This window comes from Fringilla coelebs (genome assembly GCF_963513975.1).
Source record: "Fringilla coelebs genome assembly, chromosome: 8".
Lineage (NCBI taxonomy): Eukaryota > Metazoa > Chordata > Aves > Passeriformes > Fringillidae > Fringilla > Fringilla coelebs.
Genome location: NC_140066.1, coordinates 11,889,454 through 11,960,146, shown reverse-complemented (window position 1 = coordinate 11,960,146; position 70,693 = coordinate 11,889,454). Strand labels below are relative to the sequence as shown.

The 70,693-nt window shown below is 41.6% G+C and overlaps 4 protein-coding genes across 5 annotated transcripts; 2 read left to right on the top strand and 2 right to left on the bottom strand.

The window, feature by feature from the left end:
* Window positions 1-11,292: 11,292 nt before the first annotated feature.
* Window positions 11,293-19,058, top strand: LOC311156261 (pulmonary surfactant-associated protein A-like). 2 transcript variants are annotated; one of them, XM_084210101.1, is made up of 4 exons: window positions 11,293-14,269; window positions 16,666-16,804; window positions 17,812-17,889; window positions 18,587-19,058. In XM_084210101.1, exons 2-4 carry the CDS (start codon window positions 16,681-16,683, stop codon window positions 18,961-18,963), a joined length of 579 nt encoding a protein of 192 aa, XP_084066227.1. In that variant the 5' UTR covers window positions 11,293-14,269; window positions 16,666-16,680; the 3' UTR covers window positions 18,964-19,058. The 2 variants fall into 2 exon arrangements, with proteins under 2 accessions (XP_084066227.1, XP_084066228.1); XM_084210102.1 differs by lacking the exon at window positions 11,293-14,269 and having other exon boundaries at window positions 16,611-16,804.
* A 6,558-nt stretch (window positions 19,059-25,616) lies between these two features.
* On the top strand, window positions 25,617-27,671 carry LOC311156523 (pulmonary surfactant-associated protein A-like). Its single transcript, XM_084210524.1, has 3 exons — window positions 25,617-25,804; window positions 26,431-26,508; window positions 27,195-27,671. The coding sequence occupies exons 1-3, from the start codon at window positions 25,657-25,659 to the stop codon at window positions 27,569-27,571; spliced, it is 603 nt and encodes a 200-aa protein (XP_084066650.1). The 5' UTR covers window positions 25,617-25,656; the 3' UTR covers window positions 27,572-27,671.
* A 12,111-nt stretch (window positions 27,672-39,782) lies between these two features.
* On the bottom strand, window positions 39,783-44,741 carry LOC311156634 (uncharacterized protein). The gene is made up of 6 exons (XM_084210708.1): window positions 44,530-44,741; window positions 44,135-44,214; window positions 43,596-43,710; window positions 42,837-42,943; window positions 42,503-42,617; window positions 39,783-41,657 (listed from the first exon to the last, which is right to left on the bottom strand). Exons 1-6 carry the CDS (start codon window positions 44,591-44,593, stop codon window positions 41,470-41,472), a joined length of 669 nt encoding a protein of 222 aa, XP_084066834.1. The 5' UTR covers window positions 44,594-44,741; the 3' UTR covers window positions 39,783-41,469.
* Window positions 44,742-46,467: 1,726 nt separating this feature from the next.
* Window positions 46,468-63,746, bottom strand: MAT1A (methionine adenosyltransferase 1A). The gene is made up of 9 exons (XM_084210527.1): window positions 63,442-63,746; window positions 56,742-56,819; window positions 56,125-56,247; window positions 53,984-54,096; window positions 52,291-52,434; window positions 51,376-51,594; window positions 48,162-48,344; window positions 47,514-47,647; window positions 46,468-47,230 (listed from the first exon to the last, which is right to left on the bottom strand). Exons 1-9 carry the CDS (start codon window positions 63,533-63,535, stop codon window positions 47,128-47,130), a joined length of 1,191 nt encoding a protein of 396 aa, XP_084066653.1. The 5' UTR covers window positions 63,536-63,746; the 3' UTR covers window positions 46,468-47,127.
* Between the last annotated feature and the right edge of the window lie 6,947 nt (window positions 63,747-70,693).

Genomic DNA, 70,693 nt, shown 5'->3' with positions numbered 1-70,693 from the left:
TCATTTGGCATGGAGATAAAGGCTGCACATATAGACATAGAGTGAACAAAACACTGACATTAACTTGTAGCACGGTGAGATTAATGACTGTTGTGATATTAGGTATTTTCATTAGACCTCGAGGCTTTCAGACTGTTATAAGTTTGGTTGTCTCTTTTCAATATGCACAGATACCATCAGGGGCTATATGACATGATTCAGACACTCTTCCTTTTGCCTGAAGACAGGAGTGTATTTCCCAGGTAACCCCTCAGAACTATGCAAGTGGAGAAATTTATTAAATGACTCTGATTTGTCACGGATCTGTGGACTTAGCAATGATTATTTTTCTTCCTTTCAATGCCTTGGCTTTCACTGCTAAGAGTAAGAAGTTCAGTTAGCTGAGAAAAACCTGAAAAGACATTTTATTCCTGCCCAGCAGTTCAGTGCAGTGCTCCTGCAGCCAGTGTCTTACCAGCTAGAGATGGTCCCAAAGGTGCAAAGGGTGAACAGGTACAGAGCCATGACCATTTAGCAACGCTGTAATTTTGGCACTCCTTATCATCCCTTTGCTCTTGTTCCATGCCTTCTTCAATCTTTCATTTTGTCTCTTTACTTCTCTCATTTTCTTCTGCCCCACTAGCCTTTTGTAGGCTCTGCACAATTTCAGGGAGCTGAACATGCTTTCTGCATTTATAATGCTACTCTAGGTACTTGGCTTTTAATAAATAAAAAAATAATATTGTACATTTTCACAGCAGCCCATAAAATAGAGATGTAATGAGATTTTAATCTGATTGTACCATTTGTACTCTGAATCACTTCCTATTATCTCCTACAAAATTATTACTGCTCCTTCTTTCCAGGGGCCAGCTCTCCAAACCAGAAATCATGCTTGCTAGAGTTGCCTCCTAATCTGATGGTCATAATTTGATTGCTTCATGCTCTCTGCCCCAACAGCAGAATTCCCCCAAGGTGGGACTTGTCAGGTAATTTTTTCATGTGCTGCTGCAAACAGCAAATGGCTCCAAAACCCTTTCTGTCATGTGGCAGAACCAAGTCACGCTCTCTGCCAAGTGGCCAAATCAGTTTCTGCCCAAACTCTTAATAAGTACATGTGAAATTGTATATTTTCTTACCATATCAATCTGTGCTCTCATGGGTAAACCACCCACCTTGGAATGAGGTACTTGCTTTCCATCCACAAGGGAAATTCTCAACATTATCACCTCATATGAACTATGACATGAAATTTCAGTGGCATGCACTGAGATTCTGTACGGACATCTTCTGTCCACTACTCCTCTGTGTGCCCTCTGCAGTTCCATGGTAGAAATAAGCAAAGTCAGCATGTTGTGGTTTAGCTCATTTTCTGGATCACATACTGTGATGTGGGATTGGATTACAGCTGGACAAGACAGACTTTCTGGTTTAAGAGAATGTACACCTCTGGAACAACACGAGGGCATTTATTTCACGGATTTTCAGTGCCATATGTAGTGCCAAAAGTAAAGGCTTTTTCATCAAAGTAATGTATTTCCTAGGAAATGCAGATTTCTATGGGAATAATTCAATTTTCCTGACATGTTTTTATTTTCCTGAGGGTGGGCAGGTGGAAGAGCAAGGGGGAAGGAGTCAGTGTTTGGTGCTCTCTTAAAGCACAAAGGAAACATAGTGGGAGAAAAATTTAGGAAACATTTGACCAATTTTTATTTTAAATTAAATTCTAGGAGAAGAATCAAGAGGCCTATAGAGTTTCCCTGGAAAAGTGAGACATTCAGGAACAAAAGGACCCCAAGGAGAGACAGGAACAAAAGCAGAATGTGGAAGTAAGAAATAAATTTCTCATGTTTCTATAGTCGGGTTTTCAAACTTTTAGTATATTCTCCAAAAAAATATTTGTGTTAGTGTCTGGTATTCCTATGGCACCATTTCAGGAAAGGTGTGACTTCCAGAAGTGTGAGGAGCAAATAAAAAAGCCATCTGTTACATAGGAGATGAGTTGCCCAACAGAACTGGAGGGAGAAATTGTCTGGAATGAGTCACCAGCTTGTTGTTTTCTGTGGGTGAAATACCAAGCCCTCTAGCTCATCTTATAAACAGCATTTTTTCTTCCCTCATTCTTTGCCTGTTCATCCATTTTTTGCTCCAACTTTAATTAATTCTAAAACGTTCACATGTGTGTTTTGCGTGTGAGAAGTGGGCTTTTCCCTCTGAACAGAAGAGCCCATCCAAGGGTTCACTTTGCTCAGGGATGAGGCACTCCCAGTTGGACAAACTCCCCGAACAAATCTGCAGTGTGGCCTGTGATTTCTGCTCTGGAAACCAAATATCTCTTTCGCGTGGCATCAGATTACAGGAGAGCTGAGCATCTTGGAGACAGGTGTTGTGCAGTCATTTTAGTATAAATTCTTTAATAACAGCCTTGAGTCCCACTTATAGTAACTGATGACTTGCAGAGACAAGTAACTGCTTTGGAAACAGAGGCACAGGTTTTGGAGGCTGAATTAAATAGACACAAAAAAGGTAAGGTAAAGGTAAGTATAATTTTGGTAAAATGATGGATGTGCTTGTGCTGTGCCCCTAAAAGGGGCCTGGAATACCCAGAAACAGGGTGTATTTATAATTGTTCTCTCTTGGACATGCAGTTTTGAATCTCCTAGTAAAATACAGATTTCATATTTTCAATCATTATGTGTTAAAATGTGTGGTTCAAGGGTAATAAGTTATGGCAGGCTCAGCAGGCTGGTGGTTCTTTCTGCCCGAGTTCCACAGAAATACAGCATGAGAGAAGCATTTGTTAATAATCTTGAAACAAATGAAAAATTTGTCTCTATTTCATCTTTGAGCTGAGCTGCAAACTCTAACTGCAACTGCTCTCTAAATGCATCTCCTGATACATTCTTTTATGATGTAAATAATGGACAATGCATACACTCCTATATTTCTTCAGTATTTAGTGATGCCTTTGCTCCTGGGGCACTTTTATTCTAGTTCTAAAATTGACTGATAATGATCACTTAGAGCCTAGAGTTGTATTTATCCTCTGAGTACAGGAGTCCACTGCAGCAGCTGCTGACATGGAAATAATTTCTTATTTGAAGTTTCAGCTATTTTCATGCAGCTCTTCCCGTGTGATTGGAAAATGAATTGTGCTGTAACTACAAAGAGGAATAAAACAGTAAACCAGTCAGGCAAGCTGCTTTGTGTGCAGTAGAAAATCACGAGAAGAGAACAAGATGAGGTGTTCTGGCAATCTATAGGCATCAGCTAAGGTACAGGAGATATAAATCAAGATTTAGATGCAGTGGAACGCAGAAATTTTTTTTTTTGTCTTAAATTAAATACAGAAGTTTGCTACTGAAATGTTCTCCAAGTGGAATTTAGCTCATGCAGAAAAGAAAGCAAAAGGTCCTGTTTGTGTGATAGGTCCTTAATGTGAGAGAAGTGATCTTATAAGCTTTTATGATTTTCTTGATGGGAGCTTCTTTCACCTCAGATGAACTACAAAAACACAATTATGCACTGTATTAATTAGGAAGGGGTGCCTGTCATGACAACAAAGCCCAGCACTACAAGTTTGACAATTAAGAAGAATGTTTCCATTGAAGGCTGCAAGTGTTTAACCATGGAGGAGCAGATTTTCAATTTGTCTTCCACTTAGTTTAAGACTAAGCTAAGTGCCTGTATGGAGAGAAGGATTGTGGCTACACTGGCAAGTTATGGACCCATGGGAGCACAGAAATGTGTCTGTACAGAGGAGCAATTGATGCCCAGCTCATCTGTTTTATAGCTGTTATTTTCATTGCCTAATTCCCTGTCTACCTTTATAAGTAATGACATTTATTTTCTCTGCACTAGGTTATACAGGTACAGCAAAAAAGCAATTACTGAAATTGGTAAAGGATATGACTTTTCCAGAGTGTGATTTATCTGCTGATCTGCTTCATGCCCTCCTTGTCATTACTGGCAAAGTATCTTTGCAGTTCTTAAGTGAACTGCATTCCTTTTCTGCATTAATTGGTGTCCTGCAGCTATGAAAAACAGAACGTTTCAAATTTTGCCTGGGAATTTTTAATCAATAGTTATTACCCTAAAACACAGGAAATGGTGTAATATTTAAAAGATGTATTTGGGTTTAGGGATCAGAAATAATTCAGTCTCCAATGCATTCATTTGGAATGGTTATATAAGTCTATTTTGAGACACAAAAACCACTGTGAACTGTTTTGAGACCACTTCATCTGGAGCTGGACTAAGAGCAGTGCCGTGTTTTGCCCCCAGTGCATCAGCCAGTTGGTTGCATTGACTAAACTACTGATTTGAAAAAAAAAAACAACCTGGAGTAGTATTTTGAAGATATGAATGCTTGCTTTCTTTCAACTGTTTTGTTGGTTTTTTTTTTTTTCCCAGAAATACTGTTCTTGATGCCATTATCAGTTACCTTCTCAAGGGTTCAGCTTTGAAGTGTAATTTAGACTGATTTTTACATTATTTTTCCCAGCAAATCTCCAACAGAGTTGAGAAATTTATGAAGCTTCTTGTAACCTTAAGTTAATGTTTATTTTCAGAGAGCACTGTGCCTCATTCAAATGGCATCTATACAAACCACAAACTGGTTTGCAGGTAAGTGCAGAAGTACTCTTAAGCTAAAGTTCTCAAAAGCAGGATGGGGAAACATTCCTACTGTATGCTCAGTTTCCTATGGCCCAGAGTAATCAGATAATTAACTTTTGAACCAGGCTGTGTACAGACAAAGCATATTCAGCCCCAGCAAGGATTGGGTCTATAGAACATCTCAGCTGCACTTCTTGGAATAACCTCCCAGTCCTTAAGCTTTTAGGTTCCTTCTGGTGTCCCTTCTCATTTCCAGCGTTTCCTGTCCTGTAGGCTTACCCTGGTGCAAACCATCCAAGGGAAATGCTCCCCCAGCTCCAACACCTCCTGTGCAGAAGGGAAGCTGCCAGCTTCCTTTTCTCTAGAGAAAACCAAATTGCTCTTTGTGACACTGGTGCAAACCCCCATCCCTGCTGGCAAAGCAGCTGTGCAAATGCAGCTCTGTTAGTCTGGGCTTACCTGGGCAGCTCTCCTGTCCTGAAGCAGCGCCCAGAGGAGCAGAACAGTGATGCTGGAATCTGACAGCCTGCAAGGCCATCTTGTAGGAGCAGGCTGATCTCAGACTGGACAAAAGTCCACAGGACAGGAGCCACACCTAGAAATAGAAAATGAGCTCTTACTAAGTCATATTACCCGAAACTTTAACATTCAGCAAGGTGTTATCAGGGGTGCCCTAAGTTCTGACCTTTTTCATCATTTATATTAGGTAGGTGCTAAAAAGAAAGAGTTTGCAGTTGGGGTCTATTGTCTTCCAGAAGGCTTAACTCAGCATTCCTGATGACCACTTAATTTTGCATTAATTATAAATGAATCTGTATTTGCTGTTACATCCCTGATTAGAACCAACTCATACAGTGCTAATACGACCTCCACGGAGCTTACGAGTAATTCAGGATGAAAACAGCATTTGTTAATCAGCTGCTGGGTTTATCTTCCTGAAACACAATTTCAGGTTAAGTACATGCTCAGGAGGAGCTATCCTGTCACATGTGAAAAGACACAATCACTGAAAGGCTCTTTTCATTCTCTTTAGTTTTCAAGTGGCAATTTTTAGTGGAAGCTACAAGGTGCAAACAGGAAGCCATTCAATCAGTAGCAACTCAAACTTACTGCTTGATTTTTTACTTATAACACATAAATATGGGGGAGCAGGTGGCCAATGTACAGTCAGAGCAGAGGAGAGGTGTGTTCTTTGCTGTGGCTGGTCTCCTGTTGTGAAGGCATCAAACTTTTCAGTTTAAACATGCAGAGGAGGAGCTTTATGCAGGGCCTGTGACTTTAGCACTACGGAATGGCTCTGCTCTATTGCACCTGGAGAGCTAAGGAGTGAAAAATGATTCCTGGGTTGCAGCTTGGCCAAAAATACTCAGAGGAATAAATAATGCAAGATTGCCTGGAAACCTAGGCACAGCCTTGTGTATCTTTTAAGCTCTGCTAAACCCCTCAGCAGCAGCAGCATGACTGGATACTCTGTGCTCTCTCTAGCACAAATGACTTTTTCCTGAGGCACCTGCAGTTAAAATCTCTTTTTATGGCCTGTGACCCCAGTGAAGATTCAGACATCAGTTGAGCTGTTTAGACCAGTGCTTCAGGGTAGACAGTTGTAAGAGCTCTTTCCTGGCTTTCTGTGAGCTCTGCTTTGTTTATGACTTCAGCTAGTGGCACAGTTTGTCCCTCCGAGCTGAGCTTCTGTCTTCATCCTGCAAGCAACTTGTGGCATATTTGCAGGGGGAGGAGTCCTCAAATCCAAGTAAAAGTGCCAAAACTAATTTATAAATAAATATAATTAATACTTTCATATACTATAAAAGGTATATTTTATAATAGAATAGGTAGCGGAAATGATTATTAATAATTGTGTAGAGTTTCTCCTGTCTTACTAACAAAAATAGTGTTTAATCTTCAAGACTACATATAAAGCTACTGAAAGGCTGTAAGGGGTGACCCCCATGGAATAACAAAATGATATTTTATTAGTTAAGTAGTTGACATTCATGGTTATTACATTTCTCAGTTATTAAACATTCTCTTTGATTTGTCATTCAAGTTAAGTCTTCTGTTTTTTAATAACCTACTAAATGATTTCAGTTTGAATCATTTTGGCCTCAAGCAACATTCAAGATCTTCCCATCTCTTGAGAGAGAATCTGAGGGTGTAGAACTCTGTTCATTCCTGTTTGTTTTATTTCTATTTCTTTGAGTCTTCATCTGTTCCTTGTTTTTATCTATTAGCTGAACTTCAAGGGACTTTAAATAGAGCTTTTCTCGTCTACCCTTGCAGGAGCCTTCCAAGAATATTTCTGCACTGAAGCCTCTGCAATAACTGCACCTTTGGTAGTTTTGAGTCAGCTGAGATGCATCAATCAAAGGTAAGGAGATGAATCTGCTTCCTTGGGCAGTGACAGCCTTTCCTTTGCCTGTCAGCCCTGCAGCTGGGAGCAGCACTGCTGGCACAGAACCACCACGTGCCACTGCAGGAGCTGGGGGGATGCAGGGCTGGGCTTCACCAACCCATCAGGTGCTCAGGATATCTGCTTTTCAGGGGATCTGAAATGATGGGGTGCTTTACTAGCTGTCTGCTATAAAATGCTCCTCTGCTTTTGCACAAATTAGGATCAAACATGGGCAGAAGAAGCAAATTTGGTGTGTTAAGCTCTGTGTGCTTCCAACAGCACGATCAGCTAAAACACAGAGAATTTTGTGTTCACTCTCCTGAAAAAAATCTCTGGAAAATGGAATTCTGTAATAGCTGTTATCTTAATTTTCAGCTCATAACAGCAATAAAAACCACAATAGGTGGTGTTTGCTGAGAATTCATTAATGGTTATGTCCCTTCAGTAAAATACAAAGCAGCTTCATTTCACTGTGATCATCAGACCTTAACAGCAGCTTGGTGAGTTTATTATCTTCCTTTGCTACTCTGTATTTTCTGCCACTTGTTTTCAACCACAAGTTTCTCCCAAGGACTTTGAATTTCTATTGCAAATAAAACGTTGACAGTGGTTTTGGATACATATGTTCTAACACTTACCAGTGAGACATTACACAGTCATTTCCCAGCAATAACAACATCATAAGTGCTTGGCAGAATTTTTTTCCTATCAGCAGGCTAGATTATTTTAAATTGATAACAAGAGCCAGGTGGCTATTCATAAGGGCAAGATATGAATTGCAAGCACATATTTCCAAGGCAGTGTTGGCCAGTGGCTGTTCAAGCATAAATTGCTTCCTATTACCCCTTTTGGTGGGAGGTAAATGGTGCAGTTCATCTCTGTGGGAACACAAAGTGGCAGGACACCTCCAGCAGTACTCTTTGCACTGTTCCCAGTGAAAGAAGGCAATGTTTACACCTCACTGACAGTGCAGTGAGTAATTTCCCTGGGCTGTTGACCAGGGATTAGGAGCCATGTCCCATGCTGTTGTGTAGTATTCCTGTAAGGGGGCTGCTTGCTGCAGAGGATGCAAGGAGGAATTAGAGTTGGTAATACAGGACAATACAGTTGTCCTACAGGATAAAAAGGTGAATTGATGATCTGAGGGGAAAAAAACCAAGATTCCTCAGTGATCCTAGGAATAACATCTCTCTAAACTTCATTGCCTGTTTCTGAGCTAGAATAACTAAACAGACTTGAAAACATTACTGGGTAGTGAAGTTAGAGTGAAACATTTCTGGTTTCTGTTTGTTCATGAAGGGACAAGACAGAAGCTGATTAGAGTATGGTCCAAATTTTTACTAAACCTGGATAAAGAATATGGAAGGGGGAAGGGAAGAGCACTTGGCCTGCCCAAAGGAAGGAAGGAGGCTGTGTATAAAAATCTGTTATTGTCAAAGCAAGAGCTGCTTGATGCCATTGTTTTAATGTGCTCTGTTTGATTTTCTCCTTTTTTTATTCAAGACATAGAAACAATAGTTCAGTCAAAATTACTTTAATCTAGCAACTTGCCTACTGTTTTCATAAAACCCAAGAGACCACTTGGTTATCTGTAGTTTAAATCAATTATTTGAAGTATATGAGAGAGAAGGAATTTAATATAATCTGAAAGCAAAGGCCAGGTACTTTTGTTAACACAGGTTTAACTTGAAAGTTCTTTGGCAGGAGAGAACTATGACTACTTTTTTTTTTAATGGAAATCTGGTCACCTCTTTTCTTGATAGCAAAGTTTTAATTGTTTTTCCTAGAGATAGATTGAAAGGGATTTGGGTTAGGGTTAAGGATCAGTTCAGTCTGGCGAAGCCAGCTCTTTAAAATCCAAAGCTCCAAGCTCTGTTCCCCATCTCTGCTTGGAAAGTTGTGATCTATATTCAGCATTCCTTCTTTTTCCCCATCTACCTGTGTACACTTAGATATAAAAATCTCCCTGGGATCCACTCCCCAAAATAACAGTGTGCTGTTGAGCTGACAGCATTTCTCTGATGCTATGTTTTTCTCATAAATATAAACAGGTTTCATCAGCAATTACATTCTTCCTGTGATATGTTTATCCTCAAGTAAAGGTCCAGGGCACACCCAGCAGAATTTTCTTTCAGTATTAGCAGTGTGGTTAAGTGCCACACTCTCTACATTTCTCCCCATTCCTGCATCAGTGCACTGTAAATTAGCATACAAACTATTTTATCAGTGCTTCTTATTTTCCAAAGGTGGGGACTGTTGAACTTCCCATATTTTTGTTTGGTTTAGTGTCAATAAAATTGAATTGCAGGAGGGCAGGAGGTAACACTTCACCTACTGGGTTGCTTCGTGACATAAGAGGTGACATATGCTCAGTGCCCTGTACTTCTGCTGAAGTCTTGAGCTGATGCCAATGAGCCCTCTTAAAGCTAACTATAGACACTTAATTCTGTATGATTTAAAGCTCAGCAAATGAATTACAGTGGAAATGCTAGAATGCAAATATTAAAAATGCCTATTGTTTTGAGAGAGGTAAACATGGAGAACTGACCACACCTGCTTACCACACAGATGTTGTACCAAGAATTGCTCAGAGTCAGTATCAGGAACTTGCAGCACAGTGACACACTTTAAATGATTGCCTCACAAATTGCTAGTATAAACTAGCAAGGCTGTACATCACTATTTTATGTGAAAGAGCATGGCATAGCTTTACACAGACCAGGGTATGCTAAGTGACCATAATTAGTTAGCAATCAGCTCACTTCAAAACAGTAAAATGGGGAGTTTACCTTGTGTTCTGAAAATGAAAGGCTTGAAAGCTGGATAAAATTAGTTCTGGTTCTGAACCCCCCTGGCAGTTGGTTTTTTGAGGGTAGAGAAAGAAGCAGTCTTTTTGGCTACATGACATTTTGAAAATCAGATTCCATTTTCCCCCACGTTCTCCTTTGCTGAGAGTTGAGCAGGGTTTGGGTTTAATCCACTGGCAGCACATTATATTTATTATTCTTATGGTTCTTCCTAATGACAGAAAGAGGAATGCAGTACCTGGGGTCCTCTGAAACCATGAAAATTGGTTTTATGGGTGTTTCCCAGCTAAAGGCCTTCAGCCATTACCACACAGGTTTATCTGCAAATTTCAGAATTCCCATCCCAGCTGTTCTACAGGGATGCTAGGTTGCAGAAAAAATATTTACTTTCTTCCTTGTTTGAATATGTTTGTTTTCCCTCATCCTCTGCTGCATAACTAAGGAAAGAAAATCTAATGACTTAATAGTCTCTCACATTGGATTATGTTTTAGATTTCTTATCAGATTCCATTGTGTAAGTGCGATCTGACTCACAGGAGAACAACTGTTATCAAATATATCTTTCTTCAAAAGTTTTAACAAAAGATAATAATTGATAAGGTTTTCCTAGATCATAAGCCATGTTTTGCTCATGCCACACTTTCATAGAGGGATAGAGATAAGCTAATGGAGTTTTACTGATCTCCCTGTTTAATGTTTTCAATTCTTTAATTTTCTTATAATATAAACTGTGGTAGGTGGAAGAAACAGTACAAATCTCCAGAGCCTTATCATGTTCATGTATAAGAGCTTCATGTATGTGCAGTGATGCAGCAGCAAACTAGCCCTTGCAACTGCTGCAGAGTTGCCTAGAAATCAGATCTGCTGAGATTTTGTTCTGGTTACATTTCCAAGAACTTGAGCACCTAGGACTTTAAAATACTGCTTCTCAAAATCTGGATCCATTAAGTTCCATCTTATTCTGGAATTGAAGAAATTTCCTGTGTACCCCAGAGGTCTGCTGCCATCCAGAAACAGAACTACCAGTGTCTTTGGATGTGCTCAATTGTCAGGTATCTGTGCTATTTCCAAACTGCAAGAGGAACTGGAAAAAATATTTCATCTGTTTGGTACTGCCTAAGCCACATTTTATGCACTCAACACCAGTTTTTTACATCTACCTGAGGTTTATAAAACTAACCCCATCTAGGATCAAACATTTTAGAGTAGAATGCATCAGAACCAGCAGGAAGTTATAAAATCCCAATATTTATTTCTGGGAATAACAGGAGCAGAACCTATGGTTTCTTTTTCTTTTCCTTGAAAATGATGTCCATTTGAGAATTTTGTGCATGTATACAGATTTTTTCCAAGATTCATCTCTGACCAAGGGAGGAGCAGCTGTCTTGTGCAAAAGAGACCAGAATGAGCATTCTAGCACATAGCTAGAAAATGATATTAAGGTAAGATAAGTACATCAGATACAGAGAGGGGAGGAAAGTTTAGAATTCTGATTACTGGGTTAGACTATTGTCATGGTTTGACCCGGAAGAGAGTTTTTTTTTGGAAAGTTATGGTCAAACCAATCAGTGGCCAGATGTGAAATTGGCATTTGGTTTGGCCACTGAGGATTTGGGTACGCCTCCGAGAACACACTCAGTGGGTTAAAAAGCAGAGGATTTAGAGAAGACCTTCCTCTTTGGAGTCCGGCCGGTGAGTTGCTCTGACCTCTCCCCTGCCCAGCTGCGTCTGGGCGGGGGAGGGGAGGCCATGCGGCCTGGGAAGGAAGGCCGGAGCCCCGGCAAGGTGCAGGGGTGGAGGAGTCCTGGGATGGTTTGGGCAGCCCCCCCTGGGAGAGAGAATGACAGAGACTGTGCAGGCTGGAAATTTGTTATCTGGTGCCGGGAGCACAGCCAGGAGGAGAAAGTGGGGGGGGGCAAGGTGCCCAGCCGTCAGCAGACCAGGCTGAGCTTGTAACCTTTTTGAACCTTTGGAAGCTTTAAAAACACTGATCCTCCCCAGCTGAGGAGTGAGAGGAGAAAGAGGATGGGAAAGAAGAAGAAGTTTGACTAGGTGAAGAAATGCTTGTAGATGAGAGTGCCCTAGGTGGAGGAGATGAGTGGAGTGGCTTTGGCTGGACTTTTCTCTTACACAGCCACGGGCGAAACCAAGTTCTTCTGATAATACAGAGACTGCTCCTTGGGGGAGGCGGTTGGCTAGAAGCCAGGAGTGACAAGGCCGCGAGCAGAAGCGGAGAGAACAGAGACTGAGGGGGAGGGTGTGGTGGAGCCCTCTGCCTCCAGGGAAGGATCTCTGTTCCTGAGAGCCCCAGGCCCCAGGGGAAATAATATGGGGGGGACAGGTGTCCCAAATGGTGAGAGGCGGCCACTTCTTGGAACTAGGCAAAGCATTCTTAAAAGGACCTAAGGAGCAGTTTGGATCCATGGACAGTGGTGAGAGCGCTGGACATGGAAGGAAGAATGGTCACCGCTACAGATTTTCTTCGGGCGGCTGCAGTGTGTGACGTGGAAGCACTGGGGACTTTGCAGTGTTTTCCTGGGGAGGCCCATGGTGTGAGAGGAAGACTCCTCTCTCTCCTGATGAACTGGGGAGAGTGTGTGTGAAGGAGGGTATTGGAATTGAGAATTGATGTGTTAGAGGGGATTTGTTTGTTGGAGAGGTGGGGGGAGGAGAAGTGTTTTTGAAGATGTTCTATTGTGGATTGTTGTGTGTAGTTTTTTCCTTTTCCCTTTTGTGTCTATGTAGATTAATAAAATGTTTTTTTTTTCCTCCATTCCCAAGTTGGAGCCTGTTTTGTTCTGTTCCTGGGTCACATCTCACAGTAACCATTTTGGAAAATCCACCTTTCATGGGGGCGCTGGCACTGTGCCAGGGTCAACCCATGACATTATTGGTTCCCTGACCGGGAATCGAGATTTAAGCAAGGGAGAAGATGGAAACTGTGAGATGGATCAAAAGGAATAAGAGCAAAGCATGTAAATAGATTGATTATAAAATTTAGGGATGGAGGTTTGGTGTATGTCAATTGAATATAGTTTTGTTATATGTTGGAGTGAAATGTGTATTCTCGGAGGCGAGAGGTGGATTGTCATGGTTTGACCCGGAAGAGAGTTTTTTTTTTGGAAAGTTATGGTCAAACCAATCAGTGGCCAGATGTGAAATTGGCATTTGGTTTGGCCACTGAGGATTTGGGTATGCCTCCGAGAACACACTCAGTGGGTTAAAAAGCAGAGGATTTAGAGAAGACCTTCCTCTTTGGAGTCCGGCCGGTGAGTTGCTCTGACCTCTCCCCTGCCCAGCTGCGTCTGGGCGGGGGAGGGGAGGCCATGCGGCCTGGGAAGGAAGGCCGGAGCCCCGGCAAGGTGCAGGGGTGGAGGAGTCCTGGGATGGTTTGGGCAGCCCCCCCTGGGAGAGAGAATGACAGAGACTGTGCAGGCTGGAAATTTGTTATCTGGTGCCGGGAGCACAGCCAGGAGGAGAAAGTGGGGGGGGGCAAGGTGCCCAGCCGTCAGCAGACCAGGCTGAGCTTGTAACCTTTTTGAACCTTTGGAAGCTTTAAAAACACTGATCCTCCCCAGCTGAGGAGTGAGAGGAGAAAGAGGATGGGAAAGAAGAAGAAGTTTGACTAGGTGAAGAAATGCTTGTAGATGAGAGTGCCCTAGGTGGAGGAGATGAGTGGAGTGGCTTTGGCTGGACTTTTCTCTTACACAGCCACGGGCGAAACCAAGTTCTTCTGATAATACAGAGACTGCTCCTTGGGGGAGGCGGTTGGCTAGAAGCCAGGAGTGACAAGGCCGCGAGCAGAAGCGGAGAGAACAGAGACTGAGGGGGAGGGTGTGGTGGAGCCCTCTGCCTCCAGGGAAGGATCTCTGTTCCTGAGAGCCCCAGGCCCCAGGGGAAATAATATGGGGGGGACAGGTGTCCCAAATGGTGAGAGGCGGCCACTTCTTGGAACTAGGCAAAGCATTCTTAAAAGGACCTAAGGAGCAGTTTGGATCCATGGACAGTGGTGAGAGCGCTGGACATGGAAGGAAGAATGGTCACCGCTACAGATTTTCTTCGGGCGGCTGCAGTGTGTGACGTGGAAGCACTGGGGACTTTGCAGTGTTTTCCTGGGGAGGCCCATGGTGTGAGAGGAAGACTCCTCTCTCCTGATGAACTGGGGAGAGTGTGTGTGAAGGAGGGTATTGGAATTGAGAATTGATGTGTTAGAGGGGATTTGTTTGTTGGAGAGGTGGGGGGAGGAGAAGTGTTTTTGAAGATGTTCTATTGTGGATTGTTGTGTGTAGTTTTTTCCTTTTCCCTTTTGTGTCTATGTAGATTAATAAAATGTTTTTTTTTTCCTCCATTCCCAAGTTGGAGCCTGTTTTGTTCTGTTCCTGGGTCACATCTCACAGTAACCATTTTGGAAAATCCACCTTTCATGGGGGCGCTGGCACTGTGCCAGGGTCAACCCATGACAACTATCTGGAAGGTACCAAGCTTCCCTAAGATTAATCACAAGACTGTCTTTCACAAGAGCCACTGGTGGTCACCTGCCATTTTTTGCTTTTAAAAACCAACAATTTTAAAATATGACCTAGAATTGCTGAAAGTTACTTTACATTTTTATATCTTTTGTGTCTACAAATCTGGGGTTATCTGTTAGTTCTGGATTGTATTTTCTACAACTTTGGCTTTATTTTTTTTAAAAAAAGATATTTCTCAACCCTTAAAACTGACCTCAGTATTTGCATAACAAGTATGTGAGCAAAACTGAAAAAGCTCATTCGTAGCCTCAGCATCCAGCCTCCACTTCAGCCATATCATTTAACAAACATCACACTATATAAAGGAAATTTGTGTGAACTGCTTTTTCATTTCATTTTGAAGCAGAAGGGTAAGTTTAATTTCCTTTTAATAAATCACAAAGAATTTCAGCTAGAAGGCAAACCTGTTCCTTTTGATTTCTGTGGTCATATTTACATTCTAAAATTAAATTTCCCTTTATTAGTAATTTTTTTACTTTGCTTATACTAGCAATTTTGGTAGATAAGGAGGTGCCTGAAGGACACTAGATAGTAATGACTGATGAAGGTCATTAAAACTGGATTAAAACTGAAGGGCTGTGTTTTTTCAGTTTTGCTATATAACTGATCAGGAGTCTGACTGCATCATAATCCAATTATGAGCTGGATGCAGCAGCCCATTCAAATGTAATTCCCTGAAGGATCATCACCAGGCAAAGGGTACATGTTGTAATTGCATTTCCTTATCTCGAGGATGTGAGTGTTCCCAGCCACCTAAGGTAGGTTTCTGTTGGGGTCTTTAATGATCTGCTCTCTCTGAGCCACTGGCCAGTGTTTCCAGGGGGGCTGCTGGCCTTCAGTAAAGGGTAAGCAACTCCAGGTGCTTCAAATTCAACAAACCAAACTGAGCAGCACCTTTAGTACTGCACATGTGCTCCCAGGTGGATTTGATTTTACATTCTTTAAAGTGAAAATTCTTCACCATACTGCTATTAGTTTAACAGATCCTATATGCTGCAAATTTATGACATAATTGAATATTTGTATATTCAAGGGTATGTCACATCAGACTGAGGTTGATGAGACATTCCCCTAGAAAAACAAGTTGTGTTGATGCAGATTAAAAATAACCTCAAAAGTCTTCTATAACAGAGTCAATATGGAAGATATGAACAATAGCTTTTCTTTTAAAAGTTCACCTCACTTAAAAAATGACACTAGACTGATATTTTCATTCTGCTTGGCATATGTACTTTGAAATGGAATAGCAAATACCTTGTCATACCTGATGACCCTAGGTGTTAATCATCTTACAGCATTCAAGCCAACCAAGCTTTTATTTTAAATTTTAAGTGGAGCTAGATTTAGAACCTAGTATGTGTAAGTGCTGATTTTTTTTTTAAAAAGATAGAAATTTTTAAGAGTGAGTAGGTACAGGATTCTATTTGATTTGTGCCAATAGAAAAGTAAAGTAATGGACATTAAGTTATTGTTTTTTATGAGTCAACCCATGAGCATCACCCCATTGAAACAGATACCCATTCTGGCAACTTGAACCTTTCTTTGTATCTCCTGTTAGTTTGACTGAATGGTGTCAATAACTGGGTATTTCTATGCCATACTATCTTACAGTTCTTCAGGTTTCTCAGCTGCACAGCACACCCACTCACTCTGCTGTAAACAACCCACAATGTACAGTTTTAAAATGCTTTTTAGTCAGGATAGCTCAGCACTAAGATTATAAACCTAGTTATTTTTTTTATCTGTAGGGATAAAATAAAATGAATAAGCCTATTGTCAACCAGCAAAAAGGCATTTTCTACAAGATTAACTGACATTTTCAAGCTTGTGGAATTTTGTTCAAAACAGCACAGGAATGTCAATCGTGCTATAAAGTTTTGCCCATGTGTAAAACAGTATCAGTTTATGCCAAATAGATGTGCTTAGATAGTGTTGAGCTTTAACAAGCTCCCAAACATGACCAGTCCCACTGTGACAGATCTGCCTTTCAGGTTAATATCCTATGCATCATCGAGTGATTACAGTCCCTGCAGACAGCAATGGCTTCAGTGTGATCAGTTACCTCTGAGCTGATCATTTCTCAAGGATTCATCCAACAAATAGTGACAGTGAAAGGGATAATTTATCTTCACTACTCCAAGTTTATCAGTCTAGAAAGAGTTTTGTGTATAAACTACACAATGGTTGCAAAATAAATCTGAACTATAAACTTTATTTAAACAAGGAAAAAATGTAAATTTAAAGAAGGGATGATGGGGGGAGGAGTGTGCAGCTGTGTAAAGCAAAGTCTACAATTTCTTACAGAATCATTGCCTGACAAATGTGTGTGGGTTTTTTACAGCTGGCCTGAGAAATCATGTTGTCTTACTCATCCTACATCCTCATAGCACTGGCTGCTTTGTCAGTGACTTGCCATGCATTGAGTAAGTGCCCAGGAATTTCTGGGCTACCTGGTATCCCTGGAAGGGATGGTCTGAAAGGTAAGCAAACTTCCTCCTTGGCAAGAGACCCACCCCACAAAGGCTGCATGACCAGGACAGATAACACAGAAGGACGTGTGCTCTCAAGGAAGCAGATGTGTTAAGCACAGGAAGGAAAAGAGAATGGAGGAAATGGGCAGTTTAATTTTTTTCTAAAAAAAAAGGTCTCCTCTCTCTTCTGGGGGAAGAAACACTCTAAATATAAATATTTTATATATATGTGGAAATGCTTTCTCCAGGTCTGCTGACAAGGCTAAAGCATGATCAGAATTACTCCCAGCCTCCCTGTATTAGGTCAAGTATGGGGTTTTTTAAATGGATTGTGAAGTGCAGTAAGAGCTGCAATGTTGCTGGGGATGTAGCAACATTTTGTGCTTCTATATTGCTGTTTGTTTTAGCTGTGAATTGTGGATTATGATCATGGGAGTACATTAGTACATTAGTGACTTTATTCTACATGTAGGACCCCTGTTACCTGTGGAAAGTGGTATGAAAAAAAGAATCTACCTTTGCAGTGGATTCCCATCTTTAGCAAGCAGTGCTGGATGTATTTTACACTATTCAGAAACCTTCCACTTGCACTGCTTATGGCTCCCATTAAAGCAAGATAAACACCCAGCACTTTAAAAAGAAAATCACACGGTGCCATAGAAACTGTTTCCCCCTCAAAGTACCCCTCACGCCTGTTCATTACCAATTACTGGAATGAAACCTCTCTTTGGCAAAGCCAGTTTCACAGGTAAACTAACAAAAGGCTTCAACCTTGTTTCTTTTCTGCAGAGGGGAATTATCAGCATTTCAGAGGATTGGATATTTTTGTTAGTTTGCTCTAATACAGATTAACAACAATGTGAGAAAATACTGGGAAAAGATTTACTTTACTCTTGCTGATGTTAAAAAATACATTTGCAAGTTAGTTCTGGAAAATAATTGGGTTTTTTCCCAGGGGATTGTTCCTACCAGCACAGCCCAGTATAGCTGCATAACTTTTGTTTTTACTTGTATAGGTCTGCCTGATTCTCTGGCCAGCAAGCACCACGATGCTTTAGCACATTTGGAGCACCGACTTTTCCAACTTGAGGCTGGTAATTCTTCCCCTTGTTACTTTTTCAGCTCACAATCAATTTTAACTGCAATAGGCAAAGTTAGTTACAGAATCACAACTTGCAGGAAGGAAACTGCCTTTGGAAAGGGTGCTACACTCCAAAACTCCCTTTTCTCATTTGAAGCAAGGGCAGTCAGGGTTCTTGTTTCCCTGGAGAGAAGCAGATTCCTCTTGGCAATCATAATGCACGTTTATTCAAATTGGGTTTATTTTTTAAAATATTCCAACTACCTGATGTTCACTTTCCACATGGATTCATGGAAACTCAGTCTTGTACCACTTTATCTATCAGCAGCCAGATTGTTAAAGGGGGTAAATTGTTTTGCACTGAAAAGGGATTCACAAAACAATTATCACTTTTCTGTTTCCCTTGCTCAAATCTGAAGCACGCAGATCACCTTTAGAAAGTATATAAAATATAACAGGGCTGATATTTAGCAGATGTTGGTGGGACATCCTTGTCTTGGCAACAAGGACGGGTGGTCACAAGCAGCAAAATATATTTAGTGAACAGTTAGTGAATAGATAACATTAAAGATTTTTATTTCTCTTCATACTTAACTCAATTTTTCCCTCTGTTCCTCTTAGTACTTTAAGTTTTCATCTCTTGATTTCTTTTTGCTTTTACATCAGTATGCCATAGAAACTTTACAAAGCTAACTCTTTTCATGTTTCAGCGCTCGCTTTGAATGGGAAAATAAGAAAAGTAGGAGAGAAAATACTTGCTAGCAACGGGAAGAAAGCTGACTTTGCATCTGCACTGCAATCCTGTGAAGAGGTTGGAGGAACTCTTGCAGCCCCCAAGAATGAGGAGGAGAATAAAGCTGTTATGGACATTGTGAAAGAGCATAACCAATACGCTTACTTGGGCGTTAGGAAGGGGCAGCCTTCAGGTCAGGTTCAGTACATAAATGGCACGCCTGTGACTTACAGCAACTGGCACCAGCAGGAGCCCAATGGCAAAGGGGAAGAGAAATGTGTGGAGATGTACACTGATGGCACCTGGAATGACAAAAAATGCAATATGTACCGTCTCACAATCTGTGAGTTTTAAAGAATGGCCTTTCAGCCACCTCAGAGTCTGGAGATAATGAAGTATCTGTGTTCCAGGTTGATTAAATTCCTGCCATTTCTCTGTATCCTAAAATATAAGATGAATCATATTGTGATATTTTTTAGCCTTAGGACAATGCCAAATGTGCTAAGTGATTAACATGATTAAAATGTGCCTGAACTGATGTGCCTAATGTATTTCTCCCTTTTGGAGGGTTGGGAATATCTCAGAATTCATTTTTCATGGCATACTGTCTCCATACCTTTGTGAAGAGTAGAGGAAAATTCCAAGGTTGGACTTGGGAGATTGGAAATGCTGAAGTTAAAATTGCCTGTGGCTTCATAGTTGGAAGCATTTTGAAGTACTTAATAGTTTCTGCCTCAAAAGAGATGCACAGAGGTTGACTTCACTGGAGCAATTATGGTTTCAGGTTGTGGACATCACTTTCAATCACAGAGCCTGTGTCACATTGAACCACTCACTGATTCATTAGCATCCACCTTTTGTTTTATAAAAATATCATTAATACTAGTTACAATTAATTTTTCTAGTTTCAGAAGCTACTCTCTATAAAACACAAAGATAAATATGGCACTCAGTTCAAGTAGATAGAGTGTATAAAATGCCAAAGATTGCATTTTGTTGCTAAAAGATCCCTCTGAAAACCACGAGACTGCAGCGTTAGAGGGCCACCTGTCTTTCCCCAAAACACTGAGCAAAGCAGATAATATTTTGGGAAGGCAGCTGAGAGTGGAAGTTCAATCAGTTCGAACACAAACATCTCTGCTGATGTTCTATACCAAGCAACAGCACAGGCAGACTTCAACTCAAATCTGGTAGGACCAAGAAGCAACTTTTCACAGAATATTCTCACTGAATATTCTCCATTTGGGCAGCTGAGCAGAGTCACCAGGAGCAGCAGATTCTCACATCCCTACCTTGCAGTGAGGAAGCCCTGGGCTCATCCATCCTCCTTTCCACACTACCTGAAGGGGGGGAAAAAATAAAGCACCAGCTTTAAAATTCATGCATTAAACACAATCTCCTCCCCCACATTTGGCTCTGTGCAGGGAGCCCCTGGGAGCTGGACTTGACTCTGGGCAGTCCCAGATGTTCCCAAGCCTCCCATGAGGAAGAGGGGTCCCATTCACTGCCAGCCCTGCCAAAATTTTGGCAAGGAACGATTCATCCCCAAGTTGTGTGCAGCACTCCAACTGGTAAGAGAGTAGACTGGGATTCTGAACTGGAAAAGGAACACCCAGGACCAAGCTGGATAGATTTCAGAGTGTGAACCTGCTTTCAAACCTGCTTTCCAAAGGAGCTTGTTTTAGACCTATGCCCATGGCACCATTTCAGCCAAAAGTTTCAAACGGGAAGGGAAGAGAGCCATGACAACTCTAACTCTGTGGTTCCTTTGAGAAGAAAAGTAAGGCTAAATTGATACCTTTTCATTTTCCTGGGTTTAGGTCTGACCAGCTACACTAAATCTGCTAGAAAGGGTTGAAGGTTTACTTAAAACTACCTGTTAAATATTAGTATTTTAATAAGCAAACCTCATCAGCAATTTTTGAGTCTAACTGTGCAGTTTCTTTGTTAGAGCAAAGTGTTTAGCTGTCACAAAAAGTCACCAAAGCCTTCCCCCAAAAAATCCCTACCAACATCATCTTTTACTCTCTGATCTGAAAAAGCACATTCATTTACATATATCTCCATCTAGTTTTGGGGTAACCTATTCCTTCAGCTAATGAAAAATTTATTTCTACCACATTTGGGGTTGCAAAATAACTGTAGAGATCTCTTGTAAAGACCCTTAATGGGTAAAAATGCTTTAACACCACATAACATCTATATCTAAACAGATTTAGACTTTAGACAGTGGGGTGTTTTTCCAGTTAAGAAAAATAAGACTTTTATTTTCCAGTCACAAGCTAGTATTTATTACATCAATAAGCAAAGTATCTAGGCTAGGTCTAAAAGCCCAATTTTTTCTGCTTTAGCCATTATTATTGAAAAAAGGAGAAAAACAAATTAAACACATACATACTGCTGAAAAAGAAAAGCTCCTCAGATCCAGCCAGAGAACTGCTAGGCAGTGCTTTCCTCTTTATGGTTCACACTTGATCTGTAATGTTGCTTGATAATTCTTTACAGTTCCACAGAGGAAAAGTATCCAGAAATTGTTATTTTTTTGTTTTGATATGGCTTTTTTTTTTGGTGTGTTGGTGTATAACTCTATCAATTTATACCCTCAAATGCTATTTGAAATACCAGCATTTCAGCCTGTTTTTTTGTGAAAGATCTGAATTCTCCATTTATGTTTGGGGTTTTTGGGGTTTTTTTGGACAGAGAGGTTGGGCACATGAAGAAACAAATACATTGTTCCTGTGTTCTGCTACAGTAATATAAAAAATTTTGATAAAATCTTTCCTTAAAAGTGCAATAACAATTCCGGATGTATAATGACCAGACCAGGAAAAATCCAGGTTAATCTTTTTTTCTTCATAATAATTTGCTACAGAAATGCAACATAAAGGTAAGATCTTTAAATCAGAAAATTAGTTACTCCCCACATGCTATAGAAGCTGTTTTTTAAGAATTAAGATCCTAGTACAAGTAAAAAGATGGCAAAAAATCCACCCCTTTTGAGGCAAGTGGATCCTGTCTCACGTAAGAGAATCTGAATAGTTAACAAGGAATGTTTAACAGTAAGACTTATCCAAAAAATTGGGGATGTTTATTTCAGAGAGAATTTTCTCTGGTTAGAATGATATCCTCTTTTATAATGGTGTAATATAATTAGTTATTTCAGCGTGGAAGTGCTATTATCAATTTTGAGCATCCAAAAACCTCACACCAGCCTCCATCAATCCCTACCACGTGTGAAGAAACTGACCATAGATTCCAGAAAACACAAATTTTTCTGATTTTTGTAGAAACTTGATTAAAATGACCCCATGGCCCACGTTTCTTGAGAAAACTGAGTTCCAGTTCCACCTTTTGTGAAGCTAACTGGCAGGATGTGGCACAGGCTGGCAGGGCTGCCTTATCTTGTATAAATTGTGAGCTGCAGCTCAGAGTATCAGGTTGCAAGTGATCTTTCATTATCGGAAGTTGAAGCACACTTTTATGAAATCCTGTTAGCCAACAGCTACACAAACACAGCTGATTCCAAAACACAATAGATACAGGATTCTTGGAAATTAGCACCTTAAAAAAGTGATAAGAGGACTGGGATGGTTTTTTGAAGTCCCTGTTAGGAAACCAGGGTTTGGCAGGATTTGCCTCAAGGGCTGTAACCCGGGTGATGCCAAGTGAAACCTGGAATGGGAATGAAGCTTTCACCCATCTCTGCCCTTGTGGCTCAGGAGCTGAACAGCACTGCAGAGCAAAGGTACCTTAACCCTTGAGGAGGCTGTGGCAATGGGAGCTGTTTAACTGTTAAAGAAATGAGATATTTTCTTGCTTTCCATTGGCTATACAACATCTGTGGTTTTCCTCAGCTGAGCTGCACCAAGTGACACATCAGAGACATCCAGAGCCCTCCTCTTGGATCCTTCACCTGTGCCCATGGGGCAAGATGGCAGTAGCATTCATGTGCACTGATCACAGGCAAAATGAAGACTTTCTGCTCTAAAATGCTGCTCATCATTTAATTTTTAAGAATGCCTGTTGAAGTCTGCTATCCCACGTGTCTACATCCTGCTGAATTGCTTTTAGTGCTCAGCAGAAATAGCCTTTGCCTCCTCTGAGAAATGGGATCTCGTGTCTCCCCATGCTCTGTGCTCTTCCTGCCATTCCCAGGCATAACAGAGTTGCTAGGGACAATTATCTGGAGGAGAAAAAGATGCAGAAAACACAGGACAAGGTGGAAACAACAGCAGAACAGAACAAAATCAACTTAAACAGAAAATATTGCTGGGGTTGGGGGCATTTAAATACAAACAGAGAATAAGAAAACAATTTCTAGGTTACTTGTGAATAGCACTATGGAAGAAAAAACCCAGCTTTGAGGAGACTAAGTATACCAAGGCAAGGCTAACAAGCAGGCTTATGGAGGGAGCACACAGCCACTCACTCTGTCTGTATTTCTCAGAGCAGTAAAGAAAGCAGCACTGACCAATCTTTGTCCTTAGCAGGTTTTGCCTTTGCCTACATACACTGCACAACACAACCTACTCAGAATATCCATCCTTTGCTTCACTGCCACTGAAACTAGGAAACCTCTTACTGATTGATGTGGAAACTAAAGAAAAGTTACCTCAATACTCAAAAATAGTTTGTTCTTTATCAGATCTGTGTCCTTGAATCTTGCTAGACCTCTGTGATATGTGGTTCAAGGAAAGATCAGAAAATAGTAGACAAGCCATGGTAGTTACATAAAATAGTCTATTAGGCAATCATAAACAAGCATATTAGAAATGAAGGTGTATTTAAATATCTATTTAACTTGCACCATCTTATTAATATGCTGATGAAAATCAAGACAAGAAAGGTATTAGTTTATCCAATCTACATCAGTTTTTCCCCAGGAGTCTCTCACAGGAAACCTTTTGTCCCCCTCCTGGTTTCCCAGGCCCTGAGTAAGCATGTAAAACCCACAACTGCAAGCCAAACCTCCTCCTCTTCTCACACTTGCCTAACTTGTGGTTTCTTCCAGGCGCAGTTAAATGTTCAAATTGTTCTCACCATGGATGCAAAGAGCCAGGATCTGCCAGTGACCTTTTCCAGGGCTCATCTAGAACCCAGGTACCGGCTTGTCTCACGTTCTCTGTTTGATTTTGGTGGGGCTTTTTCCCCAAAAAATAAAAAGTAAAAAATCTCTGCCAGAAGAATGTTGAAAGCATTACATCAAACACTCAAATCTAAGAAACTTGAAATTTGACAAGAACCTTGAAACAAAGGTAACTTGTGCAGATTTGAAACAGCCCTCTTCTGTCAGTGTGCATACAGCTGGGTACTGCCTATTTGTTTTTCACAGGACTGGTGCACTCAATGGCACTCAATGAACAATGCAGCAGGATTTAATCCAGCATCCGTGGGCACACCACCAAGGACAGAGGTGCTGAGGCACACGTCAGAGGTTGAGGTGAGCGTGCAAGTGCAGGGCAGGGGTGCACAGTGCCTGTGGATGTGATCTAGCCTTGCCCAGACCCAGGAGCATTGGTTAGAATAATGCAGATACTGCTGACATTCCCCATCCCATCTCAAAGCACTTCATTCCCCAGCTGGCTTGGCTGTTGGCCTTGCTGCAACACCAGGATGCTGGCCTGACACCACAAGCATGATGTGGCCACATCTGACCTGGCTGAACTGGAATATAGACACAAACACCTTTTCTCAAAGCCTTCACGACACAGAGCCAACTCTCTGCTGAGAACAGCTGTAAAATACTTGGCAAGGCCATCTCCATTTCAGTGATGCTTCTCATCTTGGGCAGCTGTACTTACAGGACTGGCAAAAAGCAGCTTTGTTCCTTCACTGAGAGGTCCTTGCTCCACTGGAGAAAACTGCTCTTTTTGACACATAAGGCTCCCCTGGAGTAATCTGTAAGTTATTTCAGCATGTGTCTCTCTAGCTGTCTCCTCTACACATGCTGCAGATGCACCACTGTGATTTGCCTTTGCTGCTACAGCTGTGAGATTCTGTTTAGTTATGAGACTTTGGTCTTAATCACTGGTAAGTCCTCAGTCTAACAAAAATGATGGTGGTGTTCCTGGTGCATATTATATTTCAGATGAACTAGTTATGGCTTATCTTCTGTGACATTTCCACATCCACTCTGTGGAAATGTTAGGTATTTCAAATATGAATTGAGAAATTTGTTCTGTTCCAGGGTTGGTGTTTTAAAACCTGTGAAAGTGTTTCTACAAGTTACAAAAGTACCTTCAAATACTTTCCTCATGTTCAAAGTATGTTTACCTCTTGAAGAAAACATTCCCCCTATCATTCAAGTTAAAGTTCATTAGATTTCCATTTATAAGCCTGTTCATATAATATATTCTTTGTGCTCTCTGTAGATAAGAAGATGAATCTCAAGTTACATGCCCTATAAATTGGACCATCTAACGAGTCTTTCATAATTCACACTGGAGCTGCTAGGTAAGTTGCACATCTTCAGATAGGTTGCTGTTTCAACTATGTTGAACCTATTAAACTGTATCACAAAAATTTCAATGTGTTTATCAACATTATTAACAATTTCACCTCTTTTTATAGACCACGTCACCTTAGGTGAAGAGATTAAAGAGGTTAAAAAATGGGTGCTGCAATAGAAGAATAAGTATTAGCAGTTGTTTTGTCTTAAACCAATTGACAAAGACAGCATGTCCCACTTTGTCTTAAACATTCTCTTGCTAAAGCAGCCGTGTGTCTATTGCTCTCCTGTAAAATGAAACTACAACTTTTAGTATGGGGGAAAATGGCATGTAATGGTATCTGATGTCCAGGAAAGAGCTTTGAGGGGATGTTTGGGGTTTTTGCTCTCTAGACTTAGCAGACTGTCTTTTGGGAAAATATCTTAATTGTCTGGAATAAGATAACTTTGCAACTACATGAATGACATTCATGTCACTGCAGCAAAGTGTAATATATGTAAGACTTTACGCTCAGAAAAATTCTAAAACATTCTCTTTTGTTATTTAAATGCAGGACTACCCCGGAGACTAAAGCAGTCTGGTTTACCTTTAGCTTTAAATGATGCTGTCTCCACAGCTGCACAAAATCTTAGCAGTAGCTTTTTTCCTGCTCCCATTCTGTGTTCAAGGCAAACTTGCAGGATTTCTTCCATCATTCCCTTTTTTTGGAGATAGGAGCAAGAGTGGAGATGAACAACAAATACCAGGTATGTGAAGTTATCTCCAGTTTTACCTGTTGTGTTCTATTTTTATGTTTTGAAAACTCAGTGCTATCTACCATAATCTGATATGTGATCTACTTGAAATAAAATAATCAGGACTTAATATTAATTTCTTTATATGAAGATGCTTAAATCTCTATTTAATGATGCAGTAGTTCAACCCACAGAGAAAAGTTTAGAATTTTCCATAGCACAAGAAACTTGTTGCTGAGTCCTAGGCTGCAGCTGTAAGCAAGTGCTTGAACAGCCTTAAGGATTCTATCAAGGATTCAGTCCCTAGACACAGTTTAAAATCAGCTAAACCTACTGTACAAGTGCCAGAGTTTTGCCTGGACTGGCTCAATCACTTAGAGAGAAAACTATCTCAGTTTGCCAGTTCCAGTTTTCCATAAACATCCCTGCTCTGCAGGTGACTTCCAGGAACTTATCCCCTTTCCTTACCAAGATTAATGTGTGAAGGTATCACCTGTTTAAAACACAGCAGTAAACCAAAACTTGTCAAACAAACATTTCAAAAGTTCGTATTAATTTCATATGATGAGCCCTGCTTTATTTGAAAGGCAAGACTGACACTGTAAAGCAAAGTGCATGACAGCTGGTTTTGTTCACAGATCTCACAGCTCTGGCTGGGAATGAACATGGAGACCCCATCCATCAATTGGAATATCGCATTTCCAGACTGGAAGGAGGTATTTTATCTGCCTTTACTTTCTGCTGCTGGGTTAGTGGGGATAGACCAGGTGGGCAAAAATTGCTTCTTAGGAAGAAGGCAGGGTTTTCTGCAGTTTTATAGCATTCCTTCTTATATCTTCTTCACTGGTATATCAATGAGTGAAAACTTTCAAACGGGGGTGAGGGAGTGGGAATTAGATTTTCATCACTAGTGGGAGACACCTGGGTAACAGCTCTGAAGTATGAGTGCAAGCAAGGCAGGAATGAGGCAGATTAAAACCCCTGCCTATGCAGAGCTGCTCCATGCACACCTTGTGCATGGAGAACAGTAAAAACATACCAAGACAATCATGACCAGATCAAACCTAAGGTCCCTCTCACTCAAGAACATTGGTATACTGCAAACCCCCTCAGAGACTTATAGAGAGTCTCAAAGAAAATAATATGCTTTTTTTTAAAAAAGGATTCCTCATTTGCTTCCCTCCTCCAAATTCTTATGTGATTCTCCTGTTTCATCATCTGTGTGTTTCTTCCCTTTTCCCCCTTCTCCATTTTCAAATTTCTTTGATTTCCAGTTCCCCTTTCCTTCACCTTTTCCTGGGTTTAATCTAAAGTTATGGAGCAAAGTAGTAGGAGTTAAAACTGACAGCAAAGTGGGCACACAACAATGCACACCTTTAACAGCTTTTCCCTCCTCTTGCAGTCCTTCGCTTGAACAAGATGATAACGGAGTCAGGAGGAAAAATCTTTGCTACCAATGGAAAAAAAGCTGATTTTGATGCTACAGTGGAAAAATGTAAAGAGGCTGGAGGCTCCATTGCCACTCCAAAGAGCCCTGGAGAGAATGATGCCATTCTGTACTTTGTGAAGTATTTTAACACCTACGCCTACCTGGGGATCAAGCAATCCCTTATTCCAGGAAGATTCCAGCTCCTGAACAGTGCTCAGCTGAGCTATACTAACTGGTATTCAAATGAACCTTCTGGCAAAGGGGAGGAGGAGTGTGTGGAGATGTACACTGATGGCACCTGGAATGACAAGAAGTGTAACAAGAATCACCTTATTGTCTGCCAGTTTTAGTGCTTCCCTTGCTGCTCTCTGCAATGTGCTTCCCTATCACTCGTGTCTTCCTGTGTAGCTAGTGAACTTAGATAAAGCAGCATGAAAAATAAAATACACTCTTTCCCAGTCTGATTTGTCTTTTAGACAAATGCCAGCCTTAAAGAGGAAACTGTATAATGAAAGCAGAGGCCATTTTGTCTGTTTGTTAATCATTGCCCTCCAAGTGTCTTAACACTGCTGCCTATGGGTTCCTACTGCTGTTAGCCTGCTGATTTATTACAAGACCAAAAATTAGAGTTCTTGGCTGCATATCTAAAGTGACTTGCAGCCACAAGATCTTCCAGTACCCCTTTGCCCATGAACCTCTAGTTTGTGTGTATTTTGATGCCCTTCTGGAAGTTTCCCTCACTAAAACTCCCCATACAGACTCTGTTCAGCCCACATGGCTTTGGCCACCCTCACCCCCAACAGGCACCCTGAAGAAGACACCAGCAGTGCTGCTGGGGTGGCACAGAGCCACCCTCCTTCCATTTCCCATGGGAACACTTCAGTCAGCAGGGCTTTAGCCTTCCTGCACCTCACAAGAGGTGAGCAGACCCAATTCCTAATGCCTTTCCTGACTCAAGGAGCACAAGAAGAACAAGGTCCCCTGTCATGTGTGTGGAAGAAGACACATGGGAGATGGCAGGAAAAATACTGGGCCTATGTGATTTAGGGAAAATCAGCAGAGCTATGCCATGGCCAATTTTTTAGGCTATATTGTCCTGACACTCAGATACAACTAATTTTGGGCACCACAGAGATGCTTGTCAGGCCCTCGCTGGGATTCCCACAGGGCCAAGGCTGGAGGATGCCAAGTGACTCAGCCCTCCTTGCAGAAGCTGCTCAGTCTCATCCAGCTCACCATCTCACATCCAGCTTAAGCTAAAGGATTAAGAGAAATCTTTCTCAGCTTTCTTGCTTGAGTCTGTTCACCTACTGAAGGTGAGGATTTACAGTTTAAATTTACAGTTGTGCAGCATAGCTGCACACTCAGAGATGTCTGATCCGGATTTTTTCCTTTCTCCAGGGCAGTTGACTTCACCATGAGGCCATGAAGGCTGTTCATCAGCTCCAGGACGTGGTGCAAAGGCTGGCTGAGCATCTGGGGGCACCTCCATAAAGCCAAGTTCCTGCCTGTGAGCCACAGCCATTCCCACTGTGTTAGTCCCAGCTTGGTCACAGAATCCTGAGCAGGGACACGTCCAGCTCCAGAGCCAGACCAGCTCCCCTCACCCTCTGCATGGCAGGGAGACAGAGCAGCCCAGGTGTGGAAGGTAGCAGGGAGGGAAGGTGTGCTCACAGCTTGTGTGAACCTGGGGGCCAGCAAAGAGGCTGCTTGGGACCTTGCAGCTGTGCAAATCTCTGGAATTCCAGAGCAGCAGCTTGCCATGCACAGCATTCCTGCGCTGCCTTGAGTTCAATTGCAGGATTATTTTGGGCATGTGGTCTCACCACCTGCTCTGTAACAAGGAATGGCTCCTCCTGGCCTTCTCTCAGCCCTCTGCTTCATTCTTGCTGTTATTCTCTGCAAACTAAGCTGCTTGTCTTTTAGGTATGAGGAAAATCAATGCAACAGGGCTGGTGTCAAACCAAGACACCTTTCTGCTTGAGCAGCCTGGTGCCTGCAGGTGGTCCACTCCACAGGTGGACTCAATTATTCACTCCAGCAGTATTTAAATCCTTCATCACAATTCATACTAAAGAGGACCCTGTTTCCAAGATCTATAAAGTTATCTCAACATATGCAAAGATGAAACTTTTGTGAGCAAAGTCCTTTTTATCCATGCATCTGTTTGGCATGTAAGGAGATCTAGAAGCTGTTAACAAATGTCTTATTTCTGGATAGCACAGCCAAAAAATAAACTACTGAATCCCATATCAGATAGACTCCTCTGTTAACCCAGTGGAAACGGGTATGTGGAGGGGAAATGAGGACTCAGGACTCCATGTGGCACTGTTTCACTTTCAAACTCTGTTCTTACTCACAAACACTTTACAGCTCACCAGTATCTGCCTGCACCCATCAGTTCACCTGCCCAGTCTTCAGCCTTGCATGACTCCTGTTGTGAAATTAACTCTGCCATGAGCACGAGGAAACAGGACCACAAGCATCACCTCATACAGTAATTTTCCACTCATCATATTCTGGTAAAGTTTAAGAAATGTACAGTGATTAACATCAGCCTGAGAATGAAGCTGGACACACAGCCCACCAGCAGCAAACATTTAAAGCCATGGTAAGTTTTTTATTCTATCCTGTAATCTCTCAGGGGGGGTCACAGAGTTACCTCAAAATTAAAGCTATTTGCGGGTGTGTGTCAAAGAAAGCAGCTGCCTTCAGTAGGTACTGGGATGAGGACACAGAACCTCAAAGCAAATGTTTGTCACCCTGCCTGAAGCTGCCACCTCCAACAACCCTGCTGACAGCAGGCAGGTCTGGAAACAGCAGTCTTGGCCTGAAAGGCAGATTGGCTCAGCATTTGGGTGCCAAATTTATTTCCTGCATCTGAATGAGATGGCTGTACAGCATCCTCTGATTTGTAGAAAGACAGGATTTCCCAAGGCTAGCAAGCATTTATTTCAAAAGCTGTTTTCTGAAATATTTGTGAGCTTATTTTAAAAGCTTAATCCACCCTGTTCTAACTCTAAATATTAGTTGTGCTTTTAAAAACTGCCACTATTGGACTTGTATTTGCTAGTACTTGTGGATATTCTGGACCACCCAGCAAGCTGACAAGCCAAACTCTGTGATGTTCGATTTTCAGTCAATGGCATGCACTTTCCCATTTCTGATTGTAGGACTACTAGTACCACCACTAGGATTAAGTAAAGTTAAAATTGTATTAATCTGAAGAGTTAGTAAAAGAACAGCATAAGCAGGTTTCTCAGAAAGCAACTTAGCAAGGAATTTGATTTTAGCAAGATGAAATATTAGTGTCAAATATTGAGAGACGTGGAAGTCGCTTGTCAAGTGCTGCAGGGAAAAGTGTTACTGATTCTGCCTTGTACAGTGGAAAGCACTATTAAATTATTCCACCCATCCCCCTGCCAAGAACTGTTTAAAAAATTGTTTTGAATCTATAAAAATATCCATCATGTGAAAAACTATTACCAACTGATATTTTCTCTGAAAATACCCTAGTTAATATTTTTTTTCTGCTTTGTAAGACACTGAAAAGCCTATTGCTGGTTGTGTGGCTTTGAGGTCTGAAGGGACACCCTTGCAATCTGAAGCTCTGCACATCCCTTTGGATGCATCCACTCCAGCAGAGATTGCTCCACAGATTTCAGTGTTCAATTTTTAAGGCAGGCTGCAGTTTGGCGTTCACATCTTCTCCCACCAAGAGGCAAGAGCCAGATGCAGCAGTGTGTTCAGGCAGCAGGGCCACTTCTCTGGGACTGTGCAGTGCCACCTCCACAGCAGCCTGGAGAGGAGCCAGAGCTGGCTTAGCAAAGCCCCTGAAGAGCTTTATGCACTTTATAGAACAGATGCTGCAGCAGTAGTAGCTTTGTGTGTGACTGAGCAGCTCTCGGGTGTAGATAAAAAGCCCCTCCCCACATAAACGCCTGTTTGTAGAAGACACGGAAATTCAATACAGTCCATGTGGTTTTATCTGATGTCATTTATAGCAGAATCTAGTGGAATTCCTGACCTAACAAAAATGTCAAATTGTATGAAGATATAACTAATAATCAATCTTTAATATTTCAGATACATTGTTTCGTATTTTATACAAATTTTATACTGTTTTGTGCTATTGATTGTGGTTTGCCTGAGCACAGCTGTGGTTTTTGAAATATTGAAGTAAAGCTAAGCTGTTGCACATACCTAGGTGGAAGAGAGTTGGGTGTATGAATGTTTGGGATCTGCAATAAACTGAGAGGCATCAGCCTTCCTGCTCTGAAGGCTGCGCCTGCTGTTCACGATAATCAGAATGAGTTACTTAATCAGATTACTCACTCGCGAGTAAATAAGACGATTTACAAGGAAAGCCCAAGTGGTTTTCTGGTGAAAAACGGCCCCTCATTTTCTCTGGCAGTGGCTGTGTCCCACAGCAGGCTGCGCAGGGTAAGGAGCCAACTCTGCCTCTGCCGCTCCTGCGGAGCCGCGGCAGCGCAGAGCAGCTCCCTGGGCGGGTTTGTGCCGCTTTAAGAGCGCAGAGGGAGGAGGAGGTGGAGGCACCGCTGTGCAAACAGGGTCCTGAGCTCCTGCAGCGCTCCCCGGGGCTGGCACAGCCCGGCCCTGCCCTGCCCTGCCCGGCCCAGGTGCAGCGGCCGCCCCGCAGCGCAGGATGCGCCCGAGCGGAGCCGCAGGGGCAGCGGGGCCGGGGCGCTGAGCAGGTAAGGGTGCGCTGAACAGAGCCCGGGCAGCTCGGGAAAGACAAAAATATCCCACAGACTCGACTGCTTTGATGCCTTTCTGTAAAAGTAAGGGGGATAACGAAATTGGTTCTAATTCGGGGAAAAGGTTGCCAGCAGGGAAGAGTTGGAGTATAGACTTCCTCGTCAATAATTAATTCTAAGTGCAAAATAGTTTGCTAAAGGTTAGAGTTATGTCTAAGTGGACTGCATAAGGCAATCCTTTATTCTCCTTTTACAGTTAGCTCACCTCCAGCTTGTGTAAGCTTATTCAAAAGTGTTTAAAATCTAAATATTTCAGGACAGGAAATGTGACTCAGATCTAGGTATCTCCTCACTGCTACGCGTTCAGGAATCGGAAACCTAATAGACATGTGCCGCAATGTGTTATCTATGAAAGCACAAAAGCATCTTTTTAGACAAAATACAAAAATCTGGACTTACAAGTCCAGAAAAGTGTGATTATAGAACAACCAAGAAACTCCTCTTGCATTTTTAGACTTTCATTGTAGTTTCCTGATTACAATTACTTTTGGAAGTGAGGTGAAACTAAAGGCTTGATCCACTTAATCACAACACTTTGCTATGCTAGTTTTGTCTATTAAATAGTCTGACTTCATAATTTTTGTTTTAAAAAATCTTTCCCCAGGTTTCATACATTTAATTTCTGCTCTCAATTTTCACATTAAGAAATTTTAAGCTTGATTTATATCCTGCAGTGTCTTTACTCACTGAAAGATAAATACATACAGATTTGACTGAAAAATAATCAGACTAATCTGCTTCATGCCTTATAAAGGACAAAATATTTTAATTAATACTTTAGTTATTTGTATGGAGAGAGATTTATAACAAACATATTCAGTGAAATTTCTGTTAATATTTTAATGATTCTGAGCGTTTTTATACATTCTTTGTTTGAAAGGGTTGGCCCTCTAGAGACCAAAGCAGCATTATCAGATCTTTCTGAGGTTTTACATAATTGAAATGCAGCCTTTTCTCTAAGGTACCAGACTCATTACTTTGATTTCTGGTTCTTACAGGAGTTCTAAGTGACAATTTCAACTTGCAGTGTAGCTATATGTCGATCATCACCCTCTTTTTGAGTCCATCACTGTGCCAGACACCCAGGTCTGAGAATTTTTCCCGCTCCTACCATTTGGTGCCTGTTTGTAGCCCAGAGCCAGGGAGGTGGCAGAGGAAAGCATCCACCTTCCCGCAGTGTCCCAGGGCTCCGAGGCACGGCCAGGAGGCTGCAGCAGCAGTGACCCCTCAGAAAGCCAGCCATGGTGATAACCCTGGAGGGCTAGCAGGAAGCTGGCAGCTCTCCCAGAGCACCCAGGAGCACTTGTTTTCCCCACTTGAAGGGCAAATATTTATATCACTGCCTGAGTGGGAAATGAAGCAGAACAAGTTCGTTGTTGTTGGTTTGTCCCTTTCAGCTTGTTCTGCCTTTGGAATGAGTGTGTGCCTGGGAGAAGAGAGGTCCCACCCCTGCAGGGTGGGAAGTGTTTCACAGCTCTGGTTGTGCTAAAGCCACTGGGAGCCCTTCTCTGTGTGTGACTGAGCAGCTCTCAGGTGCAGATAATAAACCCCTCCCCACATAAACAACCACCTTCTACACCTGTTTGTAGAAGATACTGGAAATTCAACATAATCCATGTGGTTTTATCTGATATCATTTATAGCAGAATCTAGTGGAATTCCTTACCTAATAAAATATTTTAAATGGTATAAAGATATCATTAATAATTAACCTTTAATATTTCAGATATATTGTTTTGTACTACTGATTGTGGTTTTTTATCCAATCTGACTGTATTCATTTCCACCAAAGGAAGACCTGAGCCCTGTCACTTGATTTCACAAAGACAAGTCTTTGACTGACATTAAGTGCTCTAGCTACTAATCAGAATATCTTCCTGGAAACAAAAGAAAATATAAATATTCACTGATATAAAACAGACCTTGCAGACTTCAATATCTTCTGCTATTTGGTGCCTGCATTTACAAATTTACTGGGCTCCCAAAGTTTTAAAACTTGTTTTAAAACTGTTCCCAGAGTTTAGCTAGCAGTACTAGCTCTGTGACTTTCCAGCCACAGAACAAAAATTACATAATAGCCACTAATTCTGTAGTTTGGAGGCCAATAAATTATATAAATAGTTGTTAATTCAGATCCCAGTTCCTCTTTTGCCCTATGCAATGCATTTTCAAAGAAACCTCAAGTGAGAGCAAGTTTCAGACTGGGAGGCCACCACCTCCCACAAGCATCTTGCTCAAGGGAACTTCTCAAGTTACAATAACTGAAGTTACTGTATGATTCAGAGGGGTGTCTTGAACCTTCACACCATTTCTGTAGACTGCAAGCAAGCCTTTTTTTTTTTCTCCTTACAGTGTTACTGCCTTCTGCATTTGTCTTCATTGGACATTGAGGAAGTGCAATTCCCCCTCCCAGATAAAATAGTGGGATAAATATATCTGGGGGTTTTGTAAGGTTTTCCCTACTGTTACTTCTCCAAAATCAAGAGACCCATGTGTAATTTGGAGGGGGCAGGGGGAAAAAGATTAGCAGAAGAAAAATAACTGTCTTTTTAACCTAGCAAAGGTTGCATGCAATAAAAAGCAGGAAAAGCACTCTCCAGTAGCCCCAGACGGTGGGAAGGACTGGGATGCATTCCTGGCAGGGCAGAGGCCCCAAGGCTTCTGTCTCAGCTGCATCCTACAGCAACACAGCAGCAAGGCAGAGTAAATCACTGCCTCCCTGTGTGTGGGTTTGCCCTTTTTCCTAATAACCAAAAGGTAAGGCTTCAAATCAAACAGTCAAACAGTATTTCCTGGCTTTTCTCTATTGCTGCAGGCTGTAAGCCTGCACACAGTGCATCAGCTAAAAACACTAAAGAGAAAGTGTTTTGTTTCCTGCTTGTACTGTCCTCTGCAAGAGTTCTGTCCTGTGATCTTCAAGTATTGCAGTGGAAAAGTGAATCTTTGCTAAGACAGGGGGGCAATGAGGCAATCCACAACCTAGGATACATTTTTACAGGGTCTACTTTAGCTTGTGTTAAATATATGATGTTAGTGAAGAGTACCAACTTCATTTCCAGAATTATATAATAAATTTATACTTGTTGTTTTCTCTGGAGAGTTAAATGATTGAATTGTGGTTTCACTAGGGAAACAGTCTGTCCATTGTGCTAAGATTAAGTCACTTTTAGCATTCAGAATGGTCTTTCATCAACCATAGTATAGGAAAAAAAAAAAAACACCTCAATTTGTATACTTTGGGCAAGTCTTAAATGAAACACTGGAAATGGAAGGTACAATCACAAATCCCACCTCTAATAGGTCTCTTTTTTCTCCCCTCCCAAACTCCTTTATTGTATGCTTCTCTAAAGAAGTCTTTTATTGCATGTCATTCAATGTGTTCAGTTCAAATCCTGGCAGATGCCCATTTCTTAAATTCAGGGATAGATCTAGAACAATCTTCAGTATAAGTTATTTTGTGGTTTAGAGACCAGATTTGACATGCTTACACATTCACATGACAAGGATTTTAGTTGAGATGAACTCTCAAAGCTCCAGTGACAAGATGTATTTATTCTAAAGACTTTGTATTTCCAGAGCTATCTTTTGGTTGACCACTGTTTTGATTAATTTATGCCCTCCCATAATCAAACACTGTGTCCCTGTGAGAAACTCCTCATTAATAGAGCAGTCCCAGACCTTTTATAGCTGTGCTGGAGGGAACAGGCTGGCTGAGACCAGCCTGCAGCATTCAGAAGGGCACTGAGTCATGGCCTGCAGCCTCTGCTGATTGCACAGCACCACAGGGAACAGCTTCACCTGGCAGTGCACCCGTGCTCCCTTTGGGGTCAGTTCTGCTTTAATGAATGTACCTTATTTTTGATTATCTTACTGACAATTTGTACATAGTGACACTGACTTATGACACAGCCCTATTGTCACATCAGCAGAGTTGTTGTACTCAGCCCCCCAAAGACCAAAGCACTGCATGTTGTGCCCTGAGGCTGTGCAGCACTCCCTCAAGCTAAGAAAAACCTTAGGACATGGGAGCACAAGTACAGGAAGAGCTTGGAATAGTTAATGCAGAACACACAGTCACTTTGGAGACTTTATGTAACACTTGGTATCGCTTCCCAGCCAGCAGCAGCTTTCCTGGCTAAAGCAAATTCAGCTCCAGAAGGTGAGCAAGGCCCTTGGCAATTGAACTGCTGCTCTCACAGCCTTGAGCTACACCTCCTTGAATCCTCAGAGCTGCCTCAGCACTGTCACAGACCTTCCCATCACTTCCCAATTGCCTCTGCAACATCATCCTCACCAAGGGCCAAGGCAGATGGAAATCCAGCAGTGCCCCCCAGACCCAAGCAGGGCTCCTTGGTCCAACCCCTGTTTCACTGCCAGGACTGCAGCTCCTTATCCAAGCACAGAAATATGTCATGTCATCTCCACCAAGGGCTGAAGGAGAGGGATGTGTGCTCAAACCCACCTCAAACCACAGCATTTGCTTTCTCAGCACAGGAAAAGAACAGAGCCTTCCTTCACCCCCCGCATCCCCTGCCTCTTGGGATCTCTGTTTCTTACACAGAGGGGATATAGTCCAGCTGAGCATCACTGCACGTTTGTTTGATGCAGAATTAACTGGAGTGACCTTCCCTCACAGCCAGGAGTTAAGGAAAGGGGCAATGCTCTGCTCTCCCCCCACCAGACCTGGCTGCTGGCAGAGCAGTGGATGCTCTCACTGGATTTTTTTTCCCCAGATGCAGACACTGGTGAGGAATAAAGCAGAGAACGGGGACAGGGATTTCCCATGCAAACCATGACTGAAATTTCAAAACAGAGAATTGCAACAAACAGAGGGGAAAAATAAGGGGAATGAAAGGACAGCAAGATTTGAAACAAAATCTTGAGAAGAAAGCAAAGGTAGCAGCAGCAAGAGCTTAAAAGAAGATACCTGGTAGAGAAAAAAGCAGGAAAAAAGAACCACAAGCAAGTCAGAAACTGGGATATTTAAGGGAGTTAACTAACAAAGACATTCAAATCAGCAGACAGGAGGCTCATATAGCTTTCAGGTGTGTGGGTTCTGGCAAAGGACTTGCAGCCCTTATGACTTTCAGGTGTGTGGGTCCCATGGAAGGAATCACACTGAAGACTGCATTTCTTAAGACACCCTTACTACCACTCAACAACCTGTGACATTCCCTGTGCAGCAGCTGTAGGCAGCAGTGAAGCAGCACAAGGAAGATCCCTGAGCAAAATAAAAAATCCCTCTCCAGGTTACAAACAGCCTCACACCTATCTTCAGCCAGCAGCTGAAGGGAGTAATAGCAGCCAAGGCTGCCCCAGGAAAGGTGAGAATATCAAAGAGCCTGATGGGCTCTGCAGCACAGCCCACAGCAGCAGAGCCAGAGGTCAGAGCAGATCAACACACACAAAATGAAGCAGCTGCTCTGTAGAAAACAGACACAGAGCACAGCCCAGTTGGGGGAATGGGTGGTGGGCAGCACTCCAGCTCCAGCCACCCTCCTGCCACAGCTATGTGGCTTCTCTGGTAAGAAGAGAGCAGTGAGAGAGTGCTCCAGGCTCTGAGCTGCATCCTCTGAACTTTTTCTGTGCTTGTAAGAGTTGAGATTAATGCAGCTAGAACATGACACAGCAGCCAAGGAGATCTCCATCAGGACTCTGCTGATGGATAGCTCGGTTTCACTAAGGGTATCATGACCTGAATCCACCAAGATTTGTTACTAGACATACACTGGTAACACACCCTCTCCTTACAAACCACAGGAAAAAAAAAATTGATGGCAATTTTAACAGTCATATACACAATTGCTGGAAATTATTCAAATTTTCTACTCTCCTTAGACATAAATACTCTCTCAACCCAGTTTCCATCTTCACCTTTACATAAAGGTCAGGATTTAGTAACAAAACCCAGTAAAGCACATGCTTGGACAAACCTGAGACCTCCTCTGGTGAGTTGCAGTCCCAATTCCCACAGCAAAGGCAGCACTGCAGCTCCTCAGGAAACCTCCTCACTACTGGCACAAGGGTCTGGGGAGAAAAAAAAACCTCTTCGGTCCCTGGCACCTCAATTATTCACCCACTGTGCAGCTCTCAGGTGTGTGGGGCCAGGAAGGGGACTGGCCATCCTGATGGCTCTCAGGTGTGTGGGGCCAGGATGGGACTGGCCATGCTGATGGCTCTCAGGTGTGTGGGGCCAGGATGGGACTGGCCATGCTGATGGCTCTCAGGTGTGTGGGGCCAGGATGGGACTGGCCATGCTGATGGCTCTCAGGTGTGTGGGTCCTGTGGCTGGAATTGCCCTGAACGCTGCATTCCCTAGGGCACACCTGTTAGCACTTAACAGAATCAGCACCAATTAACTCCTTCCTAAGCACCCTGCTCTTTCTAAAGCCTTATACCTGGAAAAAGATAAAATATGCATTCTGAGGGCAGTTCGATTTCCTGTTCTCCTTTCCATCATATACTTTTGTTTTCAGCTTTAGCTTTGCTGCATGTCAGTGTAGTAATAATTTTGTGTAATGATGCTCTGAGTGGGAGAGGAGAGCCTTAAAAATCCAAATTTTAAAGATAAAGGCTTAGCCAAGGGTTGGGAACAGTGCTTTAGGGTGGACAGGCTGTCTACACCAGCCTCAACAGCTGCAGCTGAGCCAAGGGGGAAGGCAGGCTGGTGCTCTATAGAGGCTCCTGAGGGCACACAGAGGGAGAGAAAGAGCAGGGGCTCTTCTGGGGTCTGCAGCCCAGGAAATGGGTTTGTTTTTTTGGCTGAGAAAGGAATGGGCCAAAGAGGCTGGCACCCCAATGCTGGCTGACACAACCACATCCATTCAGTCATAATTCCTATTTGCAAGTATATAACGCAGCACACTTTTTGCTTTACAGCTCCAGACTGCTGACATGGAGGAAATCACGGTGGAAACAATCCTGGCCCCGTGGGAAATCCTGCTGGTGATTTTGGCTGCAGTGCTGGTGATGAGTTCCCTGATGCTGCTGCCCCCGGCTGCGGTGGTGGTCTGGAGGATGAGGCGCGCGCCGCAGATCTCGCTGCAGGGCTCCGTGTGAGCCAGCCCTGCTCCCACACTGCCCTGGCAGGATGGCTGCACTGAGAACATCTCTCAGGGCCACCCTCACTACCTGTGTCCACACCCCAGGGCAGTGGGTCTGCAGGCTGCTGCTGCTGAGTTCCTGTGAGAAGAGAAGGTGTGTGGTTGTGTGGCCATGAGCTGCAGCTCCCCACATTTAGCCATCAGTGTTTTGGCTGGGTAGTTACTGCTGTTGGCTCAGCTCCTGCACTGAGTTCTTCTCTTGTGTTACAGTGGACTGAAAGAGAAGGACAATGCAGCACTGTACTCCCTTAATTAATATCAGGAAAGCCTCCCTCTCTATAGTTACACTGTAAATATTACCAAAGCCTTTTTAGCTGACTGACACTTCTGCAGGTGGATTTATCCAAAGCATGCAGGATACTCTGGGGAGGGAGTGGTTTAGTCTGCTTGTATTGCAAAACCTAAGAAATAAATAAAATTTCAGAGAATGTTTCAAGAAGTAAGCCTCCCCTGCTTCTGTTGTTTGATCTGGAAACTTAATGGTTTAGAATGTTCTTGAATTCTCTCCTTCTGTATGAATTTTCCTCTCTCCTCAACCCCCTAGTGCCAGAACCAACCCCATCATGGGACTAGAGCAGGAGCACAAGGAATGGTCCAATGCTCAGACAGGCCAGACACCAACAAGAAATGAATGCAAGCACACAGTAACCATTTACATGAATGAAATAATGCAAATGTACTCTGGGAAATAACATGATTAAGTTTACTTTAGTTTTTGACTGTGTCATATTGGCTTATTGAGTCAACTCCCTACCGTATGTATAAATAAGAACTCAGGTGGTGGGAATAGAACAACATTTCTTCTCTGCAAGTTTTTGAAAAACATCCCAGCTTAATGTAAGGTTCATAACAGATTATAATTAAACCTTTCCAGCCTAATTCTTCCACACTGTGTGACACTCACTGCGAGGATTTCTGACCCACAAAGGAAACAGTCGCTGCTAGTTTATGGGTTTGGCTTCCTCGTGAAATAAAATATGAGTGACTTTTCTTTTGTTGGTTGGTTTGGAAAGTCACTAGAATAGATTAACTAAATTGAGAGGAAAAAATGGGGTTTGGCACCAGTGGAAAAATTATACTGAAAAGTACTCCAGATATTTCACATGAGCATTGGTTGATAATGATTTGGCTGGAAAGACTTAAAAGCATTATAATTTCATTTGACAGGGATCATTTGTTTGCCATAAATAAATAAATAAATAAAACCCAAAATTCAGTGATTCAAAACTCATTGTTTTTCTTTAAGATTACAGCACTTTTATCTCCAACACAATGACTTAATTTATTGTCACATGGTTTATAAGCAGCCAAAGCAGCCAGCTCATTCCTTTTCTGGTGTAATTATCTGTTCCACTCATTATCATATGACTGTCTGCTTCTGGGCTCTAAAGCAGCTGGGGTTATTTATAGGGTTTTTTGCTTGTAATGACTCGATTCTGAGCCTGAAAAATAAGTATGTAAATATATATATTTGAATCATTTGTCTGATTAATGAGGTAAAGGTCAATTTTACATCATGTACCACAAAACTATGCAGTCTATGTCTGAGAGATCAACAGAAATAGGGAAAGGGTAAAAAAGTAAAAGGAAACACAAACAGATGAGTCTGTCTTCAGATCCGCAGCTTCATTGTTTGCTCAACAGAAGAAAATTAAAATATTACCTCAAGCACAGATTCCACTGAACACCAAGCAAGCAGTAACTAAATTTCTTGTTTATATTTCACAATCATTCACATACACTTTGTTTGGTAGCTACAGCTCCACAAATAAGCTGGGTCACCAGTGATAAGTTGCCTTTGACCCTCACTTTCACTTAGTGCCAGGTGGACAATGGACAGATTTTCTGCTGCTGTCCCAAGCCCCAGTCAAGCAAGCAAGTGAATAAAATATTATACCCCTACAGCCAGGAACTCTTGTCACCTTACACAGCTTTAATGGTCATCAGAGCAATAATAGTGACTAACTGGCAGCTGTAAAAGCGAGTGGAGGTACAGCCCCTTCTCAGCAAAGGGGACCCCTGACACAGGACAATTTCTGACAACCATCAGTGTTATCACTATCTGCACAGATCCTCAAGAAGTTAAGCCAATAGGAAGGTGTCCATTAAAAAACTGTTTTAAAAATCTTACTTAACTCCAGCTAGACAAATTAAAGCCATAACAGTGGTCCTCTTTCTTTAGAACCCTTGCCATGAGCTGCGGGATTAGATTTAGCCTCTATGTCTGTACCCCAAGCTGCGGTCATGACTCTGATCTCCCGACCTTGAAGGAAATAAAAGCTGTGTGTTTCCACATGCTAGCCACGATTTCACTGCTCTGCTGCTGCTGCCCGGGCGCAGGCAGGGCTGGCTGTGCCCAGGCTGCTGCTAGTGACCGCAGGTGACACAGTCAGCCCCCGGGTCCCGGCCGGAGCCGTCGATGCCGCGCTCGGCCATCTCCCGCAGGAAGATGTCCAGCTGCTCTGCCTGAGCCTCAGGGAAGGCGAGGGTGCGCACACAGGTGCTGTTGCTGGGGAAATAGGCAGATTGAGCTCCACTGATGGCCACCTCAGAGGCTGGAAAAGATCAAAGATGACAACAAACAAACAAATAAATAAGCAGCTGAATTCACTTGGCTTAGCTTTGTCCTGCTATTTGAACGTGTGCTGGCATTCCGGTTTTCTAAACTAAAGTCTCCAACTTGGAATAAAAGTGCCCAGATGATTGCTCGCTCTTATTAAGCCTTGGAAAACAACTAGCAACTGCTCTAGCAGCTAGGCACTGTTAACAGTAAAATATTTTCCATTAAGCATAGGAGAGGTAGGGTGGCCTTTTTGTGTATCTATATGCACATTTATTTTTAAATTAAGGCAATACCAACAGAGTCATACAGCCTGCTTTGGGTCACAGATTGAGCAATGGATACAATGGGAGCAGTCTTCCAGTCCCTAGGCTGCCATGAAGATGGCAGCACTGCTGGCTGGGGCCCAGCTGCTGTACATTGTGTGTACATACAGGTGTTGGCCAATTTGCTGAGATTCTTCAACCATTGTTGCAAGATAAGCAGTTTTATGTCCTATTGCAGTCTGTCCAGTGGGTCACACAACCCTTGTGCAACATGGGGTTTGTGTAATGGTGATACCAATTCACTGGGTTTTTTTTAAAACAGGTCTTTCTTCCCAGAAATATTTGCATAAATGCCACATTTGGTACCCCAAGTTGAAATAGCAGTGCCTTCACGAGAGTACTAAAGCTAATGTGTTTTCTTGCTCATCAGTTTGCCAGCTCAGCACTGGCACTCACAATGTCACACACGACAAGGCTGTCACGAAAGGAGAAACTTTTCCTTCCTCCTATTTTTTTGAACAAAAGAGAGGAAGCCCTGTGTCCCCAGGAGCAGACCTATCTGAGGAGCACTCACGGTTGCAGACTGCCAGCGCCCTTTCCCCAACGAGCTGCGTGGTCCAGGAGAACCCCGTGGCATTGCCACACTCTTCATACAGCCTGCTGCTCCTGAGGAACTGAAAGTCATAACCCTTGGGAGACAGGGGTGGGGAGAAAACAAACACTGACTTAGGCCATGCCATGGTAGCTGCAAGGGGAAGAAAGAGTCAGGGCAGGTAAACATGAACACCACAACCTCTCCCAGCCCTGAGGGATATAAAACAAAGCATAGCAAGCAGAATCAGGCTTTACCAAATAAGCAGTTGTAAAGGAAGGAATAGATGCAGCAATATATAAGGCAGCAATGTTACCTTGTTGCACATGGGTTTGCAGTACTGAGTGTTGTCAATGGTCACACACACCAGCCCCCCGTTTTTTGGGGCCACTGGGCGAGGGCATGGAGGTAGCTGCTTGCAAACTTTTGGGTGGATAAAAAGAAAAAAGAAAGCAAGAAAACTATACATCAGAGTGAAAGTGGGTATAAAAGCTTCCCCTTCCCAAGCAAATTCATTGACCTGTCTCCACCAGCTGGCATCAGCAAAGCAAGCATTTTGCTTGTTAACAATTTTTTCATCCCCCCCACTTTTTTTTTTTTTTTTTGGCCACATCCACTGAATTTTCCCCTCACTTGTCACTGTGACTACGGGGTCAGCCCAGTCACACTTCAGAGGCAGCTCACTGTGGCATTTGCATTTACAGCACTGACATTCAGTGCTATTGTGGCCAAAACGATCCAAATATTTCTTGGAAAAATATGACTAGCATGCCAGCTCCAAGACAGCACAGAGGCTGTGGCTGGAGGGCAGAGCAGACCCTGCTGGCCCTGTGATTGTGCTGCTGCTCAGCACCAGTGCTGGGGCCGCAGGGACAGCGGGACCCCCAGTTTGTGCTGCTGTGCCTCCCCAGCCCCAGTGCTCCCTGTTGCTGAGACATCTTTTATACTCTGCTCCTCCTCCCCTAAAGAAATGCAGACACTTGGTTCGTTCTGTAGTAGAACAAATTTCCTTTGTGCTTCTGCTCTGCCCCTTTGTTGAACACCCAGCAAAGGGGCTGGTCAGGAGGGGCCTCACATTGCTCCTGAACAGGGCGCAGCAGATCAAGGGTTTCTTGCAGTGTCCATGCCAGGAAATTAATTGAAGCTTTTTCACCCTTGGCAATCATTTCAGGCATGCATTGTGAAAATTTCTGTGGAGATAGGGGAGAAAAAGTCTAAGTTGAAAAGGAAAGACTTTGGAGCCTTAGAATTAACATATCTGCGAACATCTGTAAAGAAAGAAGCTTATGTATTTCTAGGTAGCTACTGCTATTTATCTCACTATACTGCTTATGTTCAAGCCACTTTATGTATCTGGAGCAGGGCCAAACTGGAAAACATATCTACAAGGACACTTTTCGGACTAGCAGCAGCAGCAGCAAAGCTGTGGTAAGTCATATGACATTAATGTTTTCCTGCTCTTGCGTGGGGCTCCCCCACCCCCAGCATGTGCTTTGTACACTGCCAAAGCTACACACGGGTTGTGCTTGCCCAGCCAGAGCAGGCAGACCCAGGAGGAGCCCACCAGCACGGGAGGTGGGTGCAGAACAGACCCTGGGTCAGCCAACCTCTTACCTTGAGACTCCCACTCACATCATCTATGGTCGCACTTTTGCATTCACTTCGATCGGCAAAAGCTCGGATTTGGGTGAAATCTAAAAGACAAGCAGTACAGGTACTTAGCTAGGTCATGGTCCCTCCTGACACATGAACAAACCCCAAATTCCACTTGTGCAGAGGAGCTGTCCTTCTATCCTGCTTTGATCCTATCCCACAGTCCTAGTACCAGCTTGCATACCTGAGGTGATCAGGGCTCAGTTCTGAATAATCTGTACAAATACGGATTTGTTGGAAACAGCAAAGTGAGCACCAGTTTGGGGCCACTCAGGGCTGGGTTCCCAAGCAGGCCCTTCATTTCACTAAGGCAGTCCTATTTAAATAATTGTTACTCATATTCAAGACCAACTTACCTGCAAAAAGAACTGCTGAACTTAGAACAAGCAGTGTTTTCCAGAGGAGGCAGGAGCCGAACATTTCTCTCTGCAGGAGACCACGGGTAATTACTTGTTGCTTGTGGTGCCCACCAGCAAAAGCCCTGCAGTCAGTCACAGAGCTGTGTGCCCGTGTGTGGCTGGCTGTTTTCCCTGTGCCTCACTCCCCAGCACTGCTGGGATCCGGGATTAGGGGGAGGCACACATGGCCCCGCTTGCTGGGAAGCCCAAGGAGAGCTTGCCAGAACAGCCTGGGAAGGGCAAGGGCATGTCCTCGCTGGGGCACTGGGGCAGACTGGCTCTGCTGCTGCCAGCTCCACGGGGAAATTTTCAGATTAACAGGTTACTGTAAACATGTTTAGTGTGTGCACATTCTTGCATGCTCTGGCTCTCTCACCACCTTCCCATCTGTCTGTGTTTGCCTCTCACACGCACACACACTTTGATAAAGCAGACATAATAATGCCTTAACTTGTGTGTTGTGCTCCAAGAGAAAGCTCAGAGCATCAGACAACAACAGATTTGAACCAATGGGTTATGGTCTGTATCCTGTAGCATCCAGAATTTTAACCTCATGTGCTTAAATCCATTTATGGGAAGAGCTGAATAGGGAGCAAAATTGCCACAAAAGTTCCACCTTTTCTACCCTACACATTTACTAGCAGATTAATCCAATTGTCCTAGGGGTGTGCCTGACCCATGTGTGAAATGCAGGGGTCAGAGTCACAGCCTTTCAGCTGACAGCCTGTCACACACCTGCACACACTGCCAAGCCTCGGGCCAGCCTCCCCTTCCTGCCAACCAGCTGGGCACACACACACACACACACACACACCCCCCTCCTCTCCAACAAACCTTTCATGGTTGTTGTTGTCACCACCTGAGCAGAACTGTTCCTTTTGTCTGTCTGCAAGTGCTTCTTTTTGCTGAGCAAGGACTTTCTATTTTTGTGTCAAGTAGTGAAACACATTTATTTATTTCTTAATTAATTATAAATTTTTAAATTTAATTTTTTATCAATTTGTTTTTATTAATTTTTCATTCACTTACTTCTGCTGGTTGTAGTGTACTGCATTATGACCTGGGGCTCCAAACAGCTTACCTTGCTGAGGCTGACACACACATATTCCATATTCCTTGGAAGATAAGCAATATGCAGCTAGGAAAGCAGTCCCTGGGAAATATTTGCCAACTCATTCTCTAAGACCCAGGTGGTCTTTAAGATATTTTCCTGCCAAAATGTACCCAAGTGGGTACCCAACAAGGCCCACCGACTAATGTGGTAAGTCCGTGGGAGATCAGAAACTACACAAAAACCTGTTTATCTCAACTTACACAGAGACATTAGCATAATTAATAAAAGTGGAGAGACCTCTGGCTTGACTAGATAGAAATTGTGTCTGGGACATACTTGAAAGGAATAAATGGCAGCTTTTTCTTTAATGTTCATCACAGGCACTTTCTTTCCAGCACCACGTCTGTTCGGGAGGCGCTCTATGCAGACATTTATTTAGGAGATAAACACGGGGTGGCAGCACTTCTCCAGCACAGATTTCTCAGAATGCTGGCTGAAAGCATGAAGTCCCTCTTGGGGGCCATACACAGGCAACCCTTGCGTTGGAGGATTAGCTTGTGGCCTACTGACAAGCAAAACTATCCCAGAGGACAAACGTGGTCTCACAACCTAAAAGTTACAAATGAAAATCTAGTACTTTTCCACTGAATTTCTATTAATCGCAAGGACTAAGGAGCAATCATACACGTATTAACAGGGAAATGCATATAACAATTTAAAAATCAAATCAAATTCAATTATGTTGGTAAACTAAATTCCCACAAGAGTAGAAGCAGCTGACTTGAGATGGACCGTTTTACAGCAGCATTAAAAAAAAACATAGAAAAAGATACACCTTTACATACAGGGTAGGAAAAAGCTTTTTATTCTATGATTGTTGTGTCATAGGAGAGCGCTTAAGTTTCAAAAACAGGGGTAATTGAAACGCGACAGTAACAGCACATATGCACTGAAGGTGATTTAAATATTACACATATGTTAACATCTTTTATAAAAGAGGCAAAGATACTGTTAGGTGCTATTCAGCCTTCTCCCATCAAAGCAGCCCCCAGATGTATGCATTGCTAACTCCAGTAAGGAAATTGGACCCCGGAATTTCCCATTGTCTAATCAGAAGCAACAGATCTGCTGATCCTTAGTCAGAGTTGGGAAAGTCATCTTCACCTTTGCCCATCAAAGGTTTGAGGTTCAGCTTTTGGTTTGAGTACCTGAGTCACACTTAGTCTGTATCCAAAGAACCAACAGAGCAGCAGTTAAAAGTAAACTGTATTTTGCTGTCTTATGCTGATTAAAAAAACAGACTCTGTCCATTATATCTTAGATAATGAAAGACACTGAGGGTTAAAAAAAATCAATTTCCAAGAAAATAACCTTTTCTTTCTTTCCTTTTAAAATCTAAAATTCCTTATGTTGAATATAAAGCTGTCGAATTTGATTTTCAGAAGCATCCTCATCATTAGTGGTCTTCCTTTCTGGTTTTAAAAGGTGACATGTCACTAATGTCAAAACACGAGTTTTTTAGGCACTTCCCACGAGAATTCCTGTCTTCCAAAGTGACCATAGCATGCAGTCTTCTGGTAAATGGGCTTTTTTAAATCCAGATCCCTGTGTGTATAACAAAAAGAAGGAAAAATTTTTCATATTGATATACTTCATGATGACTACTATTAAACGGAAAAGATGAAATAATCTTAAATTCCTTTGGTAAACCAAAAGACACCTTTTTCTCAGAGCAAAGTAACTTAAAGTTCTTGGAATGCAAAGGTTGTTTTATTTGATTTCCATATGTTATAGAAGGCCAAACCTTCAGTAACAGCTGAAGATTTTGCAAGAAATCATTTTTTGGATGCAACTACTGGGATATTTTCCTTTCTGTATGTTTCTTTACCTGACAATGACTCCAGGCCGAAGATCAAAGTTTTTGTGCACAATGTCCAGCAGCTCTTTCTCTGTTTTTTGGGAAGTTCCATAAGTGAACAGTGAAATAGACAGTGGATGAGCAACCCCAATGGCATAGGAAACCTGTGGGGAAAAAAGGTGCCTTAGTCAGCCAATAAACACAGCACCTTGGGGCAACACTGGGCAGCAGAAGAAAGCATTAATTTATGAATCATCTTATGAACACTAAGGCCTCTCCTTTACTTCTCATATTTGCACGATCTGTATTTGTAGAAAAAAGAAAACTTTGAAAATGCTGAGGCCTCTGGACTACTTTCTCCCTCATTCCCCAGTCACCCCATGCTCATTTCAATGACAGTGAGTGTCAGAGGGTTGAGGGCTCAACAAATATCCAGAAAAGGAGCCAACAAAATAGCCAATAAATAGCCAAAAAGCTAAATGCAAAGTTCCAGTTTCAAGAAGCCAACTGGTTATTAGTAACATTACAGTGGGCTTGAACCAAGCATCCAGTCTTCCTTTCTCCACAAAACTGTCACCAAGACCGCTTCCACTGCGGTGGCTCGTACCAGGGGCATTCAGAGACGATCTAAAAGGGGACCGTGGTTCTGAGAGAAGCAGCACCCTCAGCACAGCGTACCTGGACCAGAACCCGGCGGCAGAGCCCAGCTTTCACCAGGGACTTGGCCACCCAGCGGGCGGCGTAGGCGGCCGACCTGTCCACCTTGGTGTAGTCCTTGCCGGAGAAGGCGCCACCGCCGTGCGCGCCCCAGCCGCCGTAGGTGTCCACGATGATCTTCCTGCCCGTGACCCCGGCGTCACCCTGAGCCAGGGACAGAAGGGCTCCATGTTACATCCACATCACATCCACATCCCTGTCACATCCAGCTCAGACAAGGCTATGCGTGCCCTCAGAGCACTGCAGCAATGTGTAAGTTGGCCAACGAGCATCACTGGGGGTGGCTGAAGGAATGAACTTGTCTCACCAAGGTACAACACTGGCTCTAATTGTTCTTTAATTGTTCTCTTCTTGGTGAGATAAGCCCTTCAAGATAAGCCCTTCACAAATTTGTTTGGTTAATCCAGCCAACAGGCTTACACCCAGATAGCTACAGCATGCACTGCCTGTTTTAATTGTAAATATGGAAGCTTTGGTTTAGAAATTACCCACTAAGTATCCAAACCGATTATGGAATATTGCTGAAACACTACGTGCCATAAAGGAACTATGGAGAGATTTCACACTGTTTAAAATATGAAAAAAAAATAAATCCGGGCTTTCGTATCTTTTAGTCAAAATCACAAATTGTGTGAATATTAAATAGTAGATTCTTTTTTTATTTACAGTCAAAGGTATGTCAGTGATACCTTATAGATGGTCACGTGGACATTGGCACCCAGCACTGCCAGTGCAGTATCAGAGACACTCATATATGTACTAAAAGCTGCATTTCCATCCCCAAAATATTTATAGTCTAATTTGAACTGCACACAACGGGTATGGAGTACTAGGCAGCCATAGGTAATTGAGGAGAGGATTACTTCTTTCTAAGAACAGATACTTATAGATGATTATTCTAAAATAATCAATAAGGAAGCACAGATAATATTCTGGTTGCCTATAGCTATCTTGACAGGTCCTCACAAGTGCTTCATATTTTCATTTGATCTGGCTTAGCTGATCAGCACCAGACTAATTGTCTGACCCCTGCAACTTACTAAGCTTTCTAGTGTGAAAGAAAACATGTTCAAATTTTAAATTCTGCTGCCACCTGTGCAGGCAGATTTGAAATTCTTTGCCTCAGAACATCATGTCACTAAAATTCAACTACTGGAATGTTTGCACGGCAAACACAAGTGGGGAGTCAAGGTTTTTCTTAGAAAGACTGTGCATATACACAGAAGTAAACCTTTGGCACTGTTTGTTCCATTCTGCTAAGAAAGCACTGGGACATAAATCTGGATTTTAGATAGCTGAGCATGTATTAAAGGATTCTGTCCTTGGGTTTTTCTGCTGGTCTCAAACCTTAATTTTTGACAGTGCAGATAGTTGCAATGAGAACACCTTGCATGCCACCATGACTTGGCCGCTGAACTGAGTGAGAGGAAGAATAAATGGATATGTGAAAGACAAAAAAACCCATCTCTTGTTTCAAAGGTGCTAAACAAGTACAAATGCAGTTGTAAAGTGTGGGGAAGTCATGGTTGTGATGAGCAGCATGGTCTGTCCTCATCACACCAGCAGGTACTGCTGGTAGGGAAATGATGACAGCAGCAAACCTACTCATTTTGCCATAGCCAGAATTCAAGGTCCCATCACACTCAAAAACATAAAATGAAAATCCCAAGTGAAATATATGTATCTTCCTTAGATGAATTGAGCTGGAGGTAAGACAGCCTCCTGTAGCTAGCTTTGTTAAAAATAAAACTGAGTAACACTTGTCTGAGAAATAAGCAGAAAGCTAAAGCTGTTAAAGTCAAGAGGAGAAATAGTTGTTTCTGTGCTGCAATGCCATTGTAAATTGCACAAGTGATGATAGCAGTTGGAAGGTCATGGACACATAGGCAGATTGACCCATGCTGAGTAAACTTAGCCCAGGTTTAAACAGCTGTAAATGGACACTGTGACTTTTCTCAGTTTGTATGTGCAAACATATGCAACATAGCTCCTGCACAAGAGTAGCAAGGGATACCTGGCTGGCTTGTCACTATAGTACATTTAGAAATGGATGCAGTTCAGAACACTTTGAAAGATTTACATTTTTAATAGGTGCACTTCACTGCACGTGTAAAAATTTTCCTGTGTGTAGCCTTCTTTTTCTGTGTATCTATGACTGCTGCCTTGGTTCATTCACTCAAAGTTACAGCCCAAGTTTGACTCTCCTTTTGTGCATAGTCTAGGATGCCAATGATACACAAAATTACAGTGATACAACCCATTCAACTGAATAAAAATACTTTTTATTTTTTGAATCAATAATTATAATGATAAGTCTCAACATCTTCCTACCTGCTGCATGGCACTAATACAAAAAAGAGTGCCTTAGAAATAATTCTAGAAAATTCTGGAAAGGGAATGAATTTGTAAAACAAAGGGAAAACACTGTCTACTTGGATTTGTTTTAAAATTGAACCTAATTTCAGGAAGGAGCTTTGAAGTTTTGTTGTGATAGTTCTGAAGGCATCTGAAGACTAAAACATTCATAATGGTAAATTTGTTTTCAAAAACTAAATCTCAGAACTGCTGATCCTACAGAGAGTGGAAGTTCTTCCTGACTTTGGTGAGAACAGGATCAAATTATAAATCCCATCTCCTGCACTGCCTAAAAATAAAGGGAACATTCATTTTCTCTCCAGAAGAAAACTTATTTGGGCTGATTTTCAGGACAGATGAACACCTTCAGCTCTTACTGGTGTCAGACAGAATAGTGAGAGCCATGCAGATCTGAAAAGCAGGTTCACTGTGAGACAAGGAAAGTTTCTCTTGTCCATCTCTCTGTAAGAAGTCCTTCCCATGAGGAAGGACTGCAGGTCTCAGTGCTGGCCCCAGAGGGTTCTGTAAACCCAGAGCTGGGCTGTACACTCTACATGCAATGGAAGATTGGATGCAGACTCGCCTGCCTGCTCACAACACACATACAGTACCACCAGGCCCCCAAAGGTTACTTTGGCACAGGACACGTGAAGCCCTGGGCCCTTCTCTCGCATCCAGCTGCAGGAAAAGTCTCCCACTGGGCAGCTTGCTCCTCACCCTGGGACAGAGATGCCAAAACCTGAGCATTGAAGACACACATACGGTGAAAGGCAACCTCATAAGACCACCAAAATAATACAACGACTAAAGCATTACAAACCTGAGGCCCTCCAATAACAAAGCGTCCACTGGGCTGAAGGTGATAAACAGTTTTGTCATCCAAGTACTTGGCAGGGACAACGACCTGGATCACCCGTTCCTTCAGGGTCCTGCGCATGCTCTCCAGGGAAATGCCCTCGTCGTGCTGCACCGAGATGACGATGGTGTGGACGCGCACGGGGACCACTGCCCCGTTCTTCTGGGTGTACTGGACTGTCACCTGAGGGACACAGGGACAGCAGGAGTAAACAGCAGAGCTGCTGTGAGTGTGTCAGTGCCAATGAGTTAGTGTAAGTGTGTTAGTGGCACCCATCAAATGTCACCCGGGCTGTTCCGAAAGCAAAACTGCAGCGAAATGTCACCGCTGATGTTAGAGGGATCGCTGCTCACAGTGATGCCAAGGTATAAAAAATGAAGCCTATTTCCTGTTTCCTCATTGAATTTTTGCTGTGCTAAAGAAAAAAAATAAAGGAAAAAAGATAGAAAAATCCAACTCAATAAGGACAACTTGATTCTCAGTGAAATCACCCAAAATATGTCTTTCAGGTGCGGTTTCCTTCAAAACTGTCAAGCCTCAGAAATTTATGTTCTTAGTGCATCTTGGAAACGTCAGCCTGAACCCCTAGATACAAATAAATCCTTCGGATGTCACTTTTCCAACAAGCAGAAAGCACTTTAGTTCTGAAGGATTAAACATCCCTTCAGTGGCAGGTGGTGGAGTGCTCTGAGAAAAGCTAACCACTCTCCAACAGCCGAGGAGACAATGTCAGAAGCAGTGGAAAAGCTTTATCTGCTCCTTGCAGGTCATCCTGAGAGGCTGAAACACACCAACTGCTGTCTTCAAAAATACCCTCAGTATTTCTGGAAAGACAAGGTGCTGGTTTCCAGTGTTGTGGACAATCCCTGCAGGATTTACCTGTGTCTTAGAGTCGGGCCTCAGCCAAGGGAGTTCTCCACTGCGCCGCAGCTCTGCTAACCTGGCGTTCAGTTTGTGAGCAAGAATAATTGTTAGGGGCATGCATTCCTCTGTCTCATCTGTTGCATAGCCAAACATCAAACCCTACAGGAGAGAGAACATACTTCAATCACTGTTAGAGGCACCACAATCAAAGGCAATGAGATTTAATCTGAAGCAAAAAATCAGCAGAGTCCTCAGGTTTGCTTTCTACTGTTTCACATCACAGCGCAAGAAGCCAAAACTCAGATCAGGCTCCAACATGTTACAGTGTAATGAGAAGCAGACCATGTTCCTAGAATTTTTTCACTAGCCTGAAGGCTCACATGTTGGGCTAGAAACCTCAGTAAAAAATGAAGACATATCTGCAAAAAAAACACAATAGGTTCTTTCACAGAAAAAAAAAAAATCTGCTGGAGAAAATATTTCAGGACTATTCTGTCATGGGAAAGACGTTTTCAGTAGCCTGGAAATGTTCCAGAGGCTTTTATGTATGAATACAGACATACTTACTGCAGCTCACATCTGAAATTTCAGTGGAATGGGGTGTGAGCACTCTGTGAAGGACATACCCTTCAAACAGTTTAAGGCACCTGCCTCAGATTTTTCAATGCCACATGCTTAGAGTCACAGCTTCTACTGTTATATATTACATTCATGCTGTTATATTTTACTTTTATTATTCTGTCATGTTCCCTGCATCAGATTATCATTTGCTAAATAGAATTAGTAGCATTTTCTTTCTCCTCATCCAGTGTATGTTGGGAGGGGGGGGGGAAGGGAAAAAAAGACAGGACGACACTTGGATCAAATGGAAAGTGAGGCCATCAAAGTGTCAAAGAAAGTCAATCTCTTTTCAACTTATGTAGTATAATGTCCCCATGACAGCAGAAAATAATTTTAATTTAGTCCTCAAGGGACTTTTTAACAATATTAGCTTGGCTCCTGAACTCTGATACTTGCACTTACAGTTCTCAACAGCACTCATATAAACTAGATATTACTTCTAATGATAACTAGTAAATGCTGAATTAACTCATATGGCATCAGTCACATTATGCAGTTTTTCTGTTAGTATCTCTCTCTTGAGAACACACCATAAATGCTTACATGTGTTCTTTAGCTCAGAGACACTCAGTTTGGACAGCCTTAATTACATGGAGCACCTATTACAAGAGCTGCCTCTGGGAATAAGTGAGAATTAAATGTACTCTGGCATTTATTGTACTAATGCTGAGGGCAGGTGAAACATCACAATGTTTTGCTGCACAAAATCTCAACAGCTCTTTGAATGTGCAAAGATCCTTTGTTTATTCCATGTTACACGGCAGGTCTGAAGATGAATGGTCTGATGAAACTAAAGCTACACAACAAAAACATGAAATCCATAAACAAAAAATCTTTGCTGAGTTCTAAAGGGAACCTCCTCAGCCACTACAAACTGCCAGGGCTCTCCTGATTTGCCTGGAGTGCTAAAACAACACCAGAACAAAGCCTGCCCTGTGTTCGTAAAATTATGGGTTTTATTTTGGGGTAAAGGAAAGTGTGGAAATACTTTGACATGGGTTTTGACATAAAAAATAGGGCATTAAGATGGAGTAAACTTTTTTCCATTAAAACAGCTTTGGTGTTTTAGATGTGACTCTATGTCTACCTGATCTCCAGCACCAACATCCTCTTCGTTCCTGTGTAGATGAACACCTTGGGCAATATCAGGTGACTGCTGTTCCAGTGCCACTAAAACATTACAAGTCTTGTAGTCAAAGCCTATTAGGAAAAAATAATAGCAGCGAATTAACTTTTTCTATCACAATTAAGGAAAGTAACCTGGAACCAGAGGACAAAATTTTTATTCTGAAGGATACCACATTCAGAACTCAAAACCAAACTGCTATTCTTTTGTAAAATTTTTGTCAATATCACATTTGACACCTTTTGTAGGAAGAGGTGGGATATATAGGGTTGCCTTTCTTGCTTGTTACTGATTATTTTTTCTTGTACTGACTCCCTGTGCCAATCCAATTCAGAAGCTGAGTTTTTCAGTGACTGAAGACTCTGCTCTCTCCACATTATTTGTAATACATACAAAGTATTGACCGTACTTAAATACTCATGGGACTTTGCATGGACCACAAACAGAAAAACACCAGATTCAGGTCCCATAACTAATCTGGAAATGGGAATTTATATGGCTTTCCAAGACCAAAAGTAAGGTTTTAAAAAGAAATTGAAAGACTTACAGAAGATTGTGGCAAAATTTCCCACCTGTTCCTAGGTATATTAATAGTAACTTGCTTCTCTCCAAATCCAACCTTTCCTAGAACTGTAGCTACTGACAGCTGCTGACCAAACTCATGTTCAGCCAGTACAACATATATATACGTGTCCATATGCATATGATCCACTTGAATGCTCTTCACCCTCTTTTCAGTAGGCTATGTACAGAAGAAAACTATATTTCTCTACATAATTGTTTGGTTTAGGGTTCTTTTTTACTTCTAGAAATTGTTTTTTACTGGGTCACTGTGGGGAGACGGAATGTAAGAAAATAGTGCAGCAGATAATCTCACAGCTGAGGAGTTGCTACAGAACCAACTAATTACTAAAGATTAGAAACAGGCCCAGCTCTTAACAATGCATACCTGTATCCAATAAGGGCAAGTGCTACAAAAGAGCAGGTTGGCTAGCTGTGAGGAGAGCTGCTGCAGTTTGCTAGCTAGCTGTGAAGAGAGCTGCAGTTTGCTGGCTGAGCTGTGAAGCGAGATGGATATGTTGGCTGTGAGGAAGAGGAGTCAGATGACTGCTGCAAGGACCAGGGACAGGCAGCACATAGAGGAGCTGCGTTGAGAAGAAACTTCAAGGAGGTAGGAGGCCCTGGAGATATAACACCCCTTGTGCTATAACAACCCTAGAATTCGTGCTAAGGCGACAGGTCACCAAATCTCCCCTCGTCACTGTTGGCAGTTTGGATAAAAAGGAGATTTATGATCTCCTGGATTTGCCTCTGTGTTGTGGAAGCACTGCTGTTGTGTGGCAGTGCAGGCAACCTGTAGCTGAGCTGCTGTAATATTCTCCCATCACAACCTCCTGCAAATTTGATTGCAATCAAAGGACTGCAGTAAACAACTTGTAAACCAAAAGCTCTTAAAAGATACACTTCACTGTAACAGAATACTCGGAATATTTCTATTTGCATGTATAAACAGATACATGCAAATCAGAAAGGGAAATGTGTCTGGTCTGCAGTGCATTTTGTCTTTTTTATCATTTGTATATCTCACACCCTAGGTCAGGGCAACACACTGCTCAGTGCAAAAGGAGATATTCAGAGCTGACAAAGCACCCTGCAGTGACAATCACCTTTACACCTGGGAATTCTAAATGCTACAGCAGTACGAAAATACAATGGCACAATGAAATGAACTAGGTTTCTTCTCTCTCTTTTGCACCAAGGGGCAGCAACCAGCTTGCCAAATGAAAAACCAAGAGTCAAGTTCTTTCAAGTTCGGAGGAGTGGTAGGTTCTATGGTTCAAGTTGCAGTTAACTCTTGTGGCCAAATACCACAGTTCAAAGTATAGTCTGCCTACTCCAAATTCAGTTTTAACTAATAAAAGGTTTTTACCTACTGGGGTAAAGCCAGAAAATGTATGATGTAGCACCATGTAAGCAGCTTTCACACAGCACATTCATTTTGTATCAGGCTTCCTAAAGCCCCTGTATGGAAGTGGTGACAGACCTGTTTTGCAGTTGCCCATTGCTTGCCCTTCCACAATTTCATGAGTTTTTCCACCAACCTTTAGCAGAATCATCATAGCCAATGTGTCTAATTGCATCTCGGACCACTCGCTGGTAATCCACAATAGCATGAGAAGTGATCTCCCCACAGAGCAACACCATTCCTGTCTTGCATACTGTCTCTGAAAAGAGAGGTGAGAACAGGAGTACAGCAGCAGAATAAGCCAGCCACTAAGACAAATAACTGTGTTTGTGATGATGCTGATTTTGAGAGATCCATCGGATGTATACAGTGTAAATCCTTTCTATCCATATTTTTAGCATTGTAACTCCATCTATAAAAAAATTCTTTTTATATTCACCATCTGTCTGAAAGCAAGGAAAAAAACTAATATGTCCAATTTACAAATGGGAAAGTCATAACACTGAGCATGATTCAGTGATATGCAAACATGTTCCTTCCAGGACAATTCAGTCCACACACAAAATCAAGCTCCACTCTTCTACAGCCTGCTTGCTCTTCAGTCTTTACAAAAACTTTTACTGTTTCTTCTCATTTCTCCTTTTGAAAACTGAAATCCTTATGTCATTTTTTGAGAGTGAAACGAGCTAGGTCTTTGCAAACATCCTGAAAAAAGGAATGTGACAGTGTGATGACTTAAAGCAAACAACTCACCACAGGCAACCTTGGCGTTCGGGTCCTGTTTGAGATGGGCGTCTAGCACAGCATCGCTGATCTGATCACAGATTTTATCTGCAAGACATCAAAGCTGTGCTTCAAAACCACAGCACTCAATGCAGAACATGGACTGTTTGCATCACTTTTAGTAGGTATTTCAGAAAGGAATTCTTTATTGCTTATTACTGGCATATTTAAGGTAGCTAAATAGAAAGACACATTAAACATCCTTCCAGCAAACTCAGTAGACACAGTGAGGTATTTACCTACCAGTGTAAACTAACGAGAACTTTATCTGCAGTTTTCTGCACTTAGGTGTGAAACAAGTGTGTAATGCACAAAATAACCTGAGAGGTTAAGAGATTTTACTTGCAGCTTTCTCCTTCTCCAGCACCACCAGCTCTGCAAAGCAGTGATGCTCTAATGGAATGGGGATGTTTCACCTTCAGCTTCCATCGTCCCAACAGAAAGCTGCAATGTACCTGACCTACACTGGTGGTAAAGCCTGAGAAAGGGTTTAGAGTAATAGAGATAATGCACAGCTTAGTGGCGGGCTGGGTTTTAGGTCGATTTTTGTCACTGCTTCCTGCCATCTGGCAATGTCACCTCCTAACAGTCCCTGCAACCCACCTAAGGCAGCGCAGGGAATACATCCACAGCAGCAAAGAAGGGCTTACCAGCTGAAGTTTGTCTGAGGTAAACTTTTAGTCACATGCCAAATACAAAGGTTTCAGCTGAAGCTTTTCATAATAATATTTTATTTTTTCTTTGTTTCTTTTCTAATCTTTAAAACAAATATTGAATCTTAATCAAATAATCTAGCTAATCTAATGGACACAAAAGAGCAGCACCCATAGCAAGGTTTTCCACGTGAAAATGGAAAATATTCTTATATAATTTAATTTTATTGTTCTTTAAAAAAAGGTACAGTATTGCTTTTAGATTTTCACACAACAAGCTGTGTGGAAAAATTAATTAATCTCCTGCCTTGCTGTGTGCAACACAATCTGTTGGAAAGCAGTGTTTTGTAAGAGTCTGTCATTACAGGCTTTTAATACACTTAAGCTCAAGTCAAAACAAATTCTCACTTATTTTCATGAAGTAGGTGTACATTTAGCTAAGAGGGACAAATCAAGGACTGGAGAACTAATGAGATTCTGACACTCTTATCCCCCATATTCGCTCCCATCTCACGACTTCAACACAAAAAGAATGAACACAAAAGACAATTAGCAAAGGTAGGAACTTTCAGCCTTGCAAGAACTGTACATGGATTACTAAATTTGGGACAATTATTACCAAACAGGAATCAGACTTGCAATTTAATTAGATGTCCAACTGAACCTTGTTTAGCAAACCTGGGTACAAAGGTGGCAGGAGTGATTAAAATGTGTCTTTGCTTACTCTCTTCAAATTTTCCATTTTATAAGGAAATATATCTACATTTTCAAGCATAAAAGCAAGAAATATTGACAACAATATGCAATTTATTACCTGGGTGAGACAACAGAGCAACTGGGGTTAGGGTGGCTTTCTTGGTGCAGGTCCAATACCCAGCAGCACACTGTAGTGACTGGGACTGCTTTGTATCTGTTTTTCACCTCCCAGAGTTTCAATGAACAACCTCTATTGCTGTCCTTGCTCACATGAAGCATGTCTAACTTGAATTAGATGCCTCTGTCCCACATGCCTAGGCACTCATGGGAATGTTATATGCATTCTTGCCAAAACACTCAAGAAGGGTGTTAAGAAGCTGTGGGAAGGTTTAGGACAGAACGAGAAGAATGCCCTAAATCAGAAAAGTCTATCTTACAGGATGAAATCAATCAAACTCAACCTAGTTCTGAAAGACTGAAGGAAAGGCACCCTACCAGAGGAAACCCCCATAGGCACTGAGATCCTGGTCCCAAAGAATCTAAAACTACTGTGCTGAGAGAAAAGGGTTTTTTTCTGATGGGAAATAATGTAATTACAGTTGATAAATGAAAGTTAAAAAGAGACCGCTAAAGATTCAAAAAGGAAAATCTGAAAAGAGTGAGAGCCATGGAAACCATTCATCTAGAGGCATGCAGCATTCCTTATCCTTCAAATGTCTACATGAAAATAAAATTATCTTTTTAAAAGGTAGGAATGAAATTGAACTGCTATTTACTAGCTTGTTTGAAGAGCTCTTGCATGAAATATTATTATCTATGTATGAAGGTCAGATCAGATTATATTTTGGAGAAGAACCCTCCTGATCTTTAACATCTGTTAGGGTGAGACCCTAATAAACTAAAAAAACAGATTAGAATAATTTGATCTGCTATACTTGGAGCATACCTTTACATTAAAATAGTCTGAAGGAAATCAGTTTGATAATACATGTCATATCTGATTGTTGGTGCAACAACCAGCAGTTCTAGTGCAACTAGATCCAAATCCAGACACAGATATGTCTGTCAAGAGAGGAAAAAGAAATCCAGCTGGATGATTGGCTGATTAATGCATTAAAGTAAAGGCATGTCTATTAGTAAAGGTCTCTGGTGTAAAATAAAACCAGGCATTCTATTTTTAGCAAAGCTTATCAGGCTTTGTGCACCCTCCATTATGTTATTTAAATTTCTCATCTCAGCTGGCCCATTTCTCTTATTATCTGCTAAGTGTGAGAAGTTTGTCTATTTTTTTTTCCTTTTTATTTTCCCTTCTTTTTTAGAAACAGGGAAAGTATAATGGAACACCTCTGGTGAGACACTATAATCTTAAAAAAACCTATTTAATAGGTCAGAATTCAGTTCATGTCATGAATTACCATCCAGTAGAATGAATATTGCAAAAGGGGTATCTGAAATGACTGAGCAGGACAGTATTAGATAGCCATGACTCCCATCATGAAATCCAGTCATCCCACAGGCCCAGCCTTATGGCAGAGGTGCCACCAAGCCATGAAACAGCTCTTGCTAACCAGAGTCTGGGGAGGCTGATGAGAAACCCTAACCAAAATCCCAGTTGTAATACTGGGAAGTAAAGGAGGTGTTCAACAACAAAGCTGATCTCTGAAAATTAGAAGAAATATCACAGTTTTCCAGATAGTTAGATTTCGGTCTGTTGCATGAATCTAGAGTATGTAAGAGCCTAACAAAATTCTCAGAACCTTCACAGGAATTCACTTTCACAGGCTCACCACACCGAGGAAAAAAAAAACCCAAAACAATGAACAGCAGTAAAACCTGAAAATTTTATTCAAAAAGCTCCACAAAACACAACAAAGTGGTACAGCCAAACTTCTGACTTTGATGGTGTGGTAAATATAATAAACATTGAACATTTGAAATGGCAAGGTTGTTTTTCTTCAAAACCTGTAATCAACAGTTAAATTCAGTATTTTTATTGATATGTTACTTTTATCAACAGAAAAAAATTAAGCTAGAATGTGAATTTTTATATTCAAAGTATGGCAAACAGAGCAATTGTTAGTTTTCTGCTAAAAAGAAATTAAACAGGGAAGAAATGCAGATACTTCTCATAAGCAATTCATCAAAAAATCAGCTTTCCTACAAAAGAAAGAAGCCTAGAAAGGCTTCAAATACCGGCATTGTGCTGTACAATTTTCCTGTTTAAAAGAACCCTTGAGCAGTGCTAGTTGATAACTGCAGTGGTAATGCAATATTAGCAGTGTCCAAATGTCTTGTACAGCTGTTCTCCTTACTCAGTGCACAGTTTACTGAAGTATCATGCTTATCATTAAGTATATATAATCTTAGATATAAGACATGCTGAACAGATCTGCATTTTCTGGGGTTTTTTCCCCTTCATGATTTCTTTTCCCTGTGAATACCTACACGATAAACACATGCTTTTTATAGACTTGAAAACCTGAGGGTGCTTTTAGATGATGTTTGGTCTTTTATTTTTAAAGAGATTCCTTAGTACTTTCTGGAAATCTGAATGGAAGCCAGTTTGCAGCCAGTTCCACCTGAAGCCACACCAGACAGAGGAGGGAAGGACTCCTTGGTGGTTTGACATCTGTAGGACATTGTGGGGCACAGAAACACACAATGCTTTTCAAAGCACCGTGAAACTGTGCAGCATGACAGACACTACAGGATAAGGAAAATGGAGCAGTGACAAAATAGAGACCCAAAAAAAGAGTTATCTTTTTCATGCTTCTGTCTGTGCACCTTTATTATTATATTGAAAGGAAGAAGTCATGAGTAAGTCTTCTGAGAATTTGGAATTTACACCACTAAATGATTAAAGATCTGAAAGGAATTCCTAAATGTTATGTCCAGGGGATTTAGAAGAATCAGAGTGAGAAGATGGCACAAACAGTCTTCTGTCATGTCTTTGGGGAGCACAGGTGATACCTGTAGGTTAATTACTGACAGCTGTTACTTGCTTCTATGGAATCTGGACTCCTCAGTGACACCCAGCTCTGGGCATTGCACAGACACAAGGCAGCTTTCTGTATGCTCAAATAAATAACAAGGTAATTTCTCCTGCTTTGTGCATTAAGAAGGTTTCCATTAAAGCATTCAATACTCAGCTAATACAATCAGAACAATTCAAATTTCCACCAGACAAAGATCTGGTTCAGGATCTTTACTGCACATAATGCCCTCTAGCAAAATTATACTATCACATACGGAAGAGAAATAATCAAGAACACGCAAATTATCCATTTTGTATAAACAGAGGAAATCAAAACTCCCAATAAAATTCTATTGCTACAGATAACATCAGAAGCCCAACTGCAGCTTCAGGCACTGGGCTTCATTTTAAGAAATTGCCAAGATTGTCCTGGGTGATAAAATCCTAATGGCATGTCTACACCTCTTGTGCAAAACCACAGAGGGGAAAAGGGGGGCTTGGCCAGGATGTAAAGGTGATCAATTTGCTGTCAGGAGCCAGAGTTGTCACTGAGATGATTAAGATCCAATGCTGATGCTTAGGAAAAAGAATTTGCAGGACAACCCAGAGATACTGCCAGCCTGTCCTCCTTTGATCTGGAAAATCTCTATCTTCCCTTTGCCATAGGCACTGGGGGTTTCAGTACCCTAAGTGAAGACCTAGACTGTTTAAGAAAGCATCGCAGCCTTGAAAACACCCAGGTAAATTTCAGTTTCCACTCACTCTAAAATAAACATCCCAGGTTGGTACTTTGTATCTCACAGCACCCAGAGACCCAGCAAGCTCTGCAGGGCCAGAGAAGCTGCAGGGATATCCAAGTGCAACTCTGTTTCTCAAGGACCTGCCTAGGATTTCAGCCCAGGAGAAAAATAATATTCATGGGGCTTGAGAGAAAGGCACAATAGGGGGTTTGAAAATAAAGGAGGGAATGTGAATAAGAACGAAAAAATTGGCCAAATTCTAAAACAAGAACCAAGATAAAGAGAGAACTGGTAAAGGAAAGAAACCAAGGGACAAAGCTAAATCTGGGGTCTCAGATGAACTCTCTCTGCTCTGAGACTTGCCTATTTTTTCCCCAAAATGATTAAAAACCAATGATTAGAGTAGCATAACTTGTGACCAGCTGTCTTAGGAAATAACATCCCCCATGTAAAATTACCACACTGTACTATGGGATTTTTCCCACGAAACTCCATAGCACTACAGACACTGGATGTAAATGTATATAAATCTGACAGGAGACATAGGTTCCAAGGACAAAATGTGGCTGTCATTTTCTGACTGTGTTACATCAGAAAGAACCCCAACTGGTTTGACCTGATGTAGTTGCCTTCACATTGATGGAGAGGTACTCAATTGCATCAGCCACGGATTTGATCTGCAGCAATAAGTTATCTAGAAAAGTATCAAACTATAGACATAAAGTTCTCATTGCTGACCTTTTTATCCTGTGCTATAAAATCATCCTACCCATTTATAATTCACTCACATAACATGAATACAGACCTGAAAAGCCTTATTACAGCAAAAAGCACAGGCCACCAAATCAGCTTCTAAAACAAATACACTTTCCAGGACCTCAAATAGCCCATTGTCCCCTGGCCTCACTTGAGGGAACAGTTGCTGTTGACATAAGGTGTATGTTTATGGTGGATGAATATTTGTTTTCAATAAAATTGAACTAATCTCTGCTGACCATACATAAAGTTTAGCAAATAACTGTCCACTATTTGCTTAAGCAATTCCACGTATTGCATCAGATGATGGAAAGGGGTGAGAGGCGGGGGGCAAATTGGTGGCTTTGCCATGTACAGCTGCTGGGACCACTAAAAAAAGGCTCCAAGATAGGCTACTCAGGGATATTCCTGTCATGGCTGAGAGTCTTAGACCACTCCATATGTGCAGGACAGTTTCACAGGTCCCATAAAGATATGGAACTCGAGAAGCAAGCTATGCATTCTTACCCATATGTGAAACTTGAGCCTGTCAGAGATACAGTAGTGTCTCCACAGGAATAATGAAAGAAATTTAGATGAAAAGGAAGGAGCAGCACCCATAAACCTCACTGCCTTCCTCAGCTGAACACACACCCTCCAAAAGCACATAAACTCCTCTTGGAAGCACTCTAGTTATAGCAGTTCTACAGACTGTATGGACAAAGTCCAGGAGAAATAGTGTAGAAAAAGCACCCTGTTACAAATAACTTCTTTAGTAAGATTAACACCAGGTGAATTCTGCTTTAGGCTTTTAAATCACCTCAAATGAAAATATTACACTTTTTAGACTTTTACCAGAGCTGGCTTCTTACCTGGATGTCCTTCTCCCACGGACTCCGATGTGAACATGAAAGCCCCTTCATCATCAAGCGTGTAATCACATAAACCATCCACCGGCCCATTCATGGCTGTGATGCTGCTCCTGGTGGGTTATTAGAAACGGGGCTTGAAGAGCTCTACCTTCAGTGCCTTCTGTTCAAGAAGGCTCTTTAGCAGCAGGACTATTGCTCTCTTCACTTATCACCTCTCGGGCTAACTCGAATTTCAGTGTGTGAAAGCAGCATGTGCTTGCATCCGTGCCTGCATGCAAGGAGTATGCATGTGCCTGAAGTCTGTATCCCTACCTAGCCTGATCTGTCAGTCCCTGGGCTGCTCCTATATATGGAAAAGTGAAAGTGCCCAGATAATCATGTGAGGAAAATGGAAGAGCCCATTTCTTGGCAGGGGAGTTAGTTAACTTTAGGATACTTCACTAATTAACTCAGTTCTTGGAAACACTCTGAATCCAACCTGTGCAAGATTGGTTATCTTAGCAGCTCCACTGAGCATGAAGTAATGCAGGAGTGCTAGTGACAGTTCAGGTCAGCTGCTTTTCTCTTTGGCTCTCCCCTTATTCTGGGATCTATGGTGTACTTCCAACTCTGTGTTGTGGTTTTGCAGAGATAGATACAAAATGTGTAAACTCACGTCTTTCCTAATGAAGGACTAGAAGAAGGTTGCTCTGCATCATATAACTATACTTTCCTTTTACTTTTTCATCTCTAGAAAACTAGAATTCCCTTATGAATTGGGTTTTTTTTTTTATTTTCATTCATTTTTCGTGCACATCTGAGAGACGAAACATCTGATAAGATCTAGCACCACGCTGCTTCACAGTCTGCTACACAGAGCATACCCTTCAGCCTTTGCTTTTCTTTTCCCCTGTCCTTTCTTCTATTAATACAGGTCCATTTTAATTATATTTTTGTATCATATTCCCATACTATATTCCATAACCCTTATAAATACAATAACTGCCACATCTCAGAGCTCAGTGATCAGTTCTGCTGCAGAGAATTTCTTCTAGTCAAATGGCTCAGCTCTGGAAAATGCTGATGGTATGTTAGGTATGAAGGCAGAGGGTATTTGTGTCTTTAAGTGAGCATATAAAAAACAAGTAAACATACCCATGGGATAGATCCACAAAATGCCCACCACTACTGCACCATTATAAGTAGGTGTAATTTTCCTTATTTCCTTCACAGAAACCACTAAATTCTCAATCTCTGACCAAAGCACAGGCCTATGAAAAAAACTAATTCCTTACCACTCTTCAGTTTAAAAACTTCATTTACTTCAAACCCTTAGCCATTATCATTACTATTATTATTAATATTATTATTTAAAAATCCCCAAGATGATTCCTTGGATCAAATTTCTCACTGCTACATATTTATGTAAGAACTCATTAGAATTGTCACTTTCTGCCTACATTCCTGAAAACAATAACCAATGCCGGTGAATGTTCACCAGCAATCTGCTGCAGCATTGGCCTCTCTCCAATAATCATCAACATGGAATCGTTCATTTCAAATATTCTTCCTTGGTTTTCTATTGTACAGAAGTCATCTCATGGAATGATGAGCACTGGTTGCACTTAAAAAACTCCACAAATTCACACATCAGATACATATGAGGCACAGATTTCTCTGGAGTAAACTGTGGTCACCCCACTGACGTGAAGATACTATCCTGATACTAGCCTGAATAAATTACCTATTAACACCACACAGAAAAATGGAATTAGTAAAAAAAAAAACCCACAAATAAGATTAAAGAGTAACTAACCATATGAAACCTAGTTAATCATTAACATTCAAATCATTCTATTAACTTTTGACTTTTAAAGTAAAATAAAATCATTGATAAGCACTCATTCTTAAATCCAAATGTTTTCTTCTTCTTTATGGAGGCACCAAAAGACACAAGGGGAATGGATGAAACAAAAAACAATTTTGTGTGTATTAAGAGTTTTCTTTCTGATTCTACAATCATCCAAAAAAAGCTGACAAGTCTGATTATCATTAGCCTGTGAGTTCCACTCTCTCTTGCTTCTGGTTTTGCTTTTCCTTGGTTTTCAATGCCACTTAATGAGAGAAAATGTAGTTTGGGAATCAGCAGTCATGGTTTTAAGGTAGCACTTCAGAGAATGCAGGACTCACACAATTCTCTTAACACATGTAAAAATAAAAAACCCACACGCTCTCAAAATGCTGAAGAGCACAAGTATTGACATACATGAGGAATGAGTTTGCAGGACCATTGTATATTTTGCTTTCACATTTCTTTTTGCACTTGCTTCTGTGTAGTTAAATGCATTGGTCCTTGTGACCTTTGGAGGGTCACCCTTCAGTAAAAAGCCTCCCTGGTACTAGTACTCCAGAAATGTTGCCCAGCTGCATTTCTCATTAACTTGTGTAAAACCTCCAATTTGAGCTTCTCCTAGGTGTGCTTTTACTATCAAGAGCAATAGATTTGCTTCATGGCCATGAAGCACCTCAGCATGTTCTCTTCTAGGACATCTATGACCGATGCTAAAGCATTGTAGGATTATGTAATATTTAATTTGGCTTCTCTTCCCAGACAATTTGACTTTTTAAATATTTGTAAAAAGGTAAGATAGTGTTTTACCATTATGTCTTTTTGGCATAGCACTCCTGTCTATGAAAAGAAAAAAAAAAAAAGGATGACACTAAGAGAATGATTGATATCAGCATTTTTCTTTATTCCATTTTATTGATAATGACTCAGCACTCAATGTAACAGGATTCTAATTTTTCTATTTACTCCTAATTAATGCCTGTGGAAACAAATTTTTCACATGTTTACAAAAACTACATTAATACTAGTTTCATTTTTGCTGTTTACTATTAGTAATTTGTATTATACAAATAATGTGTTTTCAAGGAGTTACTGCAGTCCATCTTTTTTTTTCCTTTTGGAAATGAGCAATAAATTTTGCAAGCCTTGTGGAAATATCCTCTAGGGCTTGTTGGTTGGTTGGTGAAAAGCCTTGACTTAACCTGTACATTTAGGTTAGGGGGAGGTAGCTATTCTGGCTTGTTTTTAGAGTTAACACAAGGAAGATTTGTTAAGATGTGTTTATTTCCTTTGCATGAAGAATGACATACCTGATCAAAGCAATAGAGTTTGAACATGGGGAATTCAAAACTTGCTTCCCACCTGCTTCAAAACTCTTGCCTCTATCTAGTACTATCTGAAAATGAGAGTGGCTCAAGGCCTCCCAAACATGCAGGTGTAGCTTTCACTGGCCCATAAACATTCAGGGTAAAATAAATACTGCAGAGCAGAAAAAAAATGTTATGATTGTAGAAGGAAAGAAGGTAGTGTGTGCCTTGAGATGGGTATCTATCACCCGGCATTTATTCTTTCATCTCACCTTTCACCTTCTCCAGAGTGGACTATGGGACCTCCTGCACATGACCATGAGCAATTCAGCCCTTTCATTCTGGAGGGCTTTTATGACTTTTTGAGTAAATACCAATTCCAGTCAGAGCAACTTCTTGGTGTGCATTCTATGTGATTCACTCCACAGTATCTTCAGCTTCAGAGAGGTCCTCAGAGAGGTTGCATCTCCCAGCTGCCATCCCTGCCATTTCCTAAGAAGGGTTTCCAGGTTCTGCCATTACCAATATCAGAGAAAATAATTAATTTTGCTTCTCTCCCCTGTGCTTGTCTTTTTTGCATCTGTTTGACCTCAAATTCTGTATTCAAATACCTCACTAAATCACAATGCTTAAAGCTGGACAGTCTCTATTCCAACCTTCAGCTCAAAGCAGGACCAACTTGAACAGGTTGTTCATGGCCATGTTATAAAGTAATATGTGCCAGGCCTTTATACATGAAGTGGGAACTTTTAGTTTCTAAGGAAATAATTAAAGCTACACTGGAGCTAAATTGGGCTTTCATTAAATATATCTTGGTAGTGATTTCACTGGGAGCATTATTTCTTCAAAACTAGCAGAAATGAATATAAATTAATTTTCTATTTATTCACCTAATAAAAGTACTAGCAGTTCATGTCTCAATCCCAAGATAACAATAAAGTCTTTTTTCTAATAATTTTTCATAAATAACCCTTGTTGTACAGAAAATGGTGCAAAAATAGCTAGATTAGTTAAAGTTTTCCATTTGCTGATTGGTTACTATTGCTTCATTTAAACAGCATTAAACCATACTGGTACATAATTAGTTCTGCCTTTAGTCTTTAGCAGTTTTCCTGTTTAAGTTATAAGCTCTGTAGAGCAATGCACAAGCTTTTGTTTTTGTTACATGCTTATGTGAAGGCCTATTACAACAGAATCACAAGTTCTTTGTATCTTTCACAAATGATGAGAGGGTAGAAGGGAAAAAATAGAGCCCTGTTCCATACTCACCTCACACAATTAAAAGTTTCAGTTTGCAAATGTAGCAGTGTACAACATACATATTTAGCATTTTACTCATAAGCCACCATAGTAAATGTAGTAAATTCACCCACTCATTGTTAAAATTATGCCTTAGACAGGTATGGAAAAGTCTTCAATTAGAAATGATCTCCCTTAAACCTTACATAAAGCCATCTATGTATTTTACTGGATGTTTTTTCCAGCTGCTATGGTCAGTTTTTTGGCTAGGGAAAGACTATCATCTGACATGTAACAAAGCACAACCCTTAATTTCAATTGCACAGGGTGTGATCACACATGAGATCCACACGCAGCCACAGTTTCTTTCTGTGGGAGCAGTTAGGGCTCTTTGCTGAGAATGGCAGGTCTGATCACCTGCCCAGACTAAACCCCATTACAGCCATAGACCTTTATCTCAATGTGGCTAGAGAACTCAGCTGGCTTCCAGCAGCTTGGGCTCTGTATGATAGTCTGCTTTCCTGTGTCTCGTGACATTATCAGTGTAAACCATTAGGATTTCCTCAGTGCCTTAGGAAAGAGACTGATGCATTTAAACAGCTATTACCCAAGAGTTTTTGCTGCAGTGTTTCATAGATGTTTACAGTACAGGTGGTCTTTGGACTTTGAAACAAATATTGACTTTAGTACATGAAGTCAGGTTTCAGAAACCTATCTGCAAGAACAGTTGTGGAATTCATTAATTCTGGCTTCCTGACAAGGAACATTAGGTTAAATTCAGACACATATGACTTTTTCACCATACAATGCTAGAACATACTTTTCCATCATCTGGTATAAAACTGTAGTTACTTCTCTGGACCAAAACCCTTTACAAGTCTTCTGTATGTGAAACATACACTACACGTAGGGAAGTAGGGCATGTTTCCTACACTACTAGTGTATGTTTTCCTACTCTTCTATGCTTGCAATGAAAATATTTACATACTTGAATTGCTTGATACAGGCAAACATCTATTCAAACACTGAATACTAATCTAGTAAATAATGCATAGCATAATTTTACATGCATTTTGCATGATTGAAAATAACTACACAATGCTGTGAGCCCAAGAATTAGGCTTGTATGGCTATCAGGAGAAAAGATACTGCACACATCCAACATCCATTTTAGCCATGATTTCTATCCGTGGTTATTCACAGCCTTTTCAGAAATTTCTCACTGTCACTGCTACAGAGCTCAAATGCTCTGCTGGTGTTGTGAGGTCTGCAGGAAACTCTTAACTAAGTCAACTCACTGGTGACACCTTTCAGAAATCCTCCAACCTGCCCTTGCTACTACGGCTGATCCAGACTGGGAAGGTTGCCACCTAAGTAGCAATTTCACATACTTCACCCGGGCAAATATATTAGCAACCAGATAAGATTATTATCTTTTATCTATGTCTGAAAGATTTCACTGCAGTTAGTCATTTAGCAGTTTCAGATAAGCAGGTCTGAACTACAACAAAGCCAAAATTCTTTGATATCTGTCTAAACATCCATTAAGTAATGGATGAAGGGTATGTAGGATCACCTAACACAAGTATATAAACAGTACTATACAAAAATTCACGCAGCAATCAGAACACATCAATATTTTTAGATTCCAGTTAATAGAATATGGAATGGGAAATAGATCTCACAAAAAAATCTTCAGGCTTATAGACATAGTTGCCTTCTCAGAATTTCATTATGACACTCTTTTTCTTTCAAGTCCTTTACCCTGAAACAAACTAAAAAGCTCAAGAATTATGATGTTACAATCTTGCTTTGACTCATAGCAACAAGAACACTTGTAGCAATGAGAAATATCAGTACCTTGAATACCTGTTGTACTAGAACATGAAAAATTATTCAAATGAACAAAAAAAAGTCCCCCGAAAACCTCCTGAATATGATCAGTGTTTGCAATGTGAATTAAGACTATAAACTTCAAAATTTTATTCTTAAGGCTTAGATCAATAACTTTTTCATTTTGGCAATGGAGAGTATTGAAGTTATGTACAAATCTCAGTACTCCAGAAAATAAACCAGCCACACTAGACCGTCTCAAGGAAGAAGATAGTTTTAGTCCTTCAAAGGGAAACTGAAGCCTGCAGCTCTACTAGGCAGGGAAAGAGAAGGACAAACCTATTCTTTTTACCATCTTAAACCCTACCCTACATAGGTGTATAGACTCCCCACAGGTAACAGCTCATAGCTAAGCATGTGGAAGAGTGGGCCTTAGGGTATATCTCTATCTTTCTTCTCCTCCAATATTTTCTTACCCCTTGATTCTTCTTTTTTCCCCTCTTCCAGGTTTTCCTATTAATCAACTTAAGGAGCACCTAAATTTCCTACATTCATATCAATTACTTGATTTCTATGCAGAGGATTCTTTCCTGTTTCTTGACAGGAGGTTGACAGCTTATAGGTTTCCTGCTGCTGCTTCTTTTTTATGTCCACAATCTGTGTTGCTTGTAATTAAACACCAGTATTGCCTTTGGCCTCTCAACAGTTTGGTAAGTCAGCCAGAAAACAGAGATCGGAGCAGACCTGCCACAATCAAAACCTATAAACTACTCCTATTGACTCAGAAGAAAAAACACTCAACTCACACATATTAGAAGGTTTAGCCAGTGAAGTGAAGCATCTCATTTTCTGCTTTTGAAAATTGGTATTGAAATCAGCACCTAGCATAAGCCAACTCCTCTCAGGTACCCTATTTTCTGTGTTTTTTGAAATCTTGGCTAATGGGAAAACTATTGGTATGTTTATACTGCAGCTTAATTGTTAAATTCTTCCCAATTGCTATCAATGGCTTAGAATCCCAAGAGCAACAGTCAGGTTGTGGGTA

Bases quoted from the DNA above. Each gene is read 5' to 3' on its own strand.
- LOC311156523 (XM_084210524.1), top strand. From the start codon at position 25,657: ATGATGCTGTCTCCACAGCTGCACAAAATCTTAGCAGTAGCTTTTTTC. The intron at 25,805-26,430 runs GTATGTGAAGTT...TTTTGTTCACAG, and splicing joins AGATGAACAACAAATACCAG to ATCTCACAGCTCTGGCTGGG. The intron at 26,509-27,194 runs GTATTTTATCTG...CTCCTCTTGCAG, and splicing joins CATTTCCAGACTGGAAGGAG to TCCTTCGCTTGAACAAGATG.
- MAT1A (XM_084210527.1), bottom strand. From the start codon at position 63,535: ATGAATGGGCCGGTGGATGGTTTATGTGATTACACGCTTGATGATGAA. The intron at 48,345-51,375 runs GTTTGTAATGCT...TCCCTGGCTCAG, and splicing joins TTGTTATTGGAGGGCCTCAG to GGTGACGCCGGGGTCACGGG. The intron at 47,231-47,513 runs GTAAAGAAACAT...TTATACACACAG, and splicing joins CGGCCTGGAGTCATTGTCAG to GGATCTGGATTTAAAAAAGC.
- LOC311156634 (XM_084210708.1), bottom strand. From the start codon at position 44,593: ATGTTCGGCTCCTGCCTCCTCTGGAAAACACTGCTTGTTCTAAGTTCA. The intron at 42,618-42,836 runs GTAACATTGCTG...CTGTCTCCCAAG, and splicing joins GCAAACCCATGTGCAACAAG to GGTTATGACTTTCAGTTCCT. The intron at 41,658-42,502 runs GTGAGTGCTCCT...GATCTTTTCCAG, and splicing joins GGCGCTGGCAGTCTGCAACC to CCTCTGAGGTGGCCATCAGT.
- LOC311156261 (XM_084210101.1), top strand. From the start codon at position 16,681: ATGTTGTCTTACTCATCCTACATCCTCATAGCACTGGCTGCTTTGTCA. The intron at 16,805-17,811 runs GTAAGCAAACTT...TTACTTGTATAG, and splicing joins TGGAAGGGATGGTCTGAAAG to GTCTGCCTGATTCTCTGGCC. The intron at 17,890-18,586 runs GTAATTCTTCCC...TTCATGTTTCAG, and splicing joins ACTTTTCCAACTTGAGGCTG to CGCTCGCTTTGAATGGGAAA.